Here is a 59193-nt window from a genome sequence, read left to right as displayed (position 1 = left end):
CAAAAAGTGAGAGTCATTGACTTATAAATCATTAATTGAATGTGTGTTCTGTGTGATAAAAAAAAAGAACGTCATGGCACAATGGCACAATTGTGGGGTGATCAAGTTTTTCATAAACAAATGCCCTGAAAATAATTAAAAGTTAGTAATGTTATGTTTAAGGAGCTTTGACACAAAGAATAACATCAACTATTGTCACTAGTCTTAAAACTAAGATCTCAATAAATCTTTCATCACTTGATGAGATTGCTAGGGAGCAGCTGGTTTCTTGGAAGATGCTTGATGTTAGAGTATGGAAGCTTAATATATGATGGCTCGACTTTTATGCCAAACTATAAGGCTGCGTGTGGGGGTCTGGTAATGGATTGGTGTGGATGTGGTAAAGTTGTTAAGGGCTTTGTTGTTTATAGAGTTGTTTTAAAAGGCATGAGATTGGCCTTTTTTATGCAGCCAATGTTTTTTGCTAGGGTTCACAAAGTTGGTTGCGTCGTAATCTCCCTTGGGGGGCTTCTCCCCTCCGCTAGGAATGCTCGCCTCCTTCTTGCTTAGGTGTTCTTCCACATTAGCTCGGTTTTCTATGACATTAGGTGGTTTGCTATCCAAATAAGTGAGTTGTTTTTTGCTCTCCCCTTTCCGTTTGTCCCCATCCCCACCCTCCCTTTACTTTGCCGCCACCGATCGATCGTTCAGCCGTCAATCGTTTTTAGCCTCTACAATGTCAACCGCGGCCTTAGCCACCAGTGAATCCACTGCTTACAGCCGGTATCTCCACCACTCTCCTTGGATTTATGTTGCTTGTTCTCCATCTTATTTTCTACTCTTCTTAGTTCTTGTGCTTGTGGTGGTACTTCATTTGCACCGTTGGTTAATGATTGCCTTGTTGCAGACCCGACAGAGCTAGGTAGGCTTGGAATTAAAAGAAGGGACTGAAAAAGTTGATGAATTAATTTTTGCTTTTGAGAAGTAGCATATCTATATTTTAGATGGAGATTAGGAGAGTTTCATTGCATCTTGTTTGTAGACAAGTCAACGGATGTGTTGACTTCCTTGCAAATCTTAGGCACAAAGTTGAGGAGCTGATATTTGATAGTGAACAAGTGACTTCTGCTTTGTTTCCTCTTTAAAAGATAGATCGTGGAGTCGAGTTCAAGTCCTTTGGATGAGCTCAGAGAGACCACAAAGGGCTAGCTTTGTAAAGAGGGATAGTGGAGGACTCAGCGGGCTAAGAGGTGCACGCGAGAACTTGTGGAGGAGCGTCTCTCGGCGCAGTGTAAGGACTCGAGAGGTTCTCGGTTGTAACGAGGTTCTGGGTTAGCCATTTTTGATCGAGTCTTTACCTTAAAATCTTTATTGTTCGTTTGTTAGGATCATCATCTTCTGCAAAACTTCATTCTGTGTGGTGACTCGGGAAGGGATGATGTAGTTTTTTTTGTTTCCTTTTTGAGTTGTGAATAATTGCCGTTATTTAATTTTTAGTTGACTCCGTTTGATTTCCAATGCATTTAATTGTCTTTACTTTTATTCAACATTATAATTTTATCCCTCGAGAAATCAAGATGTTACATTATCTATATAACGGAAATGCTTAAAGTTACGGAAACCATTTTGATGAAAAGTAAGAATAGTAGCTTAAGTTGGTTGCTGATTATTTTCTCTCTCCACCAAGCATTATTTTGAAGAAACTCTTGTGATTGGTTGCACTTACTGTTCTTACAATTCTTACTTCAATTTGTTCACACCATATTGCATTGTTGATGTATATAATGCAAGATGTGTGGTTTCCTAGGAGGGTCACGCGCCGCATTAATCGTCTTTGGTCCACCCTCTAGTCTTCATGCATGCCCCAAGGAAGAGAATTGGGAGACAATAACAAAATCCAAGCAAAATGGTGAAATTGGCATCAAAGATACTAACTTAGCTAATATTGAACTCTTAGGCAAGTTAGTTTGGAGCTTCGTGCAGGAAACACTGAAGATGTAGCTGGAGGTTTTGGCACATAAGTACTTGGCTCAAAACTCGATCCATTTTGAATGTGCAAGCTACTCATGATTCTCACCACTAAGGAAGGGTATCATTAAATTAAAGCTCGAGTTTTACAAGGGCTTGGTGTTCGGCCTTGAAGAGGAAGTAGGGTACATCCTTCGATGTTAGGACAAGACTTCTTCCAACACGCTCATAAAGTAATGATTCTTCTTAATTGATAATGTGTTGTGATAGTACAATTTACTTCTCCTATGATGTTGAAATTTAACGGTGTGTCATGATAATGGTAACTTAAATCCTAAAATTTTGTTTTAACTTTCTCTAAAATCACTATTTATGTATAATTTTATTTGATGTATTAAATTTTTATCCAGAGATTGACAAAGGCAATTTTGGAAGTGGTTTTGGGGAGGGGCCACATATATAGGAAAAGCAAAAGAAGTGAAAGAAAAAACAATGCAACCGATGATTATTTGACAATTGAAAAACTGCAATTTTTCATCCTTGGTTTTTTATTTATTTATCATATTTTAGCATGTTGTTAATAACATTGTTGACGGTAATACTTATCGATGAATATCTATTTTGATAGATGGGTACCATAACCTTATTTTTATATTTAATTATACCATGTAAGTATTTGTTTCGTGACTTTCATTAATGATTTTGTTGTGCCATGAATTGATTCTATCTGTTGCATTTGTTTTATTCCTTTAGATTGCATTGAGATGTTTGTTCCAAAACAAATATGTTTTTATGTATAATGTTTGTTTCATTAGGGGGCTGTTAGAAGTCAGCTTGAATTTTTCATGATACCATATCATGTTTCTATTAGTACAATGTTATAAAGAGTTATGAATAATTCACACTTCCACTTTTTTTCACCTTATTTTATTAATATTTTTTTCAATCAAATCACATAACATGTCTTTATTTTCTCTCTTGTTTATTCCTATCTCCCTCTTCCCTCTATCTCTTTCCATCTTAATATCATGAGAATATAATGTAAAATCATTCATATTGTCTTACCCAACAATTTAAGCTTTTGAGAAAATTCGAGTCTTACTGGCCTCATTATTCTAATAAAAAGTGGAATTTCAGCACATGTAGTAGGTGAGTCTGTGCACTCTTCACGCTTTAAGTCTAACTGGACTCTTGCGTGAGAGGTCGTGTTATAGAATATAACGTAAAATCATTCATGCGACCCTTACTCAGAAACTTAAGCTCGTAAACTAATGGGTTGCTTGACAAATATACGGTGCAAACAAAACAATTAACAATATTCTGACATAAAGTGTCACTTGTGTCAAATTTCTTTCTCATCGATGGGTAAAGGTAGTGGTAAAGGTTGATAAAAACTTTGGAGGGGCCGAATCAAAATTTTAACAGACAAAAAATTAAATAAATTTAATACGTGATATTATATTAAACTTAAATTTTGATATCAACATCTATTATGCATGTGTAAATAATTTAAAGTCTTTTAGAACTGGACCGATCATTAAACTGTTCGAGATATCTTCTAGTTGATGTTTGTGAAGGTATGAAAAACGATAGAAGGGGGGGTGTGAATAGCGTTTCAGATTAAAACTTTCCCACTTGAGATTTTGACAAATCTCTCGAACTCAGAATGTAAAGTGCTAAGATAAGAGAAGAGGAAAACACACAATGATTTTATCCTGGTTCACTAGATAAATCCCTTAAGCTAATCCAATCCACCCGTTAAGGTGATTTCTTCCTTCTCAGAATGAAGGCAATCCACTAATCAAAGTTTGTTACAACTGCACTTACAACCTGCAAAGTGACTAACAATACAATGACTTAGCTATCACTAAGATTCATTCTCTTAGTATTCTCAAGGATCTAACCAACCTTGGTCTCTTTAAGGAAAATAAACAACTGTTTAAGAGTTTTGGGTTTACAAAGAAATGCTTCTCAGATAGCTAAGGTAAACACAATGTAATTCGTTGAAGAAAGATTGCTAAGAGAGTATTTGAATATTGCTTGAACTTGAACAAAGTTTCTTAGGCGGCATCTTTCATCTTCAGCCTCTTTATATACTCCAAGGATTAGGGTTTGCATGGAATGCTACCGTTGGAGGGCAGATCTGGGAATTCCAGGTTCTGCTGTGGCTGAACGCGGTAGGTAAGGTCGTCAGGAATAGTACAATTGCTTTTGTACTTGGATAGCGACTTGACCTTTAACCTAGGAGACTTCTGATCAGAGCGACGCTTCATGTTGGAACTTGTGAAGCTTGGTGATCAGAGTCAGAGGGAAGCTTGGATCCTCTGACCTTCGTATCCTCTGCATCTGGACCTCAGAGTAGAGATAGCTTAGTCTTCAGAGCCAGCTTACTCTTGGACTTCAAAGTCTTCACTTCTCAGCTTCTGGACCTTCAGAACTTCTGGACCTTCAGAGCCTCTGGACCTTCAGAACTTCTGGTCTTCAGAACTTCAAGTGATCTGAATCCATATCAGAGCTTAACTATCTTCAGATCTTCTGAAGCATATTCTACTGTTCAGATTGAACATAGTGAGTGCGAAAGCGTTGCGTAGGTTACTCTTTGAGCATAGTGCTTCTGATTTGTGTGTAGTTAGACCAGAGTCAGAGCCTGTCATATAAACACTCAGAAAACAACGTTAGAGTACCATAATTGTTCATTCATAATAGTTAACATGTAATCATCAAAACATAGAGTGGTACTACATGATCAAAACTTGATCTTACAGTTTGATCCAAAGTAGTTGAGTACAACAAGATCCAGCTACAACATATTCAGCCTCAGCCGTAGACAGTGAGATAATACTTTGTCGTCTGCTTGTCCATGAAATCAGACATTGCCCAAGGAAGTGACAACCTCCACTCGTACTCTTCCTTTCAATTCTATCTCCAGCATAATCAGCATCACAAAATCTATAACATCCTGACCTTATGACTGACCTCACGCTTTGATTGTATTGCTTATAACAACAAGTTGCATCTTCTTTTCGGGAGCCAACTCATAAAAAACTCCATGGTTAAGTGTGCTTGCGTTGGAGAAGTACTGGGATGGGTGACCTCTTGGGAAGTTTTCTCGGGAAGCGCGTAAGTGAGCACAAAGCACATTGAAAAGACTCGTGTTGTTAGCGTGAGACCAATTATCAGATTAGAATGTTACAAATCTTGTGTAATCGTCCACTATGACAAAACAATATCTTTTTCCCAGAAAAGCTATCTGTTATAGTGGGACCAAACAAATCCATATGCAACAACTCTAGAGGTTTTCTTGTACTTACAACGTTCTTAGCTTTAAAAGAGGTTTTAGACCGTTTACCTTGTAAGCAAGCAGAACACGTGACATCAGATTTGAAAGATAGTTTTGGCAGACCACGTACTAAATCATGCTTGACAATTTTTGTAATGGTCCTTAGAGAAGCATGCCCCAGCTTCCTATGCCAAAGCCATGTATTGTCTTCTGATGACACTAGACATGTTACATTTTGATTTAAAAGGTTTTCCAAGTTCGTCCTATAAATATTCCCTTGTCTCTAAGCTTCAAAGATTGTTTTTCCATTACTATTAGTGACTTTACACCTCAATTTGTTAAAGGAAACAGTGAGATCGCTATCACATAATTGACTTATGCTAAGCAGATTATGTTTCAATCCTTTAACTAGCTAAACTTTATTAGTCATAGAAAGAGGTTCCTTACCAACATTACTTTCTCCAATGATCAATCCTTTTTTTATTTCCTCCAAAGGTAACTAACTGTTCCTCTATCATCTCTAGTTTGAATTTATGGGAACATGCACCTTTTCTCCTGTCATGTATCTTGAGCATCCAATGTCTAGGTACCATTGTTGATGTTTCTTTTGTCCTAATAAGAAGACCTCATCATCTTCAGATTTATGGACCCTTAGAGACCCCAAACAGTCTTGTGTCATGGATCTTTTGTCTACACCTGCTAAGATGTTAGTTCTAGAGACTAAGCTCTGATTCCCATTGAAATGTAATGAAATAACACAAGAAGGGGGGTTTGAATTGTGTTGGTATAAAACTTTGGCTTTTCAAATTATAACTATTTTCAAAACCTTTTTCGTAATCGTTTGGTCTAGCGGATAAATGAGCAGAATAATAAACGAAAGAAACACAGTCTTTTTATCACGGTTCACCCTTAAACGATAGAGATACGTCCCGTCCTTGGCTTTATCAAGATTTCACTATGCAAGTATCAATGATTTCTCCAACAAGTATTCTCAAGGACTTCTCCTACAAGTATTCTCAAAGACTTCTCATAAACAATCTTTTTCAAGATAAAGTTCTTCTACAAGGATCTCTTCTTAAGAGAGTGATAATAGAGGCCTTCAAGCTCAGGAACTATAAAGTATTTGATATAATATTTGAATCTGAGGATATACTTTATGTTATAATTCCAGAGAGAGTGAGGCAAAGAGATTTGACTGTAAGGAAAGGTTCTCTCTTTCTAAGGAAAACGATTTCAAAGGATTTGACTCTAAGGCTTGTGTAGATTTCTTACTTTTTTCTCATGTTGGTTTTTGATAGTTGAGTTGTGTTCAATGGAGATAATATCATTGGAAGAAAAAATCTCCAAGTCCTGCTTGTATACTCCAGGGTCTTCTGTGAGAGAGATAATAGTTGTTGGAGCATGTACTTCACAGAGATTCTAACCATTGGATCAAACAGTAATTTTGCCAGGTGCATTAAATGCATGACACTGTTTGACTAAGACCGTTTGCCAAAAATATGTATATAGTATGTCATTTGGTATGTAGCATTGGTCTTTGCTTCTAATCATTGATGAGAAGATATGGCAACTTGATAGTGACGACGTTGTGCTTCAGCTTTGGTCATCGTCAGATCATGCGATCTTCTCTTAATACTTCTTCTTCTTCAAGATTGTTTGAGATCTTTTATAATTTGAAGATGACGCTCGTTCTTTAGATACTACAACTTTATTCATTGGATAGACTTCTTCCTTCAGGCGATCTACTTTTCTCCTTTCCATTGGTCAATTTTGAGCTAGATGATAGGAATTGACCAATCAATTGTAGTTTCTTCTCAGGGATTGAACTGTCATTTATATATATTGCTTGACTTGGACAGAACAATGTAGGCATAGAAGATTAGTCATAGTGTTCCTGAAATATGAAATTTTTAGAGTTCCACTTATACCCTTAAATTTGTTATCATTAAAATATGATAAACGATATGAATATACGTTTGAACTTAACATAATGCAGTAATCTCTATTGCTAAATATTGAATAATCTAACACCAAAATCAAATATAAAACACCAAAATAAGAAAATAGGGCTTATCTTAGCCTTGTCAAAATGAACCATTTATCTCAGTCATGAAAAAACCCTGTGTTATGAAATAAAAGAGATATAAAAGAAAATATGTGATACAGAAAATCCAACATAGTTTATGACACACCCAAATAGACAAAATAAACAAAATAAACAAAACTGAAAGTCAAGCATGTAAAGTTTGTATTTTTACAATACTGCAAAGGTGTGAGGTTCAACATGTGAAATGTGTAGATTTAAAGTAGGTGAAACAACAAATTACATCAAGGGTACTTCTGGAAATCTCCTTCTACCAGAGGTAGGTTTTCTTGGGAACTAAGAGGGGCCATAGCCCCCAAACCTTTATCTTGAAAAATTTATTGTACATATATATGTCCCAACTATTCCACTCTCTTGGGGTCTCTCTCTATATATATATATATATATATCCCTCATATTTATCTTTTTCGTTTCTCTCTTTGTTTCTCTTGTGGTTGCCTCCCTTTAATTTTTCGAAGTGTGAACTATTTTAACTTAGCGTTGTGTGTGGAATGGTGACTATGTGTTGGGTCGTGAGGATCTAGTGGTAGTTTTGTTTCTGTGTCTGAATGCAATGGTACTATGATAATGTTAAGAATAATAATATTGCTAACATTTTGAATCAATTATATTAACTAGTAGATAATAAGTATTAAATATTTTTATTTTTAATAGAAAAAATATTAAATAAAGACAATAAGCATTTAATTAAATATATTAGATTTTAATGGAATATATATTTTGATATATTTCATTGTTTTTACATTTTCCTGCACAACTTCTTTTTCTACCTTTATTTTCCTAGGTTATTTATTTTGTTGTTAAATTTCTCACATTCTGCCTTTTGAAAAACAATGCTTCTCACGCACTCTTCAAATTTTATCTCTTACACACCATATCACTTTTTTTTAGTTAGTTGGAAGTGCCCACTCGTAGAGGTATTTTGAAAATAATAAATCAGTATTTTTTTGGAAATAAAAACTTCATTAGTTCAAGATATTCTCAAAAGATGATATATTAGGTCAATATAGTCATTACTAAGAGAAAAAATAAAATAAATTACTCAGGTGAATGAACATCCGGGCAAGGAATGAATTTTCCTTCCTTAAAATTACAAATTTTCCCTTCCCGAGCAACCCTATCAGGAGCAGTTCCTTCAATCTTGAGCCCGAGGTTAAGAAATGTCAGCTGATGAATGCATTGTCAAAAGCTCCTTTGGCCGCCCTAAGAAGTGAAGATGTTAGATTTTCAACTTCTTTCATCTTTGACTTAAGAGATTTTCCAGCACTCTTATTCATTTTTTGCTCATCTTCAAGGAGCTTAAAGAAACTTTCTTTCTCGGTCGTCAAAGAATTGATCTTATATTCATCCATCTTAATCTTTTCTTGGAAATTTTCAACTTCTCTCTTCTTCTCTTCAAAAGAGGCAACGGTAGAGGTAGAGGTAGCAGAAGCTTCAACATTATAACAATTAGTCTTTAAGCTCTTTGATGGCCAAGAAAGAAAGTTTCTTTAAGCTCCTTGAAGATGAGAAAAAATAAGAATAATAGTGCTAAAAAATCTCTTGAGTCAAAGATGAAACAAGTTGAAAATCTAACATCTTCACTTCTTAGGGCGGCCAAAGGAGCTTTTGACAATGCAGTCAATCAGCTCACATTTCTTAATCTCGGGCTCAAGATTGAAGGAGCTGCTTCTGATAGGGTTGCTCGGGAAGGAAAAATTTGTAATGTTAAGGAAGGAAATTTCATTCCTTGCCCGGATGTTCATCCGCCTTAGTTGTTTATTTTCCTATTTCTCTTACTAATGACTATATAGACCTAATATAGTCTTCTTTCGAGAATATGTTGAATTAATGAAGTTCTTATTTCCAAGAAAAAATACTAATTTATTATTTTCAAAAAACCTCTACGAGCGGACACTTTCAACTAACTAAAAAAAGTGATATTGTGTTGTCTAAAAGATAAAATATGAAGAGTGTGTGAGAAACTTTGTTTCTACAATAGAGAGAATGTGAGAAATTTTACAACAACAAAATAAAAACCTAGCAAAATAAAGGTAGAAAAAGAAGCTGTGAAGGAAAATGTAAAAGCAATGAAATGTATATTCCATTAAAATTTAATATATTTAGTTATTTAATTAAATATATATTGTCTTTATTTAATATTTTTCTATTAAAAAAATATTTAATACTGATTATCTACTATTTAACTTAATTGATTCAAAATTTTACTAATACTGTTATTCTTAACATTAACATAGCACCACTGCATTCACACAAAAAAGACTACCTGGGGCCCAAATATTTTTTGATTCGGAAGCATCTGTTTCTAATCGCCGTCGTCGGGGTTGCAATGCTCCAAATCAAAATAAGTGGGGCGGAAACCTCTAGATGTTATTGCTGATAGCACGTAATATCATTTTGGGGTCTTACGCACGCTAGAAAGGCTAAATTATTGGCTCAAGAACTGGGAATCTTTTCTTATACTGAATTTTAGAGGTTAATGGGATTTGAGACTTTGTAAGTGGGGGATTTTCTTTTGTGCCTCAGTTCTGATTTTGCGGGGTGTGGGTATTTTATTTGATTCTAGCTGGCAGCAGAGTAGAGGTGATCCAAGGCCTTGAGATTTTCAGCATCCTGGAAATATCAATTTGGAAGTCAATCATATTTCAGGGAATCAAATGGTGTTGCTCTACAACCAATGAGGATGCAATATGCTACTGGTGTATTTCTTTAAGTTTAAGAGTAAGCTTATGCTTTAAAGTTTGTAAGGCTACCCCTTGTATCTGTGAGCTAAAATTGTTCTCAAGCTTGAGGCCTTTTTTGGTTTATTTTTCTATTGTTGGTCTAGTTCAGTTGTTGATTTGATTTTTCATGGTTAAATTGAGTACCTTTTGGTTTTGGTTTGGCCAAAGAAGTGAACTTTGCTGGGATTTTGGTGATGGAAACATGTGTTGTTTTGGGTTTCTTTCTTGGACCGAAAACAACTTTGGCTGGCACCTTTACAGACTTTTGCTTAGGGTTTACAATAGAACGTCTTCCTATCTCAAACAATGACATGAGGTGACAACTAAATTAACATTTTGTTGTTTTCAAAAGACTCATGCGAACGAACACTACTGACCGACTAAAAAAGTGATATTGTATTGTGTAAGTGATAAAATATGAACAATGTGTGAAAATGTTTGTTCCTTCAAAAGGGCTAATGTGAAGAGTATGTGAAAAGTTTCAAAAAGGCAATACAACATAAAGGTAGAAAAAGAAGATGTACAAAAAAAATGAAGCATATAGAAATATTTATTTTATTAAAACATAAATATATTTATTTATTTAATTCAATACTTATTGTCTTCATTTTAATATTTATTCAATTAAAATATAATTAATAACTTTTCTTATTATTTTAATTAGAAAAAGAAACTCACATAGAGAGATAGATATTAGAGCAAAGAACAAATGAAATATAAAAAAAATCCCTCTATGTAAAGCTTCTATAGGATGATTTTGTGAAAACTTAAAATAATGTTTATCATCATAAATTCAATTTAGTTGTCATTAATGCTCTTAATTTGATTATAATATCGATATGCTCACAAGTTACAAATATTACCCTCAATAAAAAGCAATCAATTCATGAATAGTAGTATAGTGTTCTGTTTCTTAAAATCCAACCTTAAATGAAAAAAAATGATATGCAAATTGGTCAACATTACATATGGTTTCTTCTTAAAATAAAAATAATATTTTTCATTAACTTAGCATTTGAATTTCATGAATCCCATATTATTGCTGCTATATGTGTTTATCATTGAGAATTTTTCCTCTTTTGATGAACAAAGAAAGTGAAATTTGAAGAAATAATGAGTTCTAGATTACTTATCTCTATGCCTTCAACTCTAAAAGAATCTTTTGTGTTCTCCTCTTAGCACATATATTTTCCAACGCTGTAAGATGTTGCGTTTTTGGTTGAACTCTCTATGAACCTCAAACTACACAACAACATATATAAGAAATGATCAAAATCAGTAGTTGAGATAACATACATCAAAAGAGATATAACATTACAATGACACAAGTATCGTCAAGTAGAATACATAACACTTATAAAATGTAAGATCGATTAGGAAGAACACATCAAAGTGGGAATGTATTTCTCTCCTAAGACAATTTAGGAATCTTCCTTCTCCGAACAAACAAATTCAATTTCACCTACAAAATTTGCTTCAAATCTTCAATAAAATTCTCAATGTGAACATATAAGAGTGAGCTTTCTATTCAACAAAATCTTATATAAAATTGATTGGTCATAGTGTAATAGAACTCCACATAATTGACACGCCATTCATCTATGTCATAAACATGCCTTTGTACACTTTGCTCTCACTTAAATGTCTTGAACAGTTAGAGAGATAATGAACAAACTAGCCAATTTTTTTTATAAAAGATATAGTATACCAATGCAGTAATCACAATTGCTAAATATTGAATCATCCAACACCAAAATCATATATTAAACATCATACATAAGAAAAAAGGACTTACCTTAGTCTTGACAAAATGAACCATTTTTCTCACTAAACCTATAGAGTAAGGATACTGACAAAAAAACTTAGCGTTAAAAAATAAAAAGAAAACATGCAACACAAAACACACAACATGGTTTATGTGGCATCTAAAGAGACAAAATGAACAAAACTGGGAGTGAAGCAAGTAAAGTTTGTATTTTTAATTTTCTTTGAAGGAGTCAGGTTCAACATCTAAAATGAGTAGATTCAAATAAGGAGAAACAACAAACTCACATCAGGGGTACTCCAGATGCAGATCTTCTTGTGGAACAAGCGGGCCATGGCCCCTAATTTTTTTCCATAAAAATTAGGGTTAACTAAACCTAGAGCATGAGAAAGAGATCGAGAGACAGGTCGAGAAATTGAATTAGAAAAAACAAATACAGATCTAGAAAATTTCAAGCTTTATATTTGATCATGTAACATCATCATCAACATATCAAGACACATCATCAACCAATCTAGAAAAGTTCAGGCTTTAGCTTCGATCCTGTAACAACAGAAATCAACAACAGAAATCAAGAAAGAGAAAGAGATCGTGATGAAAATCGAGAATTATATATACACATACCTCTCCCAGCTATTTCGCTCTCTTCTCATCTCTTGTAGTCTCACATTCTCTCTCTCTCTCTCTCTCTCTCTCTCTCCTCTCTTTCACCCTGTTCTTTCCTATGCGGCTAAAATATTTTAACTTATATAGAGTTAGATGTGTGTGGGCTGTTGATTGTGTGTTGGGTCGTGATGACCTAATGTAGGTTTTTTTTTGTGAGAGTAGTATTGTGATAGTGTTAAGTTTGGTAGCACTTCTTGACAAAAATGAAGAAGAATAATAGTGTTTACCTAAAAGCGTTTATAGTAATTCACGCTCACCTCGTTATATTTTTTGTTGTTCTTTTATACATTAAGCGGTATAGGTCATATAAAAATAAAAGAAAAATAGAAGTTGAATTTAAAATACTTTCTTTACTATTTAGAGTTTTATCATTAGCGGTGAAGTTTTAGTTTTCTATATTTTAAATAATTATTTGTTGTGTTGGAGCTTTATGTGTAATTTTGAAGGTTTAAAATATAATTGGTGTGTCATGTTTTTTAGAAAATAGAATATATTATTTAAGAATCGAAGAAAACATGAGAACAACCCTCTCATGGATAGGAAAGAAATATCACCTACAAGTAAATTGAAGGCGACTGCACTGCGCGCATGCAGAGAACAACCATATAATGATAAAAGACTACTCCCACACTATGCTTTACACCCAGAACAAACACACAAAGCCTCTGTGCAATACCACATCCAAGTACTAAAATCCTATGCCTTAATATAGTGGAGCCTTTTACAAATAACTTGATACTAGATTAAACAAGTCTTAAATATCCCAAAAACCAACAATACCTAGTACACAAAATCAGATACTTCAAAACAAAACCCCTCAAAAGTACACCAAAGATTAGGGGGAATATAACTCAAGTCTAGATTTTGTGGTAAATTGAAAGCGGGAGTCACTCTATCACATCCACTCTTAGCCAGCAAATATGTTACTGTATTGGATTCACGGAAAATGTGCTTAACTTCTATGCATTCCACTTCAGCCATAAGTGCATCAATCATATACAAGTCGTTCAGAATTTTCCAAGGCCTATACCTACCCCGCCGAGACTGAAGAGTCGCTTTCAATTATAATATGCTTGAAATTAAATTGTTTGCAAAATAAGAGGGCGTGTAAAATTGCCTTTACCTCAACTTGATAGGCCCATAGTTCCCTCAGTGCCTTTGAGAAATACCCCAACATTAGTTGTGAATCATTCGTCAACACCTTTCCTATGCCACTCGCAACCGGGGATCCTCTTGCGTACTCGTCAACATTGAATTTGAAAAACCTGTGGCTAGGAGGAGTCCAAACATTGAATCTAGGCCTCTTCATTGTTTGTTTAACCCGAATGGTTACAAAATTCAACGCGAAATCATTCACTGAATATGAGCATTCTGACCACCAAGCTTTAACCCACCACACAATCTTGAAAATATGCAGGTCCCATACACATTTTGCCATAAAATCAATGTTATGGAATAATAAGCCATTTCGAGCTAGCTAATAGCTATATATACCGGAACATGGAGTAAAATATCAATTTTCAAAGAACCACATTTGTTTTCGACCTTAATTCCCCGACCATCCACTTAGCAGATTTTGCATATTATTTGGACAGCACCATATGACTCATTCTTTTTTCCAAAATTTGACTCCACATTTCCCACACCTGGTTGCACCAAAGCAGCAAGTGATCTAAAGTTTCTACACTCAAACCACAAATAGAACACATACCCCATATTCCAAAACAACACCTCTTCTCTGCAGATTAGCTTTTGTTAGAATTTTATCTCTTACCGCTTGCCACATGAAGAGGTTTACCTTGGGAGAGGCTATTTTTCGGACACTTTTAGAATTGCACCAAGAAGAGGGATGAGACAACGCATCTACGTGTAGGCAAGCATCTTTCACTGAGAAAAGACCATTTGGCGCACCCGTCCACAATAATATATCTCCTTCCGTGCTAGGGATCACGACATTAATGACACTATAAAACAACACTTTCTGGTTACTCTCCCAGCCAATGAATTGTCTTCTAATGTTGAAAATTCAAGACCATTTTCACCGCACATGTTGGCTCACATGATGTATCATGGTTGTTTTATCATTTGAGAGAGCAAACACCCTTGTGAATAATTGTTGTAGTGGTGCAAAATTCACCCAAGGGTCGTGCCAAAAACGAATATGGTCCCCTGAACATACACTACATAGGCATTGATCTATGGAGTATGAGCCAAACCTGTCCACCATGGTAGGACATGGTGTGTAATTTTTATTATATAATATTCAATCATCACTAGTTCGACTATGGTCTGACCATTGAACTTTGAATCAATATCTCGAACAAGAGCACAACATTTCACTACTTTGTGACAACACAAGCGCCATCAATATCACAAAGAATCCAGTTCAACATTCAAGAACTAAGTATATAGAAATCAAACATCACTTCATAAGGAATCATGTAGCAAAAGAAAATGTTGATACCTTATGTGAACACTGATGATCAACTCGCATATATCTTTACGAAACCTCTCATTGAAACATATTCACTTATCTGAGAGAAACTATTGGTATGAATCCTGCTCTCTGAAATATATCATGTTGACTACTAACCAATAATTGCAGGAATTGTTCGATGGAACATCGTTTAAGCTCAAGACATGTACTGTCTGATGAAGTATTGTCTGCATTAAGCGTTGCACTGTCTGCTCTAATCGTCTATGTCTTGATTGTTCACCTCCGGATAAGTTCAAATGTTGTTGATGTCATCTATCTACCAACTCACGTGACCAGAAACTCAAGGTCATGTCGCATTTAATGCTGAAAAGTTATCGATCGGACCTTTCTGACGCATGGGAATTTATCATTAATTTTTGAAAAGTGGTCGATCAGATCTTTGTGTTCTTTAAATGTGAAAAACTTTTCAACCTTTATTATTGACGCGGGTTCCTGGACCACGTCTTGCGAGAGTGTGATGTTAATGGGACAGTGGAGGGTTTGGCCGAGGGGGAGAAGCTTCCTTTTGGACCCTGGATGCAAGTTTCCTCCAATATTACTCAGGCGGGGACTTACAACTCTCGTTCTAAACACGGAACGAAGGTAGGTTCAAATGCATGTACCTTGAGGGAGGCGTACATTGGCATGTGGCCTTCTCTTCGCACAACTTAGTTTGGAATGAAAAAGTTTCTCCAAGTCTTTTTAATTTTATTCAGTATGATGTACAGCCATTCGAGCCTGTTATTTCTATAATGAAGTTTTCTTTCTAAAAAAACTTCAAGTTTGATTTTTATTTTGCTTTTGAAAAGTGATATTAGAGGATATTTACCTAATGATGGCAAACGTGTTTGATTAGTGAAACTCAAGTTATTGAAAAATTACGAAGACATAAGAGGCATGATATTCATATCATCAGGAAAATTAATATTTTTCAGTTCAAGCATGATTAACTGAGGACAATTGCAGTTTACTGGGCGTCTATTTAATTCTAACAAAGCAACATATTAATCATATAGGCATAAGAGGTACTTGAGCTTTGAGTGTGCATGATGTGATGTCTAGTATGTGCATGCTTTCATGATAAATTTGGCTATGTTATTATACACATAACATGATATTATATCATATCAATATACAGAAACTATAGGCGGATATAATACTTTTGTCGGACACTCTTCCGACAAATACATTAACGTTTTGGCGGTTAAAAATAACTACTAATGTGTATGTGTTTGATTATGTCCGACAAAAGTGTATCACATGGTGTTACTCAGAAATTGACGGAAAAGAACATAAAGTTTCTCCAGGATATAATTTGATAAAAATGTGCCAAAATTGAAATCATACTTCCCTTTAAATTGGATTGGAAACTGTAATGTCTAGCCTTCCAATGTTGTGGCATCACAAACGTCTCAATTATGTAGTGCAGACAATTGTGGTCCTTCACATTTCATCTGCTTTGGTCGGAAAATGCAAAGAACCCAACTCAATGATCGCAGGGTGGACCAAAAACACATGGTTTGCTAAATATGAATGCAATGGAATCATTTTTCCTTTCCAGCTTAGCATCATTCTATGAACATTAAACAGGATATATGTATGATACATCCATATCAAAGTCAAAGAATTAAAGAAAAAAGTACGCACCTAAGATGAGTTAGTTGTTATTTTGTGACTTTAGTTAATTGTTAGCTATGGTTATTGTCTTTTTTACTTTAGAATTTCTATATTTCAGCTGTCTCAACTTAACGTTGTTAAAGGCTTAGCTCTATAAAATTTTAATAAATGATGTACTGAAACATGAAAATTCAATTCTCAATCCTTCTCTCAATCAATCCTCTCTCTCCAATATCTCTCTCTTGATCTTGCTCAAGTCTTTGGACTTTATTATTGTTCTTTCATTTACTAGGTAGAAATATCATAAGATAGGTAACAAAATTAGAAAATAAATAATAACTTCAATTTTTAAAATGACAATAACCTAAAATTAATCAAAACTCTGAAGGTGACAATTTTTTTGTAAACAAAGAGACAAAGAAGAAACAATTAAAATTTAGCCATATCCATATGTAGAGATTAGGTCAATCACTGTTCCATACCTCTAGTTTATTTTCAAATTAATAACCCCATGTTCTTTTTATATTTACTTTTTGGCCACAAAGAGAGGAAGTTTATATTGAGGATCTATCATGAGTCACCAGAAAATTTGAAGATGTGAACATCAGTTGAATTGAACTACAGGCATGAAATGAAACAAACTTTAAAATACAACCAATGGTTAATCTATCAATCCTATAGAATCATACTGATGATAATTACTTTGCCTATTTGGCATGTATCATATAACCTACACTTAAATCCCATCTTCCTTCTACTTTGAATGAATGATCAATTTTTTGGCAACTAACTTAATCCCAGCACTCTGCTGATAGTCATACAGATCTAAGGAGAAGAATGCATCAACAAATGTCCCAGGCATGAACATAGAGCCAAGTTCAGCAGCATCAAATTTACTGAAGAGAAGTCTTTGCACAGTGCCAGAAGTTTCTCTTTGATATATTTCTGTGGCATAAAGGGCAACGTTTTCGAATACTGCTGTAGGAATACTGCAACACAAATGTGGCCAAAATAAGAGACATTCTCATTGAGAAATCTAAAATAGCTGGATGTCATGTAAATAGCTCAATTGTTTTCCAATTAGGATCACCAAGAAAATTTTGGAATGTTTTTTCTGTTTAATAGTACTTTACAGAACTTGATGAATTAAAGCAGTAAATTTCTGAAAACACCATCTCTTCTATTAATTATATAAAATAAAAAAGCAATACAGGCATAAATTGATGCAGGGATTTCTTATGATCAAACAAAACCAGGAAAATGGAGGAAATATTGGAGAAATCTTTGTAGCATGTTGATAATGTAAAAATGAATGGCCAGTTAGAAGAATTATTGAACCACCATTATACTCAAGTGAGGAAATCAGTTTCATTGATCAAACAAAAATATATGTATGCATACATGTCACAGGAACTTACTGCAATCTGATAGTAGGATAGTTGAAGAAGCCTTCTTTTCTAATAACAACTGGCCTCCAATCAGAGCTGCTGCCAGAATCCGAGGATAATTTCTGTGCAACACGGTCACAGGCATCAAGAACATCGCATAAACTTGGTGATGCATCAACTACAAAATTCAACCGCGGCCGACCAGCACTATCAACAAACTTTGTGCTTATTCCAAACCGCACTTTCAAACCAGTACAGTGAAGCTGAAATGAGAAGCCATTGTGATGTAACTCTATCCTCTGACTGCCAAGAAAAGATGGAACCAGAGATGCATCAATAGCAGGGATACTTATTTCGTCAAGTTCTAAAACAGCAGTAGAGCTGCTGCTAGCCTGATTCACGGAAGATGCGGAAGACGTATCAGGTAAATCTTGCAAGAGTTTTTCATCCATTGCGACATCTGTTTGAATGGATTCTCCGTTTAGTCGGTCCTTGAGTTCAAGCATGTTAAAAACAGTATCCTTATTTATATTTAATAAGCCCCCTTCTGATGGAGATTTCCCATTACTACGACTTCTCGTAGTAGCATTTGGTGAAACCCAACTATTCTCGGTGAATATATCTGGGAGACTTGACTCCTGTAAGGAAGAGAGATTATCATTATTTTTATGACAGATTCTTAACTAATGGTATAAAATATATAATAATATCAGGGATGTAAACTTTGAAATTATGTGTGAAAGATAATACAGGGTAAAGAAAAAATCAAAACACTAAGAAATGAAATATTGTTTCTCAAAACTGTTTTTTTTATTATTCAGAAGGTAGCGCAAGTATACAGTAAAACCTTATTTTCAATCACATATGGGGCAATCTTGCCTCTGTAAATTGCATACTGTAGACAGATTCTTAGTCCCTCACACACACCCCCCCCCCACCCAGAGAGACATGGCACAGGAATTTTAAAGAATGAGTGCTGTATATGTATTTTATGTGGAGACAGTATGGAGATTCGTCCTTAAAATTAAAATGCACAGATGACCATGGCCTCAGAAAGTAATAAAATTTAAAAGACCAAATTATGTTGTTAAAAAACAGAATATGTTTCCAGGTATTTAAATAATTGAAATTTAATCAATGAGAACAGACCAAGGAAAAAAACATCATTTACAGAAGATTGATCAAAGTGTGCGATGCCAGCCAAGTATCATAAGCATCGATTACTAGCTGAAGAAAGATGACCTATTAACAAACTGAGAAAAAACACAAATGAACTCTAATAACATGTATCAGGTGAAAGATTCAAACTAACCACAAGGTTTCCCTTGGTAAAATTAATCAGAACATTGAAAAACTGACATCAAGTTAATAAATAATTCAGTTCTCACTTCTTACTTATGATTTGATAAAACAAAAACAAAAACTTTAGTAACTAATACAAGTTTTCAATGGCTGAGATGTTTCATTGCAGAGCAAAAACATAATGAAGACATTTGAATTATAAATTACCAAGAATAGAACAGTCGCACAGTATTTGAGAACTTCAAGATTCATGCGAACATCATCCAAGCTCCTGAGGATCCGTTACAGAAAATATTAGCAAAAAGAAATTTAATATAGCATATGAAAAGTAGGCATGAGATATAACCACATTACCTATGTGTCTGCTGTCCAAGCCCAAAATAGGTTGCAAGAGTAGCCATCTGCAGTGAATATTACATTCAGAAGTGTCATAACATAAACTAACCTTAATTCACATACATAATTGAAAGGTGCACGGCACATTGCCCTCATTTGCATTTAAGTAGTATAAGATGAAAAGGGAAGAAATACATATGATATAAGAAATTAGAGTGCACTTACGACAATAAGAGCTTACGAAAATATAAGAAATTAGAGTGCACTTACGACAATGTAATTGGGTAAACCGTTTAATTAAGCACTTACGACAATAAGAGCTTATTCATATATCGAAATAAGCTGAAAACAGGTTATAAGTAAATTAAAGCTCTTATTATAAGCTAATTAGAACAGCTTATGAAAGTAAGCGCATATGCTCTAAGATAAGCTCAAATAAGCTATTCTGAAAGGTGCCTTAATATGATATATTACGTTGTGACATGTGATTATGTGAATGTTACCTTCATGTTACCAGCTCTTCTTCCAAACTTTTGAGTCAACAAAACCAAAGAGTCAATAGTACCCTTAGGTTCAGGTGGTGGCTGATTAATCGCAGCAAAAGCATCTCTAAGCCTAACACAGTCAAACCTTATGATATTGTGACCAGCCCAAATCCTCCCTGCACAAAATTCACCCCTCAGCAACATCAAAAACCAATCTCTGAAGTAAAGGGTATCTTTCAAAATCTCAGAAGATAATTAGTGTAAGATGAACAAATTACCATGAAGAAGGTCATAGACGGTGTCGGCGATGTCGGCGAAGGTGGGGGCGGAGGAGACGGCGTCAGGGGTGATGCCGTTGCAGCGCTCCGACAATGGTGAGATGAGAGAGAGATCGGCGGGTCGAACCAGAGTGGAGTAGTTTCGGAGCTCGGTGAGCTTCCTGGGGCAAACGAGAATGGCTCCGAATTCGAGAATCGCAAAACCCTGACCGGGTCGGGTTGGGACGGTGGTTTCCAAGTCGAAGAACGCAATCTCCGATCGATCTTCAGCGGCGAGAGAACCCATTGCTTCCGAATTGTAAGATGAAAAACCCAACCCAAGTTGTGTGCTGCGGAAGCAACAAAATCACAAAACAGTAGCAAAGTTTTTTTTTTTTGGAAAATTTGTTAATTTTGATTGATTTGATGTTTAGTTAAACATTAAATGCGCCAACGACATGATTTTATAGGAATGTTCTAAGGAATCGTGTCGTGTGGGTTTGCTTTGTTGTTTGGGCTTTTACAGGCCCGTTACTCAAGATATTATTCCATGGTTTGTAGGATATTCTAAGGTTATAATGAGAAAGGAGGCGTGTCGTGTGGGTTTTGGTTTGGGCTTGAATAGGCCTGTTACTCAAGTTATTACAAACCCACCCGTGGGGTTGAATAAGGATTCAAGCTTGGTATATCCTTTTTGGTTTAGACCAAAATGTATATCTTTTCCTCTTCTAAAAAAAATATTATATCCCCTTTCCTTTCTAGAATAAACAATAGCGAAAAACAAGAGTTTACGTAGCGGTTTAACACTTCATCTCTTAAGTAAATGGTTGAGAGTGATTTTCAACTCTTGCGAATAAAAAAAATTCATTAGGCAGCCTGCTCCCACGTAGTATACTTCCAGTGAAGCGGGAATTAGTCTCACGGTTATCAGTCATGGAGATACCTTGGTTAATATTGAAAAAAAATAAACACTAGGGGAAACACGATCATGAACAAGATCTTTTTCATGACTCTGGATAACAATGATGAGTGGAAATATGGTATTAGATTGTCTTATGTCACATGATAATATCAAGTTAGAAGTTGTCTTTTATCTCTTTTCATAAAATGACAACATTTGGGAGCAGAGAGAATTTACACATGTTTGTATAAGCTTCTATTTCCTCATAATGTTTATCTCTTCTTTTATATAACAGGAGAAATGGGTCTTCGATGCCATTCATAAATTGTGTATCTTCTGTATCTAGCACCTTATTTATAAAACTGAATTCAAACCGAAACTAAAGAAGAGTTCCTAATCCTAAATCCTATTCATTCACCTTTGTATTTCCTTCACTGGAGATTACAGTCAACTCAAATCAAACACTACCAGCATGATTCCTACCCAAGAGGAAAGGACTTTGATTAAAGAAACCAGCATAAAGAATGGCTTATCTATTTAAGAATAAACTAGTTACAAGAGCTGTTTCGGTCTACAGATTAAAAAATCTTTGAAGGAATAATGATATGTTCATTTTTGGACTATCTTAATTAAATGTCAGTGTGTCTTCATGCATCCAATAGTTCTATATTTTCATAGACATGGCATGAGAAGGAACACTTGTGGCAAAATGAGACAAACATTTCTCCACAAAATGATTGTCTAATCAGAGCTATGATATAGAGTCACCGTTAGAAGCTGGAACTAGTACTAGCCATCACCACCAAACCAGAACATGCACTTGCTATCCATCAAGGCAAAGATAATTGCAAAACCAGATTGCACAAGGCAAAAAATTATGTCCTTCCTACACTTCCTATCCCTTAACATCCAAGAAAAGCCCCTGTTATGTCTGGTTCATAGCTATCCACATGGGATTGCTTGATGATTTCAGAAAGGATTTCATATATAAAATATGAATGCTTATGAGTCATGTCCCCCGCCACGAAATCATGGACAACTCCATTAATTTGGATCCAACTTTGTCCTGGAGGCTTTTTCACACCCATCTCAATCATTTTCTGTCTCACTGCAATAACATCCTGCCACCTTTTGGCAAAAGCATAAATATTTGACAAGAGCACAAGATAGCCTGCGGCTCCATCAGTGTCAAGCTCAGCTACTAACTTGGGTTCCACTACCGATGCTAGCTCTGAATTCTTGTGTATTTGGCAACCACCAAGAAGGGCGCCCCATAGTGCATCATTCGGTTTCAAAGGCATGTTTTCAATAAGTCCATGTGCTTCATCTAAGAAACCAGCACGGCTCAAGAGGTCAACCATGCATCCGTAGTGTTCAATCCTCGGGCTGATTCCCCAAGTACGGTTCATGGAAGCGAAAATCCGGCGTCCTTCATCTACAAATCCTGCATGGCAGCAAGCACAGAGAACTACAATCAAGGTTATTGCATCAGGTCTCACTCCATCAACTCCCGCACCATCACTAACCATAGTCTTAAACAGACCAAGGGCTTCCTTCCCAAGCCCTTGTTTAGCAAAAGCCATGATCATGCTGGTCCAGGACACCGTGCTTCTCTGAGGCATCTTGGTAAACACTTGATAAGCGTCACCGATGACTCCACAACTAGCATACATGTGTATGAGTGCGTTGTTCAAGCGCACAGAGGGTTGCTGCTGGTTCCTTGCAACAATCCTCTGCTGAACATACCAATGGATCCATCTTCCCAATTTTAGATCCCCTAATTCAGCACAAGCTGATAAAGCAGCCACCAACGCCGCCTGATCCAATTCCACACGAGCTCTCCTCATCTCACCAAACAACGACAAAGCCTGTTTACACCTCCCTTTCTGAGCACACCCAGCAATCATGGTCGTCCAAGACACCACATTCCTTATTGGCATTTCGTCAAAAACCCTTCTTGCCCCATCAAAATCACCACAACTAACATACCCAGCAAGAATAGAATTCCAGCTAACAACACTTCTCTGACCCATACCATCAAACACATGGCGTGCTTGCTCAACCCCACCACGCCCCGCATAGAAATTGATCAAATTCGTCTCCACAAACACATTGGAGCAATACCCTTTTACCAGAACAATGCCATGCACCTGTTCCCCTTCTCTCAGCAACCCACCTCGCACACAGGCACTCAAGAGGAACGAATATGTGAACCCATTAGGCTCAGCCTCAGTTGACACCATTTGTCTGTAGCATTCCACCGATTTCCAAGGAGTGTGGCTGCGAGCATAGCCTCTGATGATGTGGTTCCAAACGGTGGTGCTTGGGTTGTCGATTGTGGAGAAAAGTTTGTGGGCATGTTGGAGTTGATCAGAGGCAATGTAGAATGATAGAAGCTTGGTGATGATGTTTGTCTTCTGAGAGAGGCCGTTGAGAACTACTTGGCTGTGAATTTGAATGAGATTTTGTATGTTGTTGCAGCTCTGCAATAGCGTGAACACATGCTGCTGAATGCTTCTTCTGCCGCTTGCAGGAACAAAGCGTTCAATCAACATCCAACCCCGATAATCAACAATGCATCCTAGTGCTTCTGTGTATTCGGGTTGGGCGAAGACTATTTGTACCCTCCCTATTTACTATACACACCATTCCCTTTTTTTAATCCCAAAAATACCCCCAACATAGAAAACATAAACGTAGTAAAAAAAATACTCTCCCAACCTTAGAGGTATTTGAAGCTCTAAATCAGTATAGAAGATAAGTTGGTGAAATCAAGAGAAGAATAGAAGCTCAAAATAGGTGTGATTTTAGGATTTTTACTGTTTTTCGCATAAATTTGGGTAGAATATATGGGTTCTGGTTCGATCCGTCATTAAAACTGCGGACGTTTTATTGCTAACACTACTTAAATGGCGGTAACGTCCGCTAACTTAGTTGCGGTAACGTTCGCTATCTAAGTAGTGGTAGCTTCCGCTATCTTAGTAGCGGAGGTTACCGTAATTTAAATTACGGATTGTGTAGCAGGTTGTAGGTTCTGATTTTGGTGTTTGACTTGGTGAAGTTTGTTGTCTATTAGGAGCATTATGGCAATACCTAACATGCAGTAACGATACCAATAGAAATGGCTCGATTGAGGGGACTAACCAGAGAAAAGAGGATTAGGTTTAGGTTTTCCTTCTTCTTCCTTTGCTTCTTATTCTTCCTCCTTCGTTCTTCAAATTCCTTTGTTTCTTTCTTGTTCCTTTCTATCTTAATGAGAGAGAAGATGGTTAGTAAGTTAATTGAATCCATTTTTTTTAATTGGGGGTATAATTGTATTTTTGCTTAAAAGGGGATGGTGGGGATAGTAAAGAGGGAGGGTACAAATAGTCTTGGCCTTCGGGTTAATGCTAAGGTTGTGTAATTGTGTTCAGTTATAGAGAAGATGAAAAAAAGTGAAAGGAAAGAAAGAGAGTGGAAACTGTGAATTTTTGTTGTTCTGGATATGGGGCTTGGATTTGCCACCCCACCTAATAGATCTGGCAAAGCCTTTTTTAAAAGATGTCATATCTACCCTCCGGAGCCCTCAGAACTTGTAAGTGAAGGGAGTAAACCCCGTGTTCTGTTAATATATTGATACGCTTCGGAAGTTTAATTTTCGAAGCTAAACTTCTGGAGCCCTCCGGAACTTATTTTTCCGGAGTAAAACATGGAGGGAGTATTCTGTTAATATACTAATACACTCCGGAAGTGTAACTTTCAGAGCCCTCCAGAACTTGTTTTTTCGGAGTAAAACACGAAAGAGGAGTTCTGTTAATATATTAATATGCTACGAAAGTTTTCAGAAGTTTAACTTCGGGAGCCCTCCGGAACTTATTTTTCGGGAGTAAAATATAGAGGGGCATTTAAGTATTTTCCCACTTTAAAGTGGGGTGGCATTTCTAGTTGATGGGGTGGCAAATCCAACCCCCATAGAATATGAATAGAAAGGTGAAAGGAAAAAAATGATGTGTAAATTTCTTTTGCTATTTTACCATCTATAGATTGTTAAAATTTACATTTAGATATATGTTTAACCAATTTTTTTGAAGAATTTGCATTTTCAGCACCGTGATCTTAGTTAGGATTGGTATCCAAGCCCGTAGCTGGCACACAATCAAGTTTGTTTCGTGCTCGTGGGGCTCATGAAAGTGGTGCAACGACATGATTTTTTTAGGATAACCTATAGACAGTTCAAAAGAGGCGTGACGCAAAATTTGCATGGATCATGATGAACATATGCTCTTTATGGATCCGCAAATCATAAACGTTGGTAATATGATGATGAGCTGCAAGTGGTGCCCTCCACCCATTGGTGTCGTGAAACTTAATATTGATGAAAGCTTCCGCGAGCATGAGAATACCATGGGAGTGGTTGACTGGTTCGTGATAATCAAGGTCCCTTTGATGTCATGGGTAACCCCTTGCTTTTAGAAGCTAATGCTAGGCGTGATGGTCTCACTCTTGCCTAGAGTCAGGGACATAGGGTGGTCATTTGTGAGGTGGGTTGTGCATACCTTCATACTTCTTTGGACATGAGGAATGTAGGAGGTTTTTCCCAAAGGTGATCAATGAGTTGCTTGGGAAGGATTTGGTGGTGACTTTTGATCATGTGTAGAGGCCCGTAAGAGCCTTACTGAATACTGATTGCCTTGCCATGCTGTGCTTCCTCGCCTCCTTTGAATATTCGTTGTTTAGAGATTTCTCACTTTCAGTTAGGAACTCTCATTTTGATAGCTCATTGTCCTTTCCTTAACTTTGCTTTTTGAAGAATAAAAGTTTTTTTTTTTGCATTATTATTCATTCGCACGTGTACAAATTCTACGCTAGTTAATGAAGAGAGAAGCTGATTAAAATTATAATTTCTTCAAATAAGGGTAAGTTTGGAAATGTATTGAATTTTTTTTTTATTAACTACTACTTTTCTTGATCTAAATAATTAAGTAAAAAAAAAAATTTGTAAACTAGATAAAATATATTGAAAAGAAGTAAAAAGGGGTTCAACCCAATACAAGTACGAATAAAGCAAAAAAGTTAAGTGTAGCAATTTTACAATAACTACACCAAGGATCCACCTACTAGCTGAAAAACCCACCACTCATCACCTACTTAGAGAAAGACTAAAGGAATCATGTCTCATTAAAATCATACTAGGAAAAACCCACTTAGGAAAACCTAATGAAGGAAAAAGAGTACATAATCTATATCTATCTATATAATATAATATATTAAAAGAATGTTTTTAATCTAGAATGTTCTGCCACATGGCACCCCCACATCATCACAATTCCTTCCAAAACAAAAAACCAATAATACATTTCTATATATATAAAAAAAATTTCCTATATAAAAAAATTCATCCGTAAATATTAACACTAATTTGATTATATAACAAAAAAACTATAAAAAAACATATCCAAGACAAAGATGCCTAAACGATGACAATCTGGCCCAAGTTCTAAGGTCGAATCTATCTTTAGAATCAAGGTTACCTTCGACGGAAACGCTTGGAAGATAGTTGTTAGGATAATACGCCTATGGAGGGTCCCCAACGCCAAAGATCATGATCAACCTGACTTTATTAACATGCTCCTCATGGATGCTAAGGTCTGTTTCAAAAAAATTCAAATTGAACGTTTTTAACTTTACTTTACCGAGAAAATTCATATTTATATCAATATCTATGTATGTCAACATTATTTCCAACCAAAACAATGAAATAACTTTTTTTGAAATAAGTTTTAACGATTCTATAATATTTTACAGGGTGACAAAATTCAGGCTACGGTCTGGAGTAGCCACGTTGCAAAATTTGAGTCATTATTGAAAGAGGGGTTTTGCTACGAGATCGGGCCAGGGAGTCAGCGCGTTGTCAATAATTACATATACAAACCTTGCACTCATTCATGCAGGTTGTATTTCAAGTTTAACACCTATGTTAAACCAATTGAAGGTTTGAAAATTCTCTTTTACGAGTTTAACTTCACATCGTATCCATCTATATGATCGGTATGTTATCAAACATATTTCTAATTTATTTTTCAGAAAAATACATATACATATTTTTCATGCAGATGTCATAGGTGTTATCGTAGCCAAATGTGAGCTATCAAATTTCAACAAAGGAAATACAACAGTCAACTATATTGTTGTTGATCTCGACGCTCTAGAGTAAGTTTTTATAATTTTATCTTTTTCTGAATTTTTAAATTTTAAAACTATCTATTTACTTTAGCGATTACATTCCAGCAGAAGGGAAATCTTAAGTTGTACACTGTGGGAAGATTTCGCTCAACAATTTTTACAATATGTTGCTGAGGGACACGATGGTCCTATTGTTCTTATTCTGCAGTTGGCTAAACTAAAACTGTTCAAAGGTACAAACATATAATTACTCATGTTTGTAATTTCATATATTCGTAAATAATCATATGAAAAAAGGCAAAATTACTTAAATTGAAAATTTAAAGTGATTAGCGTTTATCCTAGCCTGAACATCTATTATTTAGTTTAATAGATTTGGAAAAATATGGAATATTTGTAAATATACATTAAAAAATCTTACTGAACTATTTGTCTTTTAAAAAAACTTAAAATCTTACAAACGTATTTCAAACCTTTGAAACTTGCAAGTAAGATGGGAGTATCGAACGCAAACTATAATTCTAAATTGTTGATAAATTTAGATATTTTTGCGGTTCAAGACCTTAAGAGAAGGTATCTATTTAAATTAAATGACAAAGTTTTTGAATTACAACTTTAAGTGTTGTAAATGAAATTGCTTTCTCATTTACACGTTCATATTTAACTAGGTATCTAATAAAAAATCCTAAGGGAAATTCTGCCACATTGGCTAAAATACCGGCGGCGTCAATGTACTCATTGAGCAATGATGTGTTGAATGAATCAGTTTACAAGACAATTGCATAGTTAAAAAACTGCAATGAGGTATGCATAATTATCTTTGGCTTATAATTGCATCATACATTTTTTATTTTTACAACACAATTTACTTTTGTGGTCTTCTTAATGATCTTCATAATATTTTCTTCAGGATGGTTATTTTATGACCTACGGAATTGTGAAGGACATTGATTTAAGAACAAATTGGTCATATCGTGCGTGCCCAATGAGGAATTGCTTAACTGGAGTGAAAGACAAAGATGAGAGATATTTTTGCAGAAAATGCAATAAGGGTTACAACAATACTACATTTAGGTGTCTCTTTTAAACTTATGCAAACATATATTAAATCAACCAATAACTTTGTTTATTTTTAATTTTAATAAATTTACAAAATAAAAATCTATCAGGTACAACATTCAATTAGTGGTAGTTGATGGAACTGATTCTACAACATTCACCGTTTTTTACCGTGAGGCTACAAATTTTTTGAAAAAAAGTGCGGCTGAACTTCACAATTTATATGTTGAAAGGGTAATCTCATTCAAATGTACTTCTTTAAATTATGCAATTACATAAATTTATCAACTTCTTTTCTCATCAGGCTAACATTGACAAGATGTATCCTCAAGAACTTGAGTTGTTCAAAGAAAAGGCTTTTGTATTCAAGGTCCAAGTCAAGATTCAATTCTTCAATTACATGGAGCAGACAAATATACAAGTAAATTGGATGGGTGCAGATGATGCGATCATAAAGTTCTTTTTGGGATAAATACAAGATAGAAGAGGTTATCCATTTTGTTATTTACAACATAAAGTTTTTAATTTGAAAAAAAAACTAATTTCTAAATATCTCTTTTGTTATTTTTATAGTTCCCTTTCAAAATTGGTTGTCATAAAATATTGGTTGATGATCATCAAACAAATGACATAATCAAGGTAACACACCACTAACATATACAATACATTTATTATTGAGAATTATTTTACCTATTTATGTATTACATTATTAAAATATTAATTGTGTCTTTTCTTAAAATTATGATCACTAGGTTACCAATTCACCCAAACAAAGTGAAGGTGACTCATCATTTGTACTCCACCCTCAACTGGCGGAAATATTGGTGTAAAAGCAAAGGCCATAGTTGATGTTTGTGATGCAAACAAGGTTCCAAAAATGATTAAACAAGACGAACAAGATTAAAGATGGCTAACAAAATATCACTCTTTTGAACCGGTTAAATAGGGAAGAACAAGCTAGGTTATAAACTCTTCCATGAAAGCTTGGATTTTAAGCTTGAAAAACCTGAAGATGGTGACTTTCATGGTGATCATGACCTAGGATTGTGTTTTAGAGTGGTCTTTTATGTTGGTCAGGCCCTCGTTAAATCATGATTAAGGAAGAACTTGTTAGTTCTTGCAAATCTTGATTAATTAGGGCTAATAATATTAATTCTTGATTAGTTAAGCTTAATTAATTTAATTAAGAATTAATTAGTGACAAGCCCTAATCATGCGAGGCTAATTCATGTTAGCATGAGATAATTAAATGATTAGAGTCTAAATTAGATACAAGAAGATAATAGAGGAAAGAATTAAGTAAAAGATTAATGACATACTTAATTTAAATTAATTAAGTTAACTAGTAAAAGAAAATATAGATTAATTAAAAGAAATTAATAAGGAAGAAGAGCATGACATGTTTTATTTTCTAAGTCTCATATTAGATGGACTAAGTGGACTTGAATGTAAATAGAGTTTTCCATGAGAACTGACTAAAGACGTAAGGTAAGAGGGGAGAGGTCACCAACGAGGATAAGGGATAATATGAATAAATAGGTTTTGGACCCTCCTCAGACCCATTGTGTGTGTGTATGTGCGTGTGCGTGCGCGCGTGCGTGTGTGACATTTGAATATGCATTCCATTATGCCTACTATAGCATTCAAAATAGAGATATATGTTGTGTGAGTGTCTATTTTGTGTAAAAAAAAGTGATATAAAATGTGACTAGACTTAGCATACGACTTGGACAAAAGAATACTCACAATAGAAAACGTCTGTGATAAAAAAAAAAAGAATTAACTAAAAAAGTATAATGACTTCTTTATCTTACCTTATTTTTTATTAACAATTTGAGCAATTGCAACACCTAAGTCTCTAACAAACCACTACAAACATAGTTTAAGTGGCTTTGTTGTGAAGCTAAAACGAAGAAAAAGCAAATAAAGTGGCTTGTGTTTCTTTTTTTGTTCTCTTAAAAAATTTCCTATCAGCTATGACTTGGTTGATTTATTAACCATGATAATTGGTTGGTAATGTAGGACTTGATGGGGTGGTATCGGTCTTTCCTAGTACAAAGAGACAACTTTTGATAACAAAGTCTTGGGATTTTATTGGCTTTCCATTAAACATGGAAAGAACACAAGTATTGAACATGATATAATCATTGGATTACTTGATTCTGGAATCTGGACATAATCTTAAATGAAAGAACAAATTATTTTATGATAAAAGATTAGGTCCCCCGCCTAGTAAATGGAAGGGAACCTGTCAAACTTTTCTAATTTCACTTGCAACAGGTACTATACTTAACTCGTATAGAATAAACTGCTATATATGAGAATACAAATTTTTTATTACTAATAGATATCCTATGTTGTTGTACTAAAATAATTGGTGCTAGATGTTACTAAGCTGAATACTTGAACAAAGAAATCTTGTCTCCAAGAGCCTCAAATGGTCATGGGACTCATACAACAACAATTGGTAACCTAGTTAGCAATGAAAGCATGTTAGGCCTTGCAGATGGGAGAACAAGAGAATGGGTTACATTTGCACGTATTGCCGTCTACAAAGTCTGCTAGGACGACGAATGTGATGATGCAGACATTCTTTCTGCATTTGATGTTGGAATTGCTGATGAGGTTGACATCTTTTTAGTCTCATTAGGAGAGAGTGACACTGACAAGGCTGTAAATTATTTTGGAAACAATATATCCATAGGAGCATTTCATGCCATGAGACATGGGATACTAACAATAGCATCATCCACGAATTTAGGTGGCACTTAGGGTTGTAGATGATGTCCAACCTTGGTCAATTTCTATGGCTTCTAGCACCATCGATAGAAAGTATGTGACAAAAGTGAAATTAGGAGACAACATAATTTATGAGGTAATGTACCTTCTATATCCTATGCTAGAACAAGCATTATTTCATCGCCTATTTTTTCATTTTGTATTTATTTATTTGTCTTTGTCTCTTTCAGGTATTTCAATTTATAAACATATATATGGTTGATTTTTGTGCCTGAAGTGCCCTACAAAGAAGAAGCAACTGGTGGGATATTGGACAATTGACAATACAGACTAAAATCCACTCTGCCAAGGATTCATAATTGAGGCCAAAAGACTTATTAAGCCACTTTATTAAGTTGAGTCATTGCAAGCCTAGTTCAAAAGTCACAAGCACTACTTTGGAAGAGTAAATATGGCAATTAACTAGTCATTCTTCCTATACTTTACTAACCCAGTTTATAAAGTTCTTGATTTGATACAACTTTTTTTCACGATATTGTATGAAGATTTTAAATGCAATCATGATTTTAACTTGATGTCTCATCTATAGTTTATAAATGTGAGTTTAAGTAAATAAAATAATTCCAAGCATTGATTAGACAAATTAATTGATGTTCTAAAGACAAGTAAAAGAAAAATCCTTTCAATAAAAGCACACACTCTCATGAACCCTTGTGTTAATGGCAAGATCAGGATTCTTCATTCAAGGGATAGGATTGATTAACTTAAGCATTAAGCATTTATTAAGTCTCCTTTTTTATATAACATTTCCAAGTGATCTGAGTGGATGTATATATATTAGCACATACACACTCAAGAGCACACACTTAATTGGAGATCGAAGAGAAGAAAAAATTAAAGAGTAAATCCTTCTTTCTTTCCTGAGTAGGACTCCAATTCCTTTAGCCTAGATATTGATCAAAACTATTAAAGCTTTCTTCTTGCAATTCTTCGACGAACTATCATCATATTTGACCCCTCTATATGAGAGTATATATGTTCTTCCAGGAAGTTACCATGCATCTATCTATATTTGATTAGTTAATTTTCTCAAAAATATTTATTCCACGCGCCTGAATTATGAATCCTTTTATTGTGCGGAGGATTTGAACCAAGATCATTGACAAGGTTGTTGCGGCAAGTCTTTCCTGGAATAAGATAGTTAAGAAGGAACATCATAAGCACCACCATTTTTTCTTGGCATGACATATTTGATTTATAAATCTCATATTAGATCGACTAAACAGAGTAGTTAAATAGAGTTTTGCATGAGAATTGATGGAGACAATGGATCGCAATGACTAAAGACGTACGATAAGGTGTGAGAGATCATCAACCAGAATATGAGACAATAAGAATTAATGGATTTTGGACTCTCCTTAGATCCCTTGTGTGTGCGTGTGCATGCGTGCGTGCGCGTACGTAACATTTCATTTTGTATCCCACTATGCCTACTGTAGCGTTCAAAACATAGTGAGATGTTGTGTTTGTACCTATTTTTTGTAAAAAAATCGAATTGATATAAGATGTGACTAGACTTAGTATACGACTTGGACAAATAAATATTTACAATAGAAAAGGACGATAATATCAAAAGAAAAGAATTAAATGAAAAAGTATAATGACTTATGTATCTTACCTTAGTTCTTAGTTCTTATTCACAAATTCAGCAATACAATACCTAATTCTCTAACTCACCACTACAAACGTAGGTTAAGTGGCTTCGCTGCGAAGCTAACTACAGAAGAAGAAGAAGATAAAGGTCCCCGCTTATACCGTCTATGTAGTTTTATATATATTTCTAACAATTATTTATATATTTGTGAAATTAAAACTTATAAAAAGTTTCAAAAGTCACCCGTGCATTGCACGGGTAACTCCACTAGAATGGCTATTGAATACTGGTCATGGCAAGGTTGGACAGCCAATTAATGGTGAATTTGAAATTCAAATACCCGATGAAATCCTTATAAAAACTCATAATCTGGTTTTGAAGACTTAGTCAATTTTACTTACCATGATTTGTTGCGTAACATATCTAACTCAGAATACTTCAGGGAAAGATCCATTTTCGCCCCCACAATTGAATTGGTTGGAAAGGTCAATGATTACATGATATCCAGGGTATCGGCAGAAGAAAGGGATTACTTGAGCTCTAATTCAATATACAAAGAAGATGACAATGTTGACAGTGAGTTCGATGCATTTCCCCCCAAGGTATTGAATGCGATAAACTATTCAGGACTCCCTCCACATAAGTTGACTTTGAAAATTCGAGACCCGGTAATATTACTGAGAAATATCGATCAGTTCAACGGATTGTGTAATGGAACAAGATTGACGGTGGAGAGATTTGGAGATCATGTCATTTTGTGCACCGTTCTAACCGGGACTAAAGTTGGATCTACTGTACCGATTCCTAGGATGATCATGAATACGAATAACACAAATCTACCATTTCAATTTCAGAGAAGGCAGTTTGCCTATGTATGACGATCAACAAAGCGCAAGGACAAACACTAGGGTGTGTTGGGTTATATCTTCCTATGCCAGTTTTCAGCCATGGACAACTATATGTCGCGCTATCAAGTGTAAAAAGCAAATAAGGGCTAAGGATCCTAATAGAAAACCACGACGATCTCCCTTCTTACACAACAATTAATGTTGTGTATGAAGAAGTGTTTGACAATATAACTCCATAAGGTACAGTTTTTCGAGCTCTACATATTCATTTATATTTAGTACGATAAACATTTACATATCATTCCATTAATTCTAACATATAATTTCTTTTCCCTGGGATTTAGGTGGGTTGTATATTCTGCTTTCTCAAGCATGAGCAATGTGTTTAATAGCTTTCAGTAAGGATGAACAACAGTAAGTCTATAACTTGTGTTTTTCATTGTATTATAGTTAGAGATGTCAAAATTATCCACACCCGTGGATACCCTGCGGATAAAAACTCACTATCGGTAAAATTACTCGCGCTCACGAGTATACACAGATTTATTTAATGGATATTTCCACTATCCATTTATTAATTGGGCGGGTACGGATATTGATGTATCCAGGGCCGTGTAAGCTGTTAAAAGAATTAAGCAACAGCTTAAGGCCCCCAAATTTACTAAGGCCCCAAAAAAATAAAATTAGTTACTAACCATTAATAAATTTTAAACAATAAAAGTATAAAAAAATCAGAATTATATATTTCCTAAAATATTAGCCAACTAAAAAATGATATCTATAGAAAGATAGATTGAATCAGTTAGTAATTTTATCTATTGAAAGTGAAATGTTAGAGTTGCTTAATTATAAAACTCTGATAAATGATTTTGCAGCTAAAAAACTAGAAGTTTAGTATAAAAATTAATATTTTATGTTAAGTTTTTTAAAAAAAATCTAAAAAAAGGCCCATTTAACATTTTCGCTTAAGGCCCCAAAATGTCTGTACGCGACCCTAGATGTATCCATACCCATGGATACCCACCCGATGTATAAAATACTAAAATATCTTTTATATATATACATAGATGTTTATTAAGTCTGATATCTAATGAATTTATGTTTGAGTTATAGTTCTCCTTCAAGTAAACTTGTACAATTGTAATGGTAAAAAGAAAGCCCTTAGACCCAAAAAAGGGTAGAAAATAAGTATTTTCCTTTACACATTGATTGACTGTAAAGTCCAATCTTAAATTTTATTTTTAATATAATTTTCTTTTGAATAAATATATGTGAATTCATTTATGCTCATGAGTGTCAGGTGCTCATGGATATCCACATATATTTTAAAATCTGGTTAAAACTCACTTAGTGAATATCCATGTGGCTATTGAGCGGGTATGAGTATAAATTTTTACATGTGAAGCGGGTGATGGGTATATGCTATCAATGTCCACCCGTACCCATTGACATCCCTAATTATAGTACTATATTATTCAAGGAACATAGTATTAGTTTGTCTCTTTACTAAATTAATATTATAAAATTAACTTAATTATATTGGGTGTGATTTTATGTAGGTGAAAGCAGAATAATGATGCACCAGACAATATATTAGTTGAAGTGATTTGAGACATAAGAGTCAGGATCGTGTCTTCTGCGCAATTCATGTTCTACTCTATATTTTCTTTCCTTGCTATTATTTACTCATGAAAAACAATTGTTTATCAAAAGCACTTTTAAAGAGAACCAGACTGAGCGGCAAAACAAACTCATTCTGGATTCATTTTCTTAATATATTAAAGGACCTTTGTGTTTTAAGCAATGCATTGTTGTTTATGTGCAACAAATCATGGCCACATACTTAAATCTAAGGAGTAAAATTATATTCAAGGATTTAATTTAACACCAAAACATACTTAATTTTAAATACTAGAACTAAACACAATAATCTAAAGTTTCGTTTCATCATTCATTTAATTTCCACTACAAGGCTTTAGACATTATTTTCCAGTTCATTTATGTATGCCCTTTAGTAAAATAAAATTTTCACTTCAAAAGTTGACTAAAAAGAATTCATAAATTTTAAAAATCTTAAATTATATCATAATTAAATAAGAATAAAAATGCCACACAATCAATTTGTTCGTTGGTACATCAAAGTTGAAACACCACTACCTATCACAGTGTCTGTCTATTGCTTTGATTCTCTTCAAAGTCCACCTGCACCTTATCTTTCCTTTTCCATCGTTGACGGCGCAGCCTTCTTATCCTTTCAATCATCACCATTTATGGCCCGTCAACGCTTGCTGTTTCTGCGACTCTGACACAACCAAAAACCACCACCATGGAAACTGGAGCTGGAATCGAAACACCCTGTCGATTTCAATCCGTGTCCAGATTGATACTATGTGCTCTCTCTGGAGCTCTCACTGGCTGTTTTGCAATTGGTATTCAATCCTGGATTCCTTGTGTCTTTTGATTGGTTTCAGGGTTCAACACTTGAATTGTTTTGTACCCATCATTGATTTCTTTCTTTTGCTTAGTGGGGTGTGATTAAAAACACTCTTTGCTGTTTTGGTTGCCTAAAGTTTGAAACTTTATGAGATTTGCTATTGGTGTTGGAGCTAATTCACTTGGCTTGCTGTTATGTTTGGTAGAAACAATGAAACAGAATCAGAAAAGAATCTGCTTTTTTGTTCTTTTTTCTTCCTTTTTGAAGCTTATAAACAGAATCAAATCTAATTTTTTTCTTGTTGTTGTTGGGTTTTTTTTATTGACTTGAATTGATGGTAGTGAAATTTTCGGTTGGTCATGTTAGTAGATGCTTGGAGGGGAAGGGTAGCTCACTTGGTGAGGGAAACGAAGGAATTTGCAGGGTGAATGGTCAGGGTTGAAGCGAAGGAACTAATTTACTAACAATTAACAACTAACATTTGCCTAAAAAAAAAAAATGTTAAAATGTTAGCAAATGCTTTTGTCTATAAAAAAGTTGGAGAATTTTGCATATGTTGAATGAATTACTAGCCACTAGCTACTCTTTAAGTGTTGCTTGCTCAAGGATTTGAGGTTTGCTTTTATTGGTCTCATGTAACTCGTGATGTCTTGTGTTTTTTCAATTGCAGCTGGGGCTCTCACAGGAGCTCTAGCAGGCGCTTTAGCAGCTAAGGCTACCAAGAGTGGTTTTTTCCGGGGAGTTTCGTTGGGTGCCATTGCTGGGGCTATACTCTCGGTGGAGGTGTTGGAAGCTTCCCGGGCCTACTGGTGTATGGAGCAAACTGGTTCACGGGGTGCATCATCTATGGTTGGTGATCATTTTGCTCTTTATTTTCAATTATTTCTTTATGTTTGGAGTCATATTTGTAACTTGCAAAGTTATGAGGAACAACATGGTTACAGAATTACATTTTGGTTTGAAATGGCTCTATATAGGAGATATTTATGCCTGGTACTAGTTTGTGCTTGCCTGTTCATTAAGAAGCACCTTAAGAGTGTGATTACTGAGTGGCAATCTTAATTCGTAGTTTTAAACCAATTTCTATCATTTAAGTCCAGGCAGATTTCATAGAAGAACTTGTTCGTGGAAGGCTTGTAGAGGAATCACTTACACCTGCTATTTTAACTGCTTACAACTTGCAAGTATTATTTCTATCTCTCTCTCCCCCCACATTTTCCTTTTAAAAGCAAAAGCTTTTTATGTATGTTGATGCATATAATAGTCTAGTTACAGCGGTGTAACCTCTGTGTTAGTAATATTGAGCTGTTGAGTGTGACCAATTTGAGATGGGCAACTCAGTGTATATAACTGGTTATTGTTGTAAATAAGGAATTAATATAAGAATTATTATTAGAAGATTATATTCAGTATTAGGAGATTTATTCTCTTATTAGGAGATTGTGTACATAATTAGTTATTTCCTTATTTAGGATTAGTCTTCTTCTATATAATGTAATTACCCTTTGTATTCTGATTAAGAAGTAATAATACAATTTCTCCTACTTTCAAGTTGGTATCAGAGCTCCCGATCTTGGGAGTTCTGCTTCTGCGAAAAAAACCCTAGCCGTCTTATTACGACCCTTTTATCTGGTAACGTTTCCTGTTTTGCCACTGTTGGCTTATACCGTTTGGAGGCCTGTGCTCTTCATCACCGGCCTGCCATCCTCTGTTCGTTACTCCGATTGCACAGAGAGGGTTCCCCGTGCCTTTTGGTCTTGTTCTGAGGGTCGTTTCCTCACTTTGTTGGTGTTTTTTCTTGAGAAGCCTTTGGTTCTTCCATTCAAGGAGAGTGCAATCTTCTCTGTTTCTGTTATTTTTCCTCTTGTTTCCCTTCTACAGTAACATCTCTCAGTATGTCTGGAGACGAGATTCCCATACCTAAGGAGAAACTCACTTCTGGAGTGAAAGTCTCTCTTCCACCTTTGACCCACAAAGATCTTCCGGTATTACAAGGTTCCTTTCGCTTGGATGGGCGCAACTACCTCCAATGGTCTGAGCTCATCCGTCACACTCTCATAAGTCGTAAGAAAATCAGTTATATTGAAGAAAAAGCCCCTGCTGAAACTGATCCACAATATGACACATGGCGTGAAGAGAATTCTCTTATTATGACCTGGTTTTGGTACTCCATGATTCCGGAAATTAGCCGGAATTATATGTTTTTCCCTACTGCTAAGGAGATTTGGAATAATCTGGCACAGGCATATTCTAAGAAACAAGATCTCTCAGCTTGTTATGAATTGGAAAATAAAGTTTTCAATTCTAAGCAAGGAACTCTCTCCGTGACAGATTACTATGAGACCTTGAATGGTCTATGGATTGAATTAGATCAGTATCAAAATCTGAAGATGAAGTGTGATGCTGACTCCACAACATTGAATAAATTTATTGAAAAAGCGCGAATCTTTAAGTTTCTCTCTGGGCTTAACTCTGAATTTGATCCGATTCGGGTCCAAGTTTTGGGTAAAGAGCAACTCCCTTCTCTCTCAGAGGTGTTCTTTATAGTTCGTGGTGAAGAAACTAGGAGGACAGTGATGGTGGAAGACAAATCAGTTGATGGTTCAGCCTTAGCCTCTGGAAAGGGTCCCATAAAAGGATCCACCTCTTCCGGACACCCTAACCGTGATGATCGCCCCAACCGTGATGATCGCTTCAACCGTGATGATCTCTTCAACCGTGATGATCGTTGCACTTACTGTAAGAGGTCTGGTCACACCAAAGAGTACTGTTTCAAACTTTATGGAAGGGAAAACGTCCTTAGACGTATGAGGGGGTCCAAAGGTGCTCCGCAGAGGCGCGCAAATCACACAACTTCTGACATGGAAAATGATGGTGAAGTCCCACCTGTACCACCAGCAGAAGATGTCCCTAGCCTTAGCAAAGCAGAATTGGAGCGTCTGAGAGCTTTTATGGACTCATTGAGTAAGCCCTCTGGTTCTTGTTCTCTCACAATGACTGGTAAGAGTTCTACCTTCTTATCTCTTAATGCTTTGAGTACTGAAAATGACTGGATTATTGACTCTGGTGCTACAGATCATATGACACCTCACCCCTCACATTTATCTTCTTATTCCACTTACCCTGAAAAACACTATATCACTGTTGCTAATGGATCCCAAAACCAGATTACGGGATGTGGTAATATTCACCTTAGTCCATCTCTTCCCTTAAAGCATGTGCTTCATGTCCCAAAGCTTTCTAACAATCTTTTGTCCATCCATAAACTCACTCGAGACTTGAACTGTGCTGTAACCTTTTTCCACTCACATGGTGTTTTTCAGGATCTTGCCACGGGACAGATAATTGGGATTGCTAAGGAACAGGACGGGTTATACTGTCTGCGGCACGAGGAAAGCAAGTGTCATCAGACGAGTTCAGAGTCCTGGAATACTTCTCAAATATGGTTGCGGCACAAGCGTCTTGGGCATCCTCCTTTTAGTATTCTTAGGACCATGTTTCCCCATTTATTTTCAAAAGTGTCAGTCGAATCTTTTCATTGTGATGTTTGTCAGTTTTCTAAGCATCATCGTTCAACTTTTCTTCCTAGTAATAATAAATGTGCTCAACCTTTTGATCTTGTTCACTCTGATGTGTGGGGACCTTCGTCCATTTCTAATGTTTTTGGTGCAAAATGGTTTGTTACTTTTATTGATGATTGTACTCGGATTACATGGGTTTTTCTTATGAAAGATAAGTCTGAGGTGTTTCAATTATTTGTTAACTTTTTCCACATGATTAGAACACAGTTTGGGAAACCTATTAAGAGGTTAAGGTCAGACAATGGGAAAGAGTATGTTAACAAGAATTTTTCTGAATTTCTTACAAAAAATGGTGTGGTTCATGAGTTGACTTGTGTTGACACCCCACAACAAAATGGGGTTGCTGAAAGGAAAAATCGTCATCTTCTTGAAATCACTCGAGCTTTACTCTTTCAAATGAATGTTCCTAAGTTTTATTGGGGGGAAGCTTTCTTGACTGCTGCTTATTTAATTAATAGGTTACCTTCTAGGGTTTTATCTAGTGTTAGTCCTGTGCAGGTTATGACTAGCTTCTTTCCGTCTGTGCCCATTAAGTCAGGTCTTCAAAGTCGTGTATTTGGTTGTTCCGCCTTTGTCCATGTTCACGGTCATCATCGGGGTAAGTTAGATCCTCGGGCTATTAAGTGCATCTTTATAGGATATGCCTCAGATAAAAAGGGCTACAAGTGTTATCATCCTCCTAGTCGTCGTGTCTATATATCCATGGATGTTACTTTTCAAGAATCAGAGTCTTTTTATCCCAATCCTCAGCTTCAGGGGGGGAATACTCAGGAAGTTGAGTCTCCAGAATTGTCTGTTATTCCTCTTTTACAGGATCCCTTGATGCCTTCCTCTATTCCTATCACTGAGGACAGTGATGATGATGACAATGGTCCTGAACTAGTACCAAATCAGAATGATGACAATGGTCCTGAACTAGTACCAGATGAGAATGATGACAATGGTTCTGAAGTAGTACCAGATCAGAATAATGTTGACAGGTTCAGGATAAAGTACCAGCGGAAAGTAAAACCCGTCCTGATCCAACAACAAGTCCAATCGTCTGATCCTGAGGTAAGTGTTGCGAACCCTGAGCCTAGTAATTCCTATGAGCATAACCTTGATGACTTACCTATTGCCTTACGAAAAGGAAAACGTTCATGTGCCAAGTACCCTATATCCCAGTTTGTGTCTACTCAAAATCTTTCTGTGCAGCATCAGAGTTTTATTTCAGCTATTGACTCTATTAGAGTCCCTACATCAGTACAAGAAGCATTAAAAGATAAGAACTGGATTCAAGCCATGAATGAAGAGATGCATGCACTGGACAAAAATGGAACTTGGGAGATTGTTGAGAAGCCAAATGACAAGAGGACAGTAGGTTGCAGGTGGATTTATACCGTGAACTACCGATCTGATGGCACACTTGACAGGTATAAGGCGAGGCTAGTTGCAAAGGGATACACCCAGACCTATGGAATTGATTATGAAGAGACATTTGCTTCGGTAGCAAAAATGAACACTGTAAGGATCATTCTTTCCTTAGCAGCTCATTTTGATTGGGAGTTGCAACAGTTTGATGTTAAAAATGCTTTCTTGCATGGAGATTTGGAGGAAGAGGTGTATATGGAGATTCCACCGGGGTATGACCCTACTTCAGGAAGAAATAAGGTGTGCAAACTGAAGAAGGCCCTATATGGGCTCAAACAGTCACCCCGAGCTTGGTTTGGGAGATTCACTAATGCTATGGTGTCTCTGGGTTATAAACAAAGCCAAGGTGATCATACCCTCTTTATCAAACATACTCAAAATGGTAAACTCACTCTTCTGTTAGTCTATGTAGACGATATGATCATTGCAGGTAATGATGAACTTGAGAAGCAGAATCTGAGGAAACAGTTGGCAGCCCAATTTGAAATGAAGGATCTTGGAAAACTGAAATATTTCCTAGGTATGGAGGTGGCATACTCGAAGCAAGGGATTTTCATATCTCAAAGAAAGTATGTCCTTGATCTTCTCAAAGAGACTGGTAAATTGGGTTGTAAGCCCATTGGAGTGCCTATAGAGCAAAACCACAAGATTGGAAGTAGTGAGGAGGACCTTAGGGTTGATAAGGCTCAATATCAGAGACTTGTGGGGAAGCTCATTTATCTATCTCACACTAGGCCTGACATAGCTTATCCTGTTAGTGTTGTCAGTCAATTCATGCATGACCCACAGGAGAGACACTTACAGGCTGTGGATAGAATCTTGCAGTATCTGAAGGCAAGTCCAGGGAGAGGTCTGCTGTTCAAGAAGAGTGAGCAGTTGTCTATGGAGGTTTATACTGATGCAGATTATGCAGGGTCAATTGTTGACAGGAGATCCACTACAGGATATTGTATGTTCTTGGGTGGAAATTTAGTTACATGGAGGAGCAAGAAGCAGAATGTAGTTGCTAGATCAAGCGCAGAGGCAGAGTTTAGAGCCATGGCTCAAGGAGTTTGTGAACTGTTGTGGATGAAGATCATACTGGATGATTTGAAAATAAAGTATGAAGCTCCCATGAGACTCTTCTGTGATAATAAATCTGCCATTAGTATTGCTCATAATCCAGTCCAACACGACAGAACAAAGCACATAGAGATAGACCGGCACTTCATCAAAGAGAAATTGGATAGTGGTCTAATATCTACACAGTATGTCCCCTCAGGACTTCAGTTGGCTGATGTGCTCACCAAAGGACTTCCCTTGGAGCGGTTTCGAGAGCTTACTTGCAAGCTGGGAATGATAGATATTCATTCACCAGCTTGAGGGGGGTGTTGTAAATAAGGAATTAATATAAGAATTATTATTAGAAGATTATATTCAGTATTAGGAGATTTATTCTCTTATTAGGAGATTGTGTACATAATTAGTTATTTCCTTATTTAGGATTAGTCTTCTTCTATATAATGTAATTACCCTTTGTATTCTGATTAAGAAGTAATAATACAATTTCTCCTACTTTCAAGTCCATCTGTGCTAATAAGACCTGTGAATAATGCCCCATTTGTTTCATATAAATTTCCTTTCCATTATGAAAGCCTCCAAAATGCCAACATTCTATCTCTCCTCCTGTTCGCTAGTTTTCTGAGCATCTTAACTATTTTGTATCTGAAATCAGCCTCTTTTTCAAGCAATTCACCTGAAAAGGGTATTTCTAGGTTTTTTCACAGAAATGTGGTAATATAATACCAATGACACTAATGCTACACATGCTCAGGATGATCTTTATTCTTTTCATGTATTTTGACAATATATTTTGATGTGCACTCACTACTAATTGCTTTTGTATGTCAATGATTGGATGTGCCTCTTTTTGGTCTTCTTTGTATTTCTCTCCTGACTATTCTGTTTCACTCTTGTTGATTTTTATAACCCCAAATGTAAACGATTTCGAATTTTATTTTAAAAAGCCATGGTTTGTAAGATTTGCTTACATGTAACTAAAATGAACTTTTGTAAATCTTTACTATGGTGATTGTTCTGGACTTCTGTGTCTGAAGGTAGATGTTTTAGTTTGAGCAGGTCGGGGTTGCAAACACAGGCTATGATGATATTCATGATGTTCATAACTTAGTAGCATCCAGAGGACTGTCAGGGGACTCATTGAAGAAACTGCCGCACCATATGATTTTGAAGGACATGAAGGCAGAGAATTCTTACTGTACAATATGTTTGCAGGTGATTATTCTTTGAGAATTTGAAAATTCCTAATTTTTTCTTTTTAACGGCTTCGTGGATTAACGGAGAAGGACATTTATTCATGTGTAGGTTCTGCAAGTACTAACATCAAACTGTTACATGTTACTTCCCATAGTTTTTCATTACCTCCCCATTTGAATTTTTGAAGATACTGTTAATGAAACGTTTGTAACATCAACAAGTGCAATTTGCAGGATATTGAAGTAGGCGAAATTGCAAGAAGCCTACCTGACTGTCACCATACATTTCACTTGATATGCGTTGACAAGTGGCTTGTCAAGAATGATTCATGTCCTGTCTGCAGACAGAATGTGTAGTTTGTTCATTTTGGGTGGGCTGGTGTATATGTTGTATTATTTGTTTCTTTAATGCAAGCTCTTAATTTCCATCAAGTGGGAAAGAGTATTTTGTATAGTAGAAGTAGACATTGTCATTTTGTACTGTGCTGTAATATAATGCAATAATGGTCTTTGGTAGAAAAGTGAATGTCTAAAAATAATGCTTTGAGAGATAAAAATGAAAGTAAATGGGCCGCTCACATGTTTATAAATCCTGCAAATGATTCTACATGCAGTACTAACATTTTAAAGTTCGTATATATATATTAATATTTTTATAATTTTACTAGATATCAGCTTTTTGATTCCATCATGTTCCTCCCAAATTGGGGGAGCAAAAGTGAGGGAAAAAGTGGAATATGATGTAATGCATACCAATACCATTGGTTTCGTATGGATTGGTACCACGATATGATCCCAGGCTAGCAGACCTAATTTTACCATCGGGCATAATAACCATGAAAATGGCTCCTCTTTAGTTTGATAATATCAACCGAACCAAAATATGTTATTTCCATGGGAACCTGCACAATTACCGGGAGGCGGGAGATTCTCGTTATAGATTCTTATAGTATTGTTCAGGGTAGATAAACTAATTCATGTCGATGTTTAATGAGTTTCATCCTATTTTTAACTAGAACAAGCAATGATTCGTTCATCCTCTCTCCTCCATTCCGCTTCATTCCATCCACTTCCATCATCCAAACAAAGCGCAAGGAAAGTAAATAGCAACTCAATGTTTAAATCAGTCTCAGTGTTCATTGTAGCTTTGAATCTGCTTTTGGACGGGTGAAGGGTAGGGAGGGACTGCACATGGTTCCATCCACAAGAGAAGATGATCCAGAGGGAGTCAAAGGTGGAACAGGCTTGATCCAAGTATTCATACGAAGGCATGACATCAAGTAAAGTTTTCAAATACTATGTTCCCCCCACAGCACTGTCAAGTGTCAACAATGTTTACAAAACAGAGAGGAATATCAGTTTGAGATGGTAATCATTTAGGCATTTGAACACTTGTCATACTCATGAACTTCACATTTCATTCTTCAGGAAAAAAAAAAAACGATTACCAAAGATGCTACCTTTGTTATATGCTAAACAGCCCATTGTATCTATAAATGAGTCCCATACCATAACACAAGGTTTGAACTTTTGTAAATCAGCTGTACACTAGTAGGTCCATAACTGAAATTGCAATAAACCAGAGATAACACTTGCAAACCTCATAAAAAAGTAACAAAAGCAGCGCATAAAAACCTTGAGAACCAACAAATAAGTCAAATTTGTGCTATCACAAGTGAGGAGTGTTAGCAACACTCTTTCATATGGATCTCATCCTTTTAGTGGACCACACTTGAATTTTTAGCCACACAAATGAGAGACGGTTGGAAAGAAGGTGTTGCTACCATTTTTCTTAGTTTCAATTGAAATTCCATCGTTAATGTAGTGTTTTTCTTATCCTAAGATGCATTGTTAAATATCAGCTATTACAATTTTGCAGCGTTTATTACACAATGGTTCAAAGTTTGTACTGTAAACAAATTTTCTATTAGCCGTAAGGATATAGAGTTTAATAAGCACTTTGAAATTGTGTATAATAATCCCTTTCATCACATAAGGAAGATAATTGCCTAAAATCTCATATTCCATTGCAGGGTAGAAATTATTATTAACAAAAACCTTGAAACATGATCATGTTTTATCTGTCTATCTCCAGAATTTTTACATAGACAAGAAGTTGATATCAAGATTTTTTTTTGATTTAGTGTAGCATAGCTAATCTTATGCAGTACACCTACGACCCACTTGATCTTAAATCAATTATGAATCCAAGAAATCCATATTTGCATACTTTTATTATCTACTCCAAAAAATCCAAAAGCGCCCATTGAAAGGTATTGATATATTCAACCAAAAAAAAAAGGTATTGATATATCTTTACAAATGAAAAGTTGATCCACATAAAATGTCATCTAGCTTAGCTTAACAGGATATGGCAAGAGATTGGCATAAAATCACCATTCTTTAAGCAAAATGCCTGTGTCAAGAATTGTGCAGCAATCTGGATATGGCCTCCTAGTATATCTAGTTTGGTTAACCATTTTGTTGGCTCGAATGTCCATTGGCAGATAAGAACTTTTAGCAAATTCTCTCATGTTTGGATAAAAACAATGTTCACAAAAATGTTAGTTTTAGCTCAAGAAAAGATCGTCTAACCGAAAATATCCTGCTTACTTTTCGATTTTACTATTTTCACTTCATTGAACATTTCTCTAGAGAAGTAGAGTAGTGAGATTTCTTTTCAACATTCCTCTATTTGCTACTTATCTCAGAAGTGTGGATATTCACATACACGCACTGCCTAAATATACACTGATCACATTCATCTGGCAACAAGTCCCTTCCTCGACGCAGAGGACAAAGAAGAGCTTGGACAATGTCTTATTGAAACTCTCAGAGCTAGTGATGAAATAAAATGACATTAACTTTGAAAGGAAACAGTAATTTTACTTGGATTTCTTCAAACCTTGTATTAAATAAAAAGCACAATAGCTTTACAATATGCGGGAACACAACACAACTGACTAGTTACAACTTACAAGCTGATACAGAATAGAGTGCTTTATCTTGAACTAAACTTGTTATGATACTCCAAGAGATATACATAAACACACATCACTGCGGAAGCCTTCCACTGATTTCTAGTCAAGTCCAGAGAGGTGCAATTGCTGGTGGTGCCAACAAGCCAGGCAGTATAATAAATGCCCAATAGGCTTGCTTTTTATGAATATTGTCTGCCATGTTCAAACAGATTAAAACATGCAGTGAGAATAAGATTTAGATCATGCTCGGGATAATATCTTTCACATTGTGTCACCAACCGATCACTTTTCACACGACCAAAAGTGAAGTTTCTAACAGTATTGAGTAATAATCAGACGGATACATGCGATCATTGAGACACAAGTTTAACATTATGATACAATTATTTCCATATTGAAACTGGATCATAAGCAATCTCTGCCATTATTTATTTTACTTGATTATTTCTTATAGTGGCAGAAAAATGATGTCCAGGTGTTCAACCTCCCAATCAGGAAAATGATTTCAAACCTTGAGGGAGCAAAATTGCAGCTTACATTGGAATATAAACTGGATAGGATCCCATGGAGGCCTTTTACACAGCAACTGGTTCAGGTCTTTTGCTAGTTTTGATTCCTTTTATAGCTACAAGGGAATTGAAGCCATGAAAATTATCAAAATCACATTGAATTTCTAGCTATTTCGATGAATACCAAATCACACAATCATAATACTTTTCAGGTACCTTCAGCATAATCTTTAGCTCCAAAGACAGCGGAACCAGCAACCAGTGCGTTAGCTCCAGCCTCAATCACCTGCCACACAAGATTATACTAATATTGGATCTTACAATTCAAATGAATTTTATGGCTCTCTATTCCTTGTAGAAAGCATTCCAATACAAACATGGGCTTCCCCCTCCTTATTTCTTTTTAAGTCCTTGATATAAACTAAAAATTGAGCAATTTACCAAAATACAGCAGCATATTATAATTAATATAAATATTCAGAACACGTGCCACATCAGGTGTTTCCCAAAGTTTTATGTTGCAGTCATCCTCTCGAAAAAGGCAATCATTGAGCATTATCAGATTATGCTCAGCATGCAGAAGACTTGTTACAGATCATTCTAAATTATAAATGAGAGGAAGACAATATGAGAATGTAAACGGCACCTTATAAGCATTTGCTGGAGTAACTCCACCATCCACTTCAATCCATGGATTCACACCCTGAATAGAGAAAGAACATTACAGGATTATGCAAGAAATAAAAGCGGGGGGGGGGGGGGGGGGGCACAAAACACAATAGCACACACACACACACAAATGATTGCACCCTACCTTCTCTGCGCATAATCTTCTCAAGTCAGAAATTTTCTTTACTTGACTTTCAATAAAACTCTGGCCACCAAAGCCAGGGTTTACAGACATAATTAAGACCAAATCAACCACTGCCAACACCATAATGAGATTATGAGCTTAAAAATATGAAAACTTAATATAATTCAATATGTTATGAAATAAGTTGTTTGACTCTCTTTTACTTCCTTAATAAGGAAAACGTGCCCATGCATTTCTCGAGTAGTTAAAATAAATCAAAAATAAGATTTACAGTCTTCTACTTTGATAATTTATTTTAGTAGTTTAAAACAAGAAAGTAGCCCCTTTATTTGCATCACCTCTTCTCTTGTAACAAAACAATTTTAAATCGCATTCATGCCAAAATTGACAGTAATCTAATTAGAAAATAATGTAGAAATATATATTGCTAGTGGAATGTAAGTTTAAATTACTTAAAAAAGGTTAAACTAAAAATCAGATGCTTGATCTTTCAAATTTTGTGAAGTTTCACAGAATATTCAGTGAACTCATATATGAAAATAGGAAAACAAAGTTCATGCTTTAAACAACCATAAAAATCAAAGTGTAGTTCACCCAAAAACAAAAATGCTTTTTTGTAAATTCTAAATTTGAAGGTAAACTGTAACAATCATTTAACTATTTTGTCCCACATGTTCCTATTATGCCCTTATGACTGCTCAAAATATGTTCTATGAAAAAAGCCTAAATATTTAATAACATGATGAAATAATCAAACTCGTAGTTTGCAGACTCGTTAACTTTTTTGTTCTAAAGCAAGTCCATATAAGGCTGGTATTGTTCCATGGCTAAAGTTAGTAATCCATATAAGCATATAGGGAACCAAAGTCATCATAGCATCATTAATGGTCTTGTTGTATAATGAAAAGAAATGGAAACAGAAAATATGGAGTAACAAAATGCAAAGGCTCACCATCAAGAACATATTCTATTGCACTCAGTGGGGTACCAGGGTTTAGGACAACTCCAGCTTTAGCTCCCAGACTTTTCACCTAAACCAAGAGAACATAGTCAGATTCAGATATATCAAACTGAAACTGGAGCGGAAAACATGTTTTTGAGAAATAATTTCTAGAGTTTAATTCTCTACATGTTGCTACTTGCTAATTAACATTTTTACCCACAGCATATAACAACCATAGTTCTGAAAGAAAGAAACCAACTCTGAAGCAGATACACTCGATAGTAAGGCCGCAAATTTCACACCACAGTGCAAACATAGCAGACATACGAAAACATTTAAAGATGATAAGAGGTTGCTGAACTTCAATTATGTACTTGGACACTTAATTGATATGAAGAGGCAAAGAATACATCATTACGAATAAGTAGATAACATCATCTATCTCTGCCCAACTACATAAAGAGACCAATGCCTTCTACTGCATGTTGCCATAACCTAAACATTGTTGATTACTAACCCAATCCAACCAAGAAAAGAATAAAAATAGAGATGCCGATAATCTTACCATCACATGTTCATCCCAACAATAAAACTGAGACCATGTAAAAGGGGGGGAAAAGTTTTTTTTTTCTGAAAAAGGTATCAGAAAACACTAAGTTCCTTCTAAGGTCAATCCAGGTTTAAGGATTTTCCTGATATGACATTGGGCTTTATATTTCTTCAAAGGATTATAAACATTTTCATAATTCAAATGCTTCATCAAAAAGGGTATTTAAAGATTGCGAACTTTAGTACAAAATGTAATCAAGTAAATTGATATCTTAAATCCCACAAGAAGTTGGAATGGCCATTTCATTAACAAATCCTCAAACTGGTTTTGTTAACACTTCCCATCCGCATTATTAAGTTTAGATACCCATACTAATGTAGTAATGTTAGATGCCAAGACATTCCTTCACTGTTTAAACTTAGACTTACATATATCTGATGATTTCTCTGTCCTTGACAAGATAAATTACATGTGATAATTATCACTGGCTTATTACAACAACAGCAATCAAAACATTTTCTCACGAGGTGGAGAGGGCTACATAGATCAAACAACAGTGTAATGTCCTATCATGAATCAAATCCGATCAATGATAGATCTTTTAAATCTAAATCTCTTTCGGAGATTTTGCCAATAGCTTTGTTGGTCCCCCTCTATCTCTAACTGTTGAACTACCCACCATCTACTCTACCCTCCTTACCAGTATTTCTACAAGTCTTTATAATTTTACCATGTCTTAACTTAAATAGATGTTTGACCCCTCTAATTTGAAGAAATAAATAAATCAAATCAAGTTGGTTCCCTTGGCATCAACCTTCAGTTGCAAAAATATTGTTCAGAAGAAAACCTTACTTGATTGACTGTACGGTGCAAATGGATGGTGGAAGATTGTTCACAATGAATACTGACTATGTCAGCCCCTGCCTTGATAAAATCCGGCACCCGCTGTTCAGGTTCTACAATCATCTGCAGTGCTTTAACAAGAGTCAGAAAAAGTACTTATAATTCAATATCAGCCTAATTTAATATATGTATAAAGATGAATACCAGGTGTACATCCAAGGGAAGATCTGTCACAGGGCGCAATGCATCAACTATAAGAGGTCCAATTGTAATATTTGGAACAAAGCGGCCATCCATGACATCAACATGAATCCAATCACAACCTGCCAACTCCACTGCTTTAACCTAGACAAGATAACACAAGAACTCCAACAATCATGATCGCAGTGCTGACAATCAGAAAACATGATAACAAATACTAGGAAAAAAAAGGATAAATGTACTATAAATTAGCAAACTTTATACAATGATTCCATATGCATTATACTTTCTAGAAAACTTGGACTTATCCCCTTGTTGTGTAATACCAAATTGAATACTAAATTACTGATTACAGAAGGTAAAGCAAATTGTAGAACCTGTTCTCCTAATTTTGCAAAGTTAGCAGAAAGAATAGATGGAGAAACAATGATATCGCTCTTCGAAAACTTGTCAACGCGAGATGATGCCTTCACGATGGTTGAAATTTTCCTCCTGCATTCCCCAAAAAAAGCAAGTCACAAAAAGATATTGAAGCAGACTGCATTACTCTTTCAAACACCACAAGCAAGATATAATAAAAAATAGTAAATAAACATGTAATAATGAAAGCTTTCCTGTACATGCACACTGCATCCTACATAAATATGTCTTATGGGGTAATAGTTTCAAAATTCAACATGGCTAATTGAACAATACTAGTAGAATTATAAATGGTAACCCAGAACAAAGTTAAATCTTCAATCACACAAAAGGGGCAATTTTCCAGAATTAGGTGAATCTGAATTTGAATCCAAAAATGAAAAATTTCCGCAATTGGGTCTCAGTTTCCGAACAACATACATGCTTCTCAAGCTCACAGAACTCAACAAACAACAAACCCATAATTCAATTACAAAAAAAAAAAAGGGAAAAACCTGGAGAAAGTGAGGGAACGGGGATGATTGTTGAAAATAGCGGTTTTGCTGTGGAGGGAGGAAGGTCCATTGATCTGGGATTGGAGAGTCGAGGAACACAAGGAAGTTGCAGCCATCTCGTTCTGCTTCTGCTTCTGCTTCTGCTTCTGCTTCTTCCTCTGCAAGTGTTTGTGTGTGTGTGAAACGCGTGAATGGAATGATATGGAAATTGTGGAAGAAAATCCAGAGAGGATGGAGAATCAGGTGGATGACACGTGGTTGTTTGGTGGGGATGTGCTTATCTGCAATGGTTGGCGCTCTGCGTCTCTTCACACAACCAGTTGCTGCTGACTGAGAAGAGACACCACCAAGGGTATTTTGGGGTTCTTCTCTAAATTGGAGTTGAATTCAATGTTAATTATGGGAATTATTTGCTTTAGCATCAGCAAATTATAAATAAAATAGGTGAAAATAATAGGGTTAAGCGTCATGTTAGTCTTTGTTTTTGAGTCGTGGTCTGAACTAGGTCTCTCGCCAGAAAAATTATTGTAAATGGTCTCATATTTGAAAATTACTTGAAGCGGATCCTCGCCGGAGCTCTAATGAGTGCTGATTTGGATTGCTGACAAGGATAAAAATGCTGAGATGGAATTAAAAAAAATTAAAAATTAAAAGTAAATAACATATGAGAAATTTTAATTAAATTAATTAAAACAAAACTAATTAACATATATATAACCCTAAATCAATTAACAATTCAAATTCCCCCTTCTCCCAAATTAACCCAAAATCATCTTCATCTTCACAAAATTATCTTCATCTCCAAAGGACCAAGAAATTCATCTCATCATCTCCTACTCCTTCATCTTCTTCTTCATCATCAAAGGAAACCAAATTTTAGAGTTTCAGAAACAATAAACAGGGTGCAAAAATACAGCAGACGCAATCCTGCAATTTTCACCCTCACGCTCTCTTGACTCACCACTCTCCCTCTCTCTCTTTCCTCTTCTTCACCCTCACGCTCTCCACCCACAACCCTGTAATCTTTCAAACTCAAAATCCATCATCATAAACCATAAAATTCCCAGAACCCCACCATCGATTTCTCCCCCCCCCCCCTAGGGGTGTTCGCTGTTCGGTTTGGACCAGTTTTAGGTGAAACCAATCCAATCAAAATTCATTGGTTCGGTTTCGATCGATTGTTAGTAAAAAAAATTAAAAATCGAATCGAACCAAACCGATGATAAACGGTTTGGATCGGTTCGGTTCATTGGTTTCACAACTTTTTTTTTTATCAATATCAATTCCACAACTTTAAATATATATAGCAATCATATATGATTCACAATTTAACAATGCATAAAAGTGTCAAATCAATAACTCAACTATAACTTAATCAATAATAATCCATAATCAACACTTAAGTACTTAACAATGTATAAATAATTAAAGTAGTGTTTAATATTAGTACCATTACGACATTACAAATTAATAATAGAAAACAAAAACATATATAATAAACTTAAAAACATAAAAAGTCTAACATAAACAATAATTCTTCAAAATAGTTATTTAATTAGTACATATATATATATATATATTTTAAAATGTTTTATAAATAAATATATATCATCGATTTGGTTTCATCAGTTTATTAGTTTTTAACTTTTTAAACCGTGAATCGAACCAATCTTCATTGGTTTTTATCGGTTTTGAACCGAATGGCAAAAACAAAAACCAATCCAATTGCTTTGATTCGGTTCCTCGGTTTCATCGGATCGATCCAATCCGATGAACACTCATACCCCCCTCAACCTCATCCAACCTAGAAATCCGGAAACCCCTCAATTCCCACTCTGTTCTTCAACTTGTTTACTGGGAAGAGGAAGATGAAGAAGATGTGGTGTCGGTGTTGGCGAGGTCAGCTTGGTTCGTGGTGCTGCTACGGTGGTGGTACCGCAACCCACCACTCCGATCTACCCCTTTTTCAATCTGATTCACACATGGGTTTGGAGGTTAGGGTTGCTTGGTTCGTGGTGCTGCTACGGTGGTGGTACCGCAACCCACCACTGGATTGGCAGGGATAATACTCACAACCAATTCACAAAGGGTACTCAATCCTCAAGCAGTGATTAGGCGCAGCTGGGCAATTTAATTGTTGGGTTATGTATTAGCAAAGTTGTTTGAGAATGGATCCTCTGCAGCCCAAACTCTCTACATCTCTCTACAGTAGTGTTTTCAACCATTGGATGAAACCAATGTTTCAGATTTGTCTAATAATTAAAGATAATTTAATGAAGTGTTAAAGCCATTGCCACTGTTAGAGGCTAGAGCAGAGGGCAACAACGGATCTCATATATTACAATACGTACACAACAAGCACCTTTGTCTCCGTCCAGCTTCTGGTCAGCCGTCGGCCACCGCTGTTTTTTCCGTTGGTAACTCGGGTCACACAGCAACCTCCTTTTTTCAACATCAAGTTAATTAGCAGTTTAATTACCACACGGATTGCATACACCCAGGGCCGGCCTGGGCCTGTGCAAGCAGGCCCACAGCACAGGGCCTCCAAAAAAGAAGGGCCCCAAAAAAATTTTGAATACTTTTTACAGCGTTTTTAGTTAAAAAAGCGTTGTAAATAGCCAATCTTTTACAGCGCTTTGTACCGCTGTATACTATTTAACAGGGGCGAGAGGTCCGAAGCGCTGTAAAAGGCCTTTTTTTGGCTTAGTGTACCTATTAAACTTTCTCCAAAAAAAAAATGTATGGGTCCATTTTTATTATTAACCCAGGGCATCCAAAATGTCGGGACCGGCCCTGCATACACCAATGACTTTGCCATTTTTTATCTCACAAACATTGTTTGCCCAAAAAAAAAATTGTTTGCCCCCAACAGAGAAGACGATGACACTTATGAGGGGAGGAGCAAACGCTGCAGATGGCTTGCGATGTTCTAAACGGAGAAGTTAGACCCTCAATTTGCTCATTTTTTAATTATTTAATTTTGATAAATTTGAATCGTTAGATTTATCCAATGGTGGACAACACTGCTGTAGAGAGATGTAGAGAGTTTGGGCTGTAGAGGATCCAGATCCAAGTTGTTTAAGCTAGGAGGTTTAATTGTTGGGTACTGTAACAGCAACTATGTTTATTCTTATGCTGATTTTTTGTTGTTTTCCTGTCTCCCAATTCATCTGGCTTTGATGATATTTCGGAAAATGATTCTAAGTTAGGTAGGGATTTGGGTTAATTGGGGGTGAATTGAGATAAGTTTTGAGGGAATTAATTTAGTTGATTTAATTAAGGTTATAATTAAGAATATGTTAATTTAGTTTCATAATGTGACTTGTAATTTTTTCTTTTAATTTTTTTTAATCAACGCCACCTCATTAAACACAATCACAACATGCCATTAGTATGATGCTCATTCACAATAATCCGCTCCAAAAAAATTTCAAACATGATGATCATTCACAATAAATTTTTCGGCAAGGGACTTAGATCAGACGGCGACACAAAGACAATGATTAATATGATGCTTAACCCAAAATAATATTGATGATAATAATTAGTTAATACCATTTATATATTGCATAAATCTTCAAATGGTAATAGTTCTATTTTAAATTTTATACTTATTGACCAATCACATTTGATCGTGACTGATAGCGTGTTTAAGCACTTTCCAAAAAATAATTACGACTATTTATATGTAAATTCACCATCAATGAATAAAATAGAAATAAAATTGAATGAATCATTTTGAAATTTTAATAAATTTTTATTTCAAGACGTGATAAAAACATTATGAAAATGATGATGCTGAAAGCAATTAAGATTTTTTTAACGTAGCAATCAAGATTACAGTAAGACATTCGATGATATGATTGAATGAAATAAGAGTTTAATTTTGACGTGTCGTCAAGATTACAATAAAACATTCGATATTTGAATGAAATAAGGAAGAGTTTAATTTCGATTTACTAAGAGAATGTAAAATTTCTTTACATATATATATTTTTTTATGATTAATTCACATTTTACTTTCTTTTATATATTTCTCTCTACATTTTTTATCACATTTCATATGTGAACGGGATATAATTATTTCATGTCACGTATTTCAAAAATAGTTACATTTTTCTTACTTATTGTTAAGCATTCAAGCCCGGCCAAAACGTTCTTGTAGGCAGGGGGAAACGTTCTAATGTTTCAAGCCTTGGTGGCGTAAACTGCAGAGTAGGGAGGAGATGATGATGGGATCTGTTTTGACTGGTTTTTCGCTGCTCTCAGTTCAATTGAAGTTTGTTATGTAGCGTGTTTTAACTTGACTTTATTTTTTCCTTTCTCCTGCTCTTATGTACTATGGTTTATTAGCAACCTAAATGCTAATTTTTATGAGTTTAATGGATATGCACTGACAGTGTAAAATAGTTTTACACAGACATCCAATTGAATTCCGCCAAATCAGAAAATATATTATTCTTTTAATTAAAATTAAAGTCAAATGTAATTATCTCTCCTATGTGGCATGCTTTGATTGAATGACTGTGCAAAACTATTTTACACTGTCAGTGCATATCCATTAAACTCAATTTTTATTCATTCATTCTTTTTTGCTGTTAAAAAAAACACGTTCATCGAATAAAAAACGAATGTAATGACATTAATTACCATTCATATGTAAATTTCCAACCAATAAATATAATATATTAATTTTGATCATTCAAAGAAAAATTTATTGCAAATATATGATAAAGCATTTAAGAAGAAGATATATAATAAACAATCAATATTTTAAAATTTTTAATGATAATTACAAAATTTCCTTATTATATAAATCACATATATTTTCTAATGAGTTGAGATATTGTTTTCTATACCCAGATTCACTTTACAATTTCATACACGCTAAATTTATGGCTAGCTAATCCCCATAATTAAGCATAACATGTTGAACAATATCTCATCTCCTCTATTGTTATGATGGGTTGCATTGGCTCCCGCATCTGTTGGACGCTCATCACCCTTCTTTTCATGTCGCTCCTGATTTTATACATCATATTAGGGATAACCGCCCCTTCAAGCATCAAGTTTCACGTAACTGATGCTTCCCTAACACATTTCAACCTCACCAGTAACAACACCTTATATTATAAATTCAAGGTCAACATCTCAGTAAGAAACCCCAATAAAAATGTGGAGGTCGATTACCGGAGCATCAAAGCAATTGCTTGGTACAAAGATAACGACTTTGGTTGGGTGAACTTGACACCCTTCTATCAAGGGCACAAGAATACCTCTTTGCTTGAGTCTGTAGCTTTTGAAGGAAATAGCATCATCAAACTCAAATCTCACCAACTTGCTGAGTATAATGAGGAAACACGTGTGGGTATTTACAATGATTTGGCTGTGGATTTGGATCTTGTAATTAGAGCTAAGTATGGACGGAACTACTATGGTAACTTTTTCAGATCCATTGTAAGATGTCGTCGTTTGAGAGTTCCTTCGATTTCTAGTGCACCTCCTTTCAATGTCACTAATTGCAACACTGTTTCACTCATCTGATGCTAAAAGATATTGTTCCTATTTGGGCTTCCTTTTTTAAGGAAAATAAAAACAAATTATTTAAAAATTGGTTTTATTAGTGAAAGTAGGGGTAGAGGTGGCATCATCCAATTTCCATAATATCTGTCCTTGTATTGCTTTCAAGTTTCAATATATGTAATAAGTTTTTTTTTTTATATAGGTAAAGGTTAGTTGTTAGTAATGTTAGTAAATTAGTCCCTCCTTAGGTTTTGAACTCTAGACCCTTCACCCTTCTTTCCCTAACCCTTATGTCCCATAATTCTTACGAGGTAATATCTTTTTTTTTTTGTTATAGAGGAAAGATTATCATGTAATATCTAATATAGTAGTATATTTATATACTAGTGTTTTTGCCCGTGCGCTGCACGGCGAAAAACGGTTATGAATTTCTTACATTAATAATAGCATCGTTTCGAAAATGAAATAAAAAATTAAGATTTGAACTACAACAAATTTTTTTATTGAACATAAAATACAATTGAACCAAATTGAAACAAACAATTTAAATAAAATCTCAATTGAATCCAACAAAAGACCAATATTACAGCAATATAAATCAGCAATAAGAAGGCTCAATTACACCATTAGAGTCGTTGTTTGTTCTCCCTCATTGAATTCAAATCCATTGTACCTGTAACAATTTGGAAAATGATTAATAAAGAGAAAGAAAAAAATTGTATGCTAATTACGATGCACATGATACAAAGAATTATAAAATCTAAGATAAAAAATCTAACCAATCATATGTTATGGAATACTTCTTCGTACACGACATTCCGAGTGCAATTAAAAACTACCCCTTTGTCATCCACAATAAGCATCGTCAACAATTTTGGTATGCTAAATCCAGCTACACTGTATTCATGCATCATACATTTTATTTTCTAGGGTAACTTTAAAATCATAAATATGGACGGAATCCGTTCGATCTTCAATTCCAATATATTTTTTATGAAAAGGGTGATTCTTCGAAATCTTTACTGTCTCCACCACTTCCAAACTCATGGCACATGAAAATTGAATGCAACCTTCATTCAAGATCAATATCACAAAACTGGCTCAAGAGATCCTTCATATAAAAAAGATACACAATTACATTATAATATGGGACAGAGAAACAAAGATAAACAATGTTGCTGCAATTTTACACATCTGCATTGTCCAATTTCGTCTCAAATACATGTATAAAGTCTTAATTAAAAACAGAAGCAAGTTTAACCGGGTATTTGGAAACCATCATCTTGAGGCATAGAAGTTCACATGACAGAAACCTACCTGCACATTTATCTTGCCATATTAACTTTACATTCAATTTTTCTTCAACAATCAAAGCAGCAACTCATCTGTTGACGACATATTATAGGTTCTAGGATCTTTCCCTCTGGCTCTAAAAAGACGGATAGATAATTGAGTTGAATCATTAGTATGTATACCTGTGCCGATGCACGGGGCATATTTCCGAGTATATAATAAATTGTTTTTAATATATAGAATTATTTATTTTGTATAAATGAAAAATAAATATAAATATAATTTTTTATTTGATTAATTTGTTTATGATACAATAATATAATAAATTGTATGATTTTTGTTTTATTTTGTTTTATTTTCGTTTTTCCTATCTCCAAATAAGTCTACAAAATTTATAACTTATAAAATTTCATAGAAAATATGTATTACATATTAAAATTATAATGCTTCTTTACATATTCCATTAAAATCATTTAAAAAGTATAAAAATAGCATATAGCATAAACTTATGCGGAAATTTTATCGAAAATGTTTGATAGATACTGTGAAAAATAGCGCAACATATTTATCATAGTCTTATATATTTTTACTTCGAAAAATATTTAATTATAACTCCACCATCTGAATTAGCAAAAGAAGATATTTCTTTAAAAATTCTTGACAGAAATAATAATTAAAAGTTCTTTCCGGTCAAAACAGGAAGAAAATTTAAAAAGTGAAAATTAATAAGATTAGAATATTATATAATACTGCAATAATATTTAAAAATCAGAATAATTATTCCTAATTTTCTATGCTGAAATAGTTACAAAACTATCAAATTTTAATTTTTAAGAAGTTTATTTGAAATTAATAAAAAAGTTAGTATTTCAGTTAGAATAAATATTTTACCAACTGATTAATGTATCAATACGCTCATATACAAACAAAATCTTATTTATATAATTTAATTGAAACTTTTCCTCCTTTAGAGTCGTTTCTCCGGTAACTTGCCTTCTGTTTGCCTATCAATGTAAGAAAGTAGATCTTCTAGCCTGATTCACGCCAAATAATTTCTACTCATGTAATGTAAACTCAATCTCAATGCTTATGGGTGTTCTCAATCTCAATGCTTTAATAGATCCGGGTGGTTTGCTTATGGGTGTTCTTAGAGGTTGTAGGAAATATTTGATGTAGTGGCTGAGTATATGCCTGCTTTTGTTGGCTCAACTATTGTACCCACGTTGAGAGGGG

At 35.2% G+C, this 59193-nt stretch overlaps 4 protein-coding genes across 7 annotated transcripts; 1 reads left to right on the top strand and 3 right to left on the bottom strand.

The window, feature by feature from the left end:
* Nucleotides 1–17131: 17131 nt before the first annotated feature.
* Nucleotides 17132–20789, bottom strand: LOC130714459 (protein NEN2). The gene is made up of 6 exons (XM_057564353.1): nucleotides 20368–20789; nucleotides 20108–20265; nucleotides 19623–19669; nucleotides 19476–19539; nucleotides 17997–18604; nucleotides 17132–17567 (listed from the first exon to the last, which is right to left on the bottom strand). Exons 1-6 carry the CDS (start codon nucleotides 20651–20653, stop codon nucleotides 17333–17335), a joined length of 1398 nt encoding a protein of 465 aa, XP_057420336.1. The 5' UTR covers nucleotides 20654–20789; the 3' UTR covers nucleotides 17132–17332.
* Nucleotides 20790–21494: 705 nt separating this feature from the next.
* LOC130716150 (pentatricopeptide repeat-containing protein At5g66520-like) lies at nucleotides 21495–23857 on the bottom strand. The gene has a single exon (XM_057566352.1). It carries the CDS (start codon nucleotides 23800–23802, stop codon nucleotides 22150–22152), a length of 1653 nt encoding a protein of 550 aa, XP_057422335.1. The 5' UTR covers nucleotides 23803–23857; the 3' UTR covers nucleotides 21495–22149.
* Nucleotides 23858–35853: 11996 nt separating this feature from the next.
* LOC130710673 (NEP1-interacting protein-like 2) lies at nucleotides 35854–43979 on the top strand. 4 transcript variants are annotated; one of them, XM_057560017.1, is made up of 5 exons: nucleotides 35854–36138; nucleotides 36814–36992; nucleotides 37244–37327; nucleotides 43253–43408; nucleotides 43624–43979. In XM_057560017.1, the coding sequence occupies exons 1-5, from the start codon at nucleotides 36036–36038 to the stop codon at nucleotides 43744–43746; spliced, it is 645 nt and encodes a 214-aa protein (XP_057416000.1). In that variant the 5' UTR covers nucleotides 35854–36035; the 3' UTR covers nucleotides 43747–43979. The 4 variants fall into 4 exon arrangements, with proteins under 4 accessions (XP_057416000.1, XP_057416002.1, XP_057416001.1 ...); XM_057560016.1 differs by having other exon boundaries at nucleotides 35856–36138; nucleotides 43244–43408; XM_057560019.1 differs by lacking the exon at nucleotides 37244–37327.
* A 2249-nt stretch (nucleotides 43980–46228) lies between these two features.
* On the bottom strand, nucleotides 46229–51487 carry LOC130711414 (ribulose-phosphate 3-epimerase, chloroplastic). The gene is made up of 10 exons (XM_057561012.1): nucleotides 51145–51487; nucleotides 50608–50722; nucleotides 50234–50374; nucleotides 50039–50152; nucleotides 48646–48724; nucleotides 47694–47803; nucleotides 47526–47582; nucleotides 47096–47165; nucleotides 46908–46995; nucleotides 46229–46562 (listed from the first exon to the last, which is right to left on the bottom strand). The coding sequence occupies exons 1-9, from the start codon at nucleotides 51258–51260 to the stop codon at nucleotides 46946–46948; spliced, it is 852 nt and encodes a 283-aa protein (XP_057416995.1). The 5' UTR covers nucleotides 51261–51487; the 3' UTR covers nucleotides 46229–46562; nucleotides 46908–46945.
* Nucleotides 51488–59193: the final 7706 nt, after the last annotated feature.

Source organism: Lotus japonicus, chromosome 4 (assembly GCF_012489685.1).
Source record: "Lotus japonicus ecotype B-129 chromosome 4, LjGifu_v1.2".
Classification (NCBI taxonomy): domain Eukaryota; kingdom Viridiplantae; phylum Streptophyta; class Magnoliopsida; order Fabales; family Fabaceae; genus Lotus; species Lotus japonicus.
This window is presented reverse-complemented; position numbering and strand designations above follow the sequence as displayed.

Bases quoted from the DNA above. Each gene is read 5' to 3' on its own strand.
- LOC130711414 (XM_057561012.1), bottom strand. From the start codon at position 51,260: ATGGCTGCAACTTCCTTGTGTTCCTCGACTCTCCAATCCCAGATCAAT. The intron at 47,804-48,645 runs GTGAGCCTTTGC...TGGTGTTGGCAG, and splicing joins AATAGAATATGTTCTTGATG to TGGTTGATTTGGTCTTAATT. The intron at 47,583-47,693 runs GTAGGGTGCAAT...TTCTCTATTCAG, and splicing joins GAAGATTATGCGCAGAGAAG to GGTGTGAATCCATGGATTGA.
- LOC130714459 (XM_057564353.1), bottom strand. From the start codon at position 20,653: ATGGGTTCTCTCGCCGCTGAAGATCGATCGGAGATTGCGTTCTTCGAC. The intron at 18,605-19,475 runs GTAATTTATAAT...TCTTCCTTACAG, and splicing joins GTGCGACTGTTCTATTCTTG to GAGTCAAGTCTCCCAGATAT. The intron at 17,568-17,996 runs GTAAGTTCCTGT...TTTGTGTTGCAG, and splicing joins TATCCTACTATCAGATTGCA to TATTCCTACAGCAGTATTCG.
- LOC130716150 (XM_057566352.1), bottom strand. From the start codon at position 23,802: ATGTTGATTGAACGCTTTGTTCCTGCAAGCGGCAGAAGAAGCATTCAG.
- LOC130710673 (XM_057560016.1), top strand. From the start codon at position 36,036: ATGGAAACTGGAGCTGGAATCGAAACACCCTGTCGATTTCAATCCGTG. The intron at 36,993-37,243 runs GTTGGTGATCAT...ATTTAAGTCCAG, and splicing joins CACGGGGTGCATCATCTATG to GCAGATTTCATAGAAGAACT. The intron at 37,328-43,243 runs GTATTATTTCTA...TAGATGTTTTAG, and splicing joins TAACTGCTTACAACTTGCAA to TTTGAGCAGGTCGGGGTTGC.